General features: G+C 36.3%; 1 long non-coding RNA gene across 1 annotated transcript; it reads left to right on the forward strand.

Moving 5' to 3' along the window:
• Nucleotides 1–28,629: 28,629 nt before the first annotated feature.
• LOC129144729 (uncharacterized) lies at nucleotides 28,630–32,102 on the forward strand. The gene is made up of 3 exons (XR_008549225.1): nucleotides 28,630–28,708; nucleotides 30,395–30,538; nucleotides 31,994–32,102. It is a non-coding gene; the product is annotated as an uncharacterized LOC129144729 (long non-coding RNA).
• The last annotated feature ends 39,987 nt before the right edge of the window (nucleotides 32,103–72,089 follow it).

Below are 72,089 nucleotides of genomic sequence, written 5' to 3' on the forward strand. Positions count from 1 at the left end.
TTCTTTCTAAGAAAGAAAGAAAGCTTTTTAAATCTGAGAACTAGGAGACCAAAGCAAAAGGGAACATTTTGGGTTTTTAACACAGTTTATTTGTGTAAAAGAAATATCTGCATATTTATTCATATTTTTTCTTTTAAGTACTTATTTAGCCAAGGTTTTATGCTGTTTTCCCATTTCATATATGAGGAAATGCATCTGTGCAGCCTGGTGACAGTACAATTTGGTTTTCAGTCTGGTGCTTCAAATGTCCCCATATATATGGAGTCTTCAGCCAGACATATTTGGCTATGATTGATAATTCTAGTCAATCTATTTCTTTTTTTTTCATTTTCAAAGAGATCAATTTAAGATATATAAAAACATAGTTGCAATTCTTTTTTTGTTTTAATCAAAGGTAATGTTAGTCAACAACACTCTAAGTTCAGGTGTAGTATCACACATCAGTAACTGTACTTGTCACACAACTTCCACCACTTAATGTCGAGTCATCATCCACCACCAATCAATTAGCCCCTGTACCTACTCCCTCCCCCTTCCTTCCCTTTGGGTTACCACTGTGTATTGTCAGAATCTAAGGGCTTGTTTTTGCTTTGGTTTACCTTGTTCCATTGCTTATTTTCTTTTTATCCTACAAATAAGTGAAATTTTCTGACATTTGTCTGTCTTCAGATTTTTTTTCAGTTTAGTTGTCACAAGATCCATCAATGTTGTTGTAAATGGTAGGATTTCAACTTTCTATGAATGAGTAGTATTCCATTATATATATTCCATTTTATATATATATATATATCATATTTCTTAATCCATTCATCCATCTTTATCAGGCGCTTGCATTGATTCTATATTTTGGCTATTGAAACTAGTGCTGCAATGAATGCAGATGTATATATAGCTTTTTCAATTAGTGTTTTTGTTTTCCTTAATAAGTACCCAGAAGTGAGATTACTGGATTTTATGGTAGTTTTATTTTTAATTTTTTTAAGAAACATATAGATTGTTTTACATAGTAGCTGTAGAAATTTACATTCCTATCAATAGTACATTAGGTTTCTTTTTTTCTTCCATCCTTATCAACACTTATTATTTCTTAACTTTTTCATAATGGCTGTTCTAACTTATAGGAAGTGAAATATTGTGGTTTTGATTTTCATTTCCTTCATTACAAAAAAGAAAGGCAATATAAATTATAAAGGGAGCCTATAAGCAACATTCCTTGATTCTTCTGATTTAGTTAGCTACTTTCACTTGAAAAAGATATACATTTGATTTAAATACTTTATAGAAAATAACTTTACCTTCTAGTATAAAGCAGCACCACTAAGCACTGTAAAAACAGTTTTAAACTAGAAATAGGCCATTGAAATTGCCTTCTACATGTGTCCCTGCTCATATGGGTGACCTTGGGTGACACAGATTATTCCTCCTGGTTTAGTTTGCCCACAATTGCCACTGGGAAGCTTGGGTCAACTTAATATCTTCTGGTCTGTTCTATCGAAAATACGATGGTAATATTTCCTCTGCTTCTAAGACTTTGTACCATCCTGCCTTTCTCTTCTCAAAGAGAAATTGGTGACATTGGCCCAACATTCTGTAGCCTCCAGGGATTTTAGAAGAATGTGATAATTTTTTTTTTTTTTAACATAAGCAACATTACATGTGAGAGTGAGTTTTTGTGACATTTATGAGTCTATGATACGGCTATATTTCTGCCCATGCATATAACACCATTCTAGTTCTGTTTTCCAACCCTAGGAACCAAAGGTATTTTAAAGTTCAGTGGTATGCTTTCAGAGTAATCTGTTTTTTTCAGTCCACCTACAAAATTATTTTCCATAAATGGAAGCAGCAACATTACACATTTACTGCAGCTTCCAGAGGGATATTTGATGAAATTACTTAGGATGTATCATGGTGTGGGGAAAACTAGATCCAATTTCTAGTTCAACCACAGATAGCTGATTCCCAGGAGAGGAGACTGATCTAGTGAGTCAGGTGTGGCATTTTAGAACTCTACATTAATGTTTTTTTTTTTTTCCTAAATAATTCTGACATTCATCCCAACATTGAGGACTTAGAATCTCATAGAGAAAATAAAATAGTTTATTGCCAAATGAGTATGAGCTATCACTGCATATTTATTTATGTTCATTATATAAGGTGATGGAATGCTTTCACAGCCTAATACTAGAGGAAAAAGAAAATACCAGGGATCTGGGGCAGATTTATTTTATACCCCTTGCTTCAGCAAGGATTGCCAATATCATGTGACTGAAACTTCTCAGCACCCTCCTTTGTGGTGGTCATGCAGTTGTGGCATGCTTAGCTCTGAGGGGAGACTGCTAACTAGGCCTGGGAGTCAGGGAAGGGTTCTCAGGTGACATTGACGACTGAGTCCTTATTTGATCCAACTCTTGGAGCCTTTTAGAACCTGACCTTGAAGAGGTTTATTTTGGAAGAAATTAAAACCACTTGGTGAGCAGTTCATTTTACTTCTAGCCAGGATTCCATTCCTTGGACAGTGATAGAAACTGCCTCCCTTGCCTCACACAACCCCACCTTACCTGGCCTTATTTCTCATCCTTTCCATCTAAATCCAAATACCCTCAAGTGCAGGTAAATAACTAGAAAATACAATAGGAAATTTTATAGACATATCAGTATATTTATATTTATAGTCTTTACTACATGCTAGATTCTGGGCATTCTGGATTGGTTTTGCATATTTTTAGTTGTTAATTTAATTATCCAATATTAAAACTATTAAAAATATACCCATATTCCTGCCTATAATTTTTTAATCACAGTTAATATTTTACTCTCTTCCACATTGTTCTCATTTGTGAAGAAATAAAATATTCTAGAGACTCTCAGTGCCTTGCCCCGTCTCATGTCTGGTATCTTGATTTTTTTTAAGGAAAATACTTCAGTGATATTGAGATCATAATTAACCTTACCTAACAACTGTAACGGACCACATATTCCACCTTCTTTTGACAACTGAGTCCTAAGGCTTCTAGAAATTAGGCAGAGTGCCTGGACTATAGCAGAGATGATCACTTAACAATGTTTGTTCTTTCCGTAACTGATTAGCTTGTGTGCTATTTCAGGAGTGTTTGTTGGAGTGTTGGGAAGGGGGTAACTAACATTCACTTTCTGATCTTTAGAGTTTGTCATATCTCCATGTTTATTCTCTGTGTAAGTAACTGGGTTCATTCAAGTCCTTGTTAGCTCTGGATGATAGTGCTAGTCATCTTGCTGCCCTTGTTTGACTCCCAACTTACTTGGTTTTTATCAAACATGTCACATATCAGTCATCAAGTCTTTTTTGAACTCCAGGTATACCTACTCCTTGTGAATTTTTAAAATTTAGTTTTAGTTTTTATTGAGGTGACAGTAATTTATAACACTGCATGTGATTGAGAGATCTAAGATCACACCTCCTCAGATGTAAGTTACCATACCACACCCACCACCAAGGCACCCATAGTCCTCTACCATAGTCTATTGGGCTCTCTTCTCCATGTGAATGTTGGTAAGAGTTTGTCATATTGTTGTCATTATGCCATAAAAATAATGCTATCCCAATTTTAGAAAACGGGAAAGCAAACATTTTTATACTTAACTCTTAAGTGATTGTACTTTAAGGGAAAGGAAGATGAGAAAATAGAAACTTTAAAATAGAGTATAGATTTCTAAGCACCATTTGAGTTTCTGTTTCTGATATCATCATCATCATCATCCCAAACATTTACTGAAGACTTACTATCTACTAAGGATTGCTCTATGAACTTTATAGGAAACAATTAAATTTCATAGCATCTCTGTGACACAGGCACTATAATTATACATATTCTAGGGATGAAGAAATATAGGCACTAATGAGTAAGTGACTTGTTTCAAGATTCCCCAGCTAGTATGTGGCAGAGTTAAAGTCTGACCATGTCCGTTGAGCTCTAAAACCTGACTTTCAGTGCAGTTCTTGATGACAATGAATGGGCGAGTAAGCCCACTTGAGGCTTCCCAATTTTGTTTGCTGTTAATGGATAGTGCATTCAGAGTTTTTAAAAGTTACTATTTTGCATGTTTTGAATGAATTCTGTTTGGTAATTATTTTGAAGTTCAGGTATGTGGAATACCAACATATTTCTTAGGAGGAATAATGTCATAAAGAGTAGTTAAATTTCCAGACAAATCCATAGTTTGTTTAAACCATGGGATAGTTAAATATGCTCATTTGCAATAAAATAAAAGAAAAAATAATACTATCACAATATTAGAAAAAAAGAAAGCAAATGTTCTTATACTTAACTCTTAGGTGATTGTACTTTAGGGAGAGGAAGATGAGAAAATAGAAACTTTAAAATAGAGTATAGATTTTTAACTACCATTAAGAACTTTGAAGATAGATGCTTATTATATCTAATTTCACTTGGAACTTAAAGACTTTCTTTGATTTGATGTAGTTGTGCTAGTGTAATGTTTTTATATTTCAGGAACTCCAAAACAGTAAGAATATTTTGTTTTGTATATATAACCAAAAGAAGATGAGATTTTGCTGAAGCAATTAGATAAGAGCAAGTAAAGAAAAGGACAATAATTATGGAGAGTGTGTGTATATATATGTATGTGTATATATACACATACATATACATACACACAATCACACACACACACTTGTTTTGCAAACAGAGATATTTAATTAAAAAAATAGAAGCAGAGTAGCAGCCTTGACTCAAGCCAACATGGTGAATGGAAGGAGGGTGAAATTATGCAGCTGGAAGTTAAAAGCTGATGTTCCCAAAGAATGTTTGTAATTTAGCACGGACTTTATATTTGTCTGATGTAAAGTATATTCTTTTAAGTTAAAAATGGATATGGATTAGACATGCTTTTGAGAAAATGATGTTAGAATTCTTCATAGAACAGAAAAGTGGATGTATTGTATAATTATTATTTTTTTTACCAGCAGAGCTTTTCCCGTTTTTTTCTCTGTTTTTCTTAGCATTGTTAATGTACCATTGCAAGATCTTGTCTTTTAAGTTTTGTTATTCCTGAGCTTTCATAATGAGGCATTTAAGGACCATTATAAGGGTGGTTTCAAAAAATCTGCTGTTATTTAGTTCTTATGCCACTCTTCCTACATATTTTTTTTTTTATCACAACACAGCTAGTTTCTGGGGTAACTATTCATTGTCTAGCCACTGTAACAGAAAGCTTGTTTCCTACTGGGGTATAAGTGCAATGTTGGCTATAGTGAGGAGGAAGTCCTGGATTTGACATTGCTAAGGGACTTAGACACATTGCTGTTTTCAAAACATGTCAGAAGGTCATTAATTAAATTCTAAAGAGAGTAACTTAAACTGAATCAGTTCGAGAGAACCTTTTTACCCACAGCTCCCATTTTGGCCCATATGAAAGAATAATGATTTAAATCTTACTAAAAATTTCTAAGGGTTCCTATCTCAATAGTTAAAATCCCAGATAATGATTTAATTTTTCCAGTTTGTGAAAGGAGGAATAATGAACCTGAAAATACTGGATTGTTTTTGCTTTTGTTGCTTAGCTCATGATAGCAGCATAATTGGTTTAAGATACCTACTGATTTGAAATGTTTGCGGTATAAAGCTTTAGAAGCTTTGCTTATGTGATTTCCTTTGAAGTTAGTCCTGGGCACACTTTGTTCTTAGAAGATGTTGGAATGAGCTCCAAATCGGACATAATTCCCCCAGAGGGTATAAAATCTGACTTGTCTTAAGTTCTTGGAGAAGCGATAAATACCATGGCATCTTATTTTATTTTCACTTTCTATTTAGAGCTGCAGCTCTGAAATATTCCAATGAAATTGTTTCATTCCATCATCCAACTCAAATCAGTAATGCAAAATTCTTTCTCCAGATTTCTTAATTTATAGTTCTCAAATGAACCAAAAGTAGTAACTTTTATATGCTGAATAGCAATTTGGATGGGGTACTTTAAAAATTTTGTCACATTCAAATTCAGGGAAGCCCCTGAAACAGGGTTAGGCTTTATAATCCCATTGCTGGATAAATATTAAAATATGGATTCTACATTGATAAATCGCAAAGTTTTTTTTTTTGGGGGGGGTATAGTAACCTTGAAAAGTACAATATATACATACATTTTAGTGTTACTGTTTTTTTTTTTATTGAGACAGGATTGAACATGATCACATTTTTTTTCATGATCAGTAGTAACTTATATTTACTAGTCAACATAGTAAAGATGATTTTTTATTTCCTTTGTTACTGGCAATTAACATACTTGTTTGGATGTAAATATGCAATGTGTTTAGTTATAAATATGTAAAGTTTAGACACTCCCAAAAAATGTTATTTAAGCAATCTCTTTAGTAAGAGTTATTTGATTTTACTTCGCCATTTTCCACTAAATGTCCAGTTCATTCTCACTGGAAAAGTCTTAAGTTAAAGAACAAACTAACTGGCTCCAGAGTCTATGTGCTTAACCATCACACCAGTTTTTCTCTTATGAGGAAGGTTCTTTTCTATTAAGGAATCCAAGGCTTTGATTTGGATTTATGAAACATATGTGCATTTCTCATACTCAGGATACCTTGAATCCTGTATTAACTTCTTTCCTAAAATAGTGGCTTATGAATAGCATTTTTTTATTAATTTTTTAAAATTTTTTTACATCATTGTTCATTTATAAACAATATTTGCTTGCCCCGACCCCCTCAGGTGTAGTCCCCACAGAGTTTCCCTCACCAGTGCACTCCTGCACTATCACCTCAGTCCCCTGTGCTCCTCCCTCCCTCCCTCTGATCCTTCTCCTGCCTCCTCCCCTGCAGGATGTCTCTGATTTATAATTGTCATTTTTGCTCTGTTGTGTTTTGTACTCTTATTATTTTTTTACACTAATGTCTTATTGGGCTCCCCTATATTCCTGCTATAAGTGAAATCATCCAATATTTTTCTTTGTCCTTCTGGCTTATTTCACTGAGCATAATTCCTTCTAGCTCCATCCACATTGCTGCGAATGGCATGAGATTATTTTTTTGATTGCTGAATAATATTCCATTGTGTATATATACCACATCTCCTTGATCCAGTTATCTATTTTTTGGGCATTTGAGTTGTTTCCAGGTTTTACCTATTGTAACTAGTGCTGCAATAAACATAGGCGTACAGGTATTCTTTTGAATCAAATTTTTTGTGTCCTTTGGGTAGATCCCTAGTGGTGGAATTGCCAGGTCATATGGTAGCTCCATTTTTAGTAGACTGAGGAGCCACCAGACAGCTTCCATAATGGTTGGACCAGTTTGCACTCCAACCAGCAATGTAGGAGAGTTCCTTTTTCACCACATCCTCACCAACATTTGTTGTTGCTTGTTTTTTTGATATGTGCCATTCTTACTGGTGTAAGGTGGTATCTCAGTGTGGTTTTGATTTGCATTTCACTGATGATAAGGGATGTTGAACATTTTTCATCTGTCTGTTGACCATTGCATTTCCTCTTTGGAAAAATGTGTTTTAAGTTCTGGCCATTTCTTGACTGGATTGTTTATTTTGTTTTTGTTGAGTCCTGTGACTTCTTTGTATATCTTTGTGATCAGTCTCTTATCAGTTGACTGGAGTGCAAAGATTTTATCCCAATTAGTGGGGTGTCTCTCTGTTTTGGTTAATGTCTCTTGCTGTGCAGAAGCTTTTCAGTTTGATGTAATCCCAGGTGTTTATCTTTTCCTTGACTCTCTTTGCTTTGGGTGATGAGTCTTTAAAGATGTTATTGTGATGTATGTCTTGTAGTGTTTTACCTATATTTTCTCTATATATTCTATGGTTTCAGGTCTTATGTCCAGTTCTCTTATCCATTTTGAGTTGATTTTGTGCACAGTGAGAAGTAGTGGTCTAGTTTCATTTTTTTGCATGTGGTGGTCCAACTTTCCCAGCACCATTTATTGAACAAATTGTTCATGTTCCATTGCATGTTCTTTGATCCTTTGTCAAAGATCGGTTGTCCATATAAGTGTGGCTTTATTTCTGGGCTCTCTTGAATGGCATAATTCTTATATGGTAATAAATGCAGTAGATTCACAGTGTATGCACATTTTCAAATATTTATACATAGGTTTTTTTATGTATGGCAATTGAGAAGAGCAAAATATATTCAATTTGGTAATCACAACATTTTCCAATTCCACCTCCTCTTCCTCATTTACTGATGTTTGATTATATATATCCAAAAGCATTGCAAATTAAAATTAGTAACTTTAATTCTCTGTTAGTATTCTCTTAATTGTATATTTTCTTAAAATTTTCTAAAATACTGGGCCTCCCCAGTGGCGCAGGGGTTGAGCGCTGGGTTGCGAAGCTTCCCACATCCTCTGCAGCACTGGTTTGATCCCTGGCCACCCACCGGGGCGATTGTCCCATGTGGCGCATAGACCTCTCCTGCCGCCCGCTGCTCCCCTCAGCAGTGTACTTCGTCAATTTGCCTTCTGCTCTCCCCTCTGGTTCTGGTGAATTCTCTCACCCTCCCGTGCTTCTGACTGTACCCAGTGCTTGTATAAATAAATAAATAAATCTTTTAAAAAACATTCTTAAATATTATGCAAGTAAATGATTTTTTTTTAAATATTATGTAAGTAAATGATTTTTTTTTTTTTTGGTGGGACCCTCGCCAGTGGCCGGGGATCGAACTGGTGCTGCAGAGGCTGCGGGCAACCTTGCAACCCAGTGCTCAACCGCTGCAGCACCAGTTAATGATTTAAAATAAAGTTCTCCATTAAATTTTTTTTCATTTGCAGTAGACTGCTGTTGGAAGACCTCATTAACTGTGTGAAATCAGGCAAATCACACATAAAGACATAAATTCTGTAAATTCTAATATTCTAACCTGAAAAGTAGCATATATAAACCCTCTTATGTTAATGGTGAGAATTAGATGAGAACATTGATGTAAATGTCTTTGGCAAGCTCTCAAATGCTATCTGAATGCAAGGATCATTATTAGTGTCAGGAGAGTTCCAAGATTTCATGTGATTGCTCATTAAAGTACTTAGAAATCTGGGATGTGAAATCTGCATTTCTCAATGCCAGGCCACAGGCAGTCATGCCAGTTATCACCCCACTGGGAATACATAGGATTTAGTCCACATTGCTTAACTGAATCCCATGGGAGGTGTTTGGCTTATCAAGAGAGATGGTTTCCATGGATCAGATAAGAGCTGGCCTAGTTGACTTCTATGGCCACAGCTCTGAGAATTTAAAATTCTAAAGTTGAAACAGGGGAAGTTTTTCTACATCTTAACTGAGCCTGCAATTAAAAGTTCAAGATTAGATTTGCATTTTAGAGTAGAACATTTGCAAAGAAAACCAAACACAATCACCACCAATGTTGTAAGCAGGCTCCAATTTTCCACAGGAAATGGAGAACTCTTTTTCATTTTAGCCATATGAATTGGTATAGTTTATTTCCTTATCCGTATGTTTTGTGTCTGGAAATGTCCCAAGATCTACAAGCCCAGTAGGTCATCTTGTGATTTGCTTATACCCTTGAAGTTCACTCTCATCCCAGTTTTCTCCTTACATTTCCTGTGGACTCCCAACTACTCTCCTCCTCTTACTCCGTGATTTTCCCCATATTCTCCTGTCCCTGTCTCCCAATCTTTCCCTCCTCTTCCTCATTTGTTGAATTTTAATATCCAAAGCAGAATTAAGGTCAGTAACTCTAAACCTACCATCTTTCCCCCCAGCACCAAATAAGCTATACGTGGAGAAGTGGAAAGAGATTGAAAGGAAAGGATGAACCTGACAACTTTTTAGGATAGAGGAAACTTTATCTTTTAAACAAGGATAGGCTGCCTGTATTTGGTCTCTTCCAGTGCACCCTTTTCCATCCTGCCTTGCACTTTCCTCCCAGAGTAACTGGCTCCCCCTCCCCCATGCTCTCCTCTGTCCTTTGGCAGCCCTTCAGCCTCTCTGCTCCCTTGTCTTTGAGGCTTCAGCACTGGCTGCACAGCTTTCCTTGTGCCTTTCCAAATTCTTCACACTTCTGCTGCCAGTTTTGGAATGATTCATGATCTCTGCATCTAAAATATTAATTCTAGAAAAAGGTCTCTCTAGTTTCCTGGTCTCATTTGGCTAAGGTGTCCCCTATCCTATGCCAGAGAATGGTGCAGGAGAAATTCTCAGATTCTTGCTGGCTCTTGCTCTGGTTTGCTTGTGAACTGTCACGTTTGCTGAGTTTTTCAAGTCTGTTGTGAAAGTCCTCATCTGAAATAGAAATGTTCCCTCCTATTTGTTCTGTTGCTTTCACGTTTAAAATAAAGTAAATATGTAAGTGTTGTTATTTTACAATGCTCTTGCTTTCAACTAAATATCAGATTTTGTGGAATTAAAATTCTTCATTTGGCCTCATCAGATTATTTTGTGTCATTGGTTTCCTTAACTTTCCTTTGAGCAAATATCATGTTAGCTCTTGCTATAGTTAAAAAAATTGCTTTCTGTTCTCAGATTAAAGTCTGCTTTTCTTTCCCTTTGCTATGTCATTTCTAATTATGTCCCCTTCCCCCTTACCAAGACCACCCCGAATAATTTCTTTCTCTCAAGTGTTTACAACCTTTAAAATCTGGCACATCATAAATGAAAAACGGCTGCGTATTTGAGCTTTGCAAGTACAAATCATTAACGGGGAATCAATACAGTGTGTATGGCTATAAGGAATGAAATGTTGTTTTTGACATAACTCTTCCGATAAATTTAAGTGATTCTTGACCCACTATAGCTGCAGCCTGAACTATCAGAAATCTCCTAACTGTTTTGATATTGCCACATGTTGATTTCTGTCACATTTTCTGTGGGACTTTGGTAATATCCATGGCAGTGACAATGCATGGGATCTTTTATTCAAATTCATTAATTTCTTTTGGGTTCACTTTTTAACAAATGGAAAAGGTACCTTTACTGATAATACCTAGGCTAAATGGTAGGATTTAAAATGTTTTATTTATGCAAAAACCTTTGCAAAGATGTTTTATAGAACGTCATTATTTTGCTCAGATGGAATTGGATGGATGCATAATTTTACTTCAAAGAAGAAAATTTATAAAATCAAAGAGGCAGAACCAGAGAAGATGTGGCGGGTAGAAATAATAAAATCCTATCGTTAAATAAAGTGTCAGTACATTTGTTTTGAGTACCTTGAAATGGCCTTACCATTAGTTTTACAATAAACTTTCCCAATGTACTAGGTTTTACAAGCATTTCTTAGTACTAAGCTTTCAAGTGGAACACAGTAACAAAAATAATGCTTTTGGAAGTGCTTACTGCCTGCTAGGCACTTTGTTAAACACCTACACAAGTCACCTACTTTATTCTCAGGATACTTCAGTGTAGTCAGTATTTTTATTATCCTTATTTTCCATATCTGGGTCTCTGTTTAGAGAGATTAGGTTACTTGCTTAAGTTCACAATAGATGGAGGTAGAATTTGAGTACATCTCTGTCAGCCTACAGATCCTGCCCTCAAGGATATCAGGAACCAGGAGGGAAATTCACCTTTGAGGAAACTGAGAGCTTCTGTGAGTGGGTGCCATGTTTATCTGAGGAGATGAATTTCTTTTCTGGTGTCCTTTCTTGTCAAAACTCTTCACCTGGCTCTTTTAGGGAGGGACACAATGTCCTTTTCAAACCTATCTTAAGGACATCTCGTTTTCTAGAACAAACTGTAATTTACCACATTCCCCTTTTATCATAAAGCATCTTAAATAATTAAATTGTTTTATATGCAATCAAGTTTCTCCTCTAGTTAAGGGTGAAAATAAGAGCTAGGCAGAAGTCTCCAGCTTGGGATAGCAGTTAGCATGAGAGAAAGAGAGAGAGAGAGAGAAACAAAAGCGATGATATAAATGTAGGATGGTGAAACAACAGTGCTGTTTCAACATTCTGTTTATTTCAACACTTGGAATTTAAGGAGAGCCAAGATCTTGGTTGGGTACTCTACTTATGTTCTTACTGGAGTAGCTGCAGTCTGTAATGTAATAATTTTGAAATGCCAGATTTTTGGTCTATAAAACTTTGAAGATTATGTTTGATTCCCATATGGAGTTTTATAGGACTGCTAGGATAGTCTGGTGGTGAGGGAGGAGAGGAATGGGCTCTTTCAAGGGGAAAGAAACAGAAGTATTTAGGCCAGATGCATGAACAGTTTCAGACTGATTAAGTTTAGAGCACCAGATCCATTTGTTGATCATAACAGCAACAAAAAAAGTCACCTTAGGAGAGTTTTTTTTTTCTGGTTAAATTCTTTTTTGATCAATGTTTCATTCTATCCTCAGTAAATAACATCTGAGAATGCTTACTTGATGACAAAGAGTTTTTACTTGCAAAAATTTTGGTCACTTACATAATTTTTGAACAAGCAAAACTGGAATAGAAAACACTGGTGCTTTGTTACATTATCTGTGTGTGTAAAAAACACTGTATTACTTTGCATTCTTTCAATGTACTGTATGATCCTTAATATAGGAACAGTCGAAACCTATTTTATTTCTTTGAAGAATAGTTGACAGCATTAACACAACCACAAGTTGTGTTAAAATATTAAAAGTTTTCTTTCTGGTAAATGTCATGCCAAAATATCCGGGTCCTTAACATTAACCACATGCTTACTGGAGTGTCTTTGGGAAGATAGAAAGAAGGTGGAAAGAAATTCAGTTGGAGCTTCTGTATTACTAATCTGTCCCACACTCAGTATAGAATTACAAGTTTCTTTGTATTGATTCCTCTTGGAGATTGCATGAATAAATTTAGAAAGTTTAAGGTTTTGAAGTCAGGAGGACCTGGTTTAAATAGTAACATTGTCACTAACTATGCATGTGTCTTTAGGTGGATTGCTGAACTATTTATCTTTTCCCTTTATGTTTTCAGTTTTGTTTATAATAGACTTAATAGCAGAATTTCCCTTGCTGGATAGTTGTGGAGATTACCAAGCAAATACACTCAAGTTGTTTAACAAATTGCTCATATGTAGAAATGTTTTACTTTTGAATAAAAGCTAGTACATCTTTAATCACTGTCTCATTATCAGCATTAATAAATTCTCTTGCAAATTTAATTTTAATTATATAAATAGTGACATAAAGTATGTCATATTTCAGATATATACAGAAAATTAGACCACTCTTTGTAGTCTTTAATTTTCGGACAGAGGGAAGAAAAGCCAAATGAATATAGTCTCAACCACATGGGGCATCGAATGTTAATCCAAAAAGATCTCAGATTTTGACTTAATTCCAAAGTGAACCAATGGCCAAAGAGGAGAAGAGGGCAGATAAAAGGCACCTGTCTGCATGCCTCGCCTTCCAGGAATCTCTCTAGGCAACTACCACATGCTTTGCTTTGCCATAGTACTTCTTGATATCCCTCTCTTTATTTCAGCTCCAGGTTTTAGCTGGGGTTTGTACTTTACCCTCAAGTTTATCCTTGGGATCACTTTGGGTTTTATAAACTTGTAACTGGAGTAAAAATACCATTGCAACCCTGAGGTGTCTGCATGAGCAGAAGATGGGAGATCAGAATTATGGTCAGAATCAGGCCTACCATTCACAGAGCCTCTGGAACCATCTCTTCCAAAAGGATACATTGCTTCATAATGATCTGGAAAACGGATGTATTAGAGTAGGAAGCTTAAATAACTCAGTCTCCACATGCTATTTTTAGATACTTAATATAAATGCTCAGATTCAGGGTGGGTCTTTTTTTCAGAGTCAACACACCCTGCTACATGGGTGGTCTTGGGGACTGCACTTGGGGATGGAAAATTTGTCAGTCCATATTTCTATCAGAAATTTCCTCAGTTCTTCATTCTCATCTGGTTGGAAATATGTCCTGCATTTTTTCTCTGTAACATTTCAGGCATGAGACCAAAGGGCCATCTGAGATGTGGTCTTGAGTTTACGGCTGTCCAGTGTTTTTTTTTTTTTAAAGGAACAGAGTTCCTTTTAAGACTTAAAAACTGTCTGCCAAAATGATCATGAATATCATTTTCTGACACCTCACATAGAGCCATAATCCAACACAAATGATTTCAATTCATATTTGCTCCACAGGGTACATGTGATATTTTACACTGTGTATTTCAAATGCATGGGGCTTATTTTCATGTTGAATAGGTGTAATCAAGTGAAACAAATTTCAGTGGTGCAGAGAAGGTAACAGAACAGCTGTCTAAATTCAATCACTCTCCTTCATTTCCATCCTTCCATCTGGGCATTTTCACCATGAACAGCTCACCAGTTGCTTGATTGATTGGCAGGAGAAGTCCTAAACATCATGACTAATAGCTTTATAATTCTTTGTCAAAAGTCAGCAGATAAATCTGCTGAAGAAGAAGAATCAAAAAAAACCATCCCTTTTATTATCGAAACAAAAAAAATCAAATACTTGGGAATAAATCTAACAAAAGAGGTAAAGGACCTATACAAAGAAAACTATAAAACACTGTTAAAAGAAATAGAAGACACAAAGAAATGGAAAGACATCCCCTGCTCATGGATTGGAAGAATAAACATTATTAAAATGGCCATCCTACCAAAAGCAATATACAGATTCAATGCTATTTCAATAAAAATTTCAATGTCATTCTTCAAAGAAATAGAACAATTATTGATGAAATTCATATGGAATCACCAAAAGCCCCAAATAGCCAAAGCTCTCCTGAAAAAAAAGAGAAGGGAATGGAGGCATCACACTCCCAGACTTCAAACTATACTACAAAGCCATAATCATCAAAACTGCATGGTATTGGAACAAGAACAGACACACAGACCAATGGAATCGAATAGAAAATCTAGAAATAAACCCACAGATTTATGGTCAACTAATCTTTGACAAAGGAGCAAAGACTATGCATTGGAGCAAAGAAAGTTTGTTCAATAAATGGTGCTGGGAAAACTGGGTAGCTACATGCAAAATAATAAAGCTTGACTACTACCTAACACCATGCACAAAAACCAACTCAAAATGGATTAAAGAACTAGATATAAGACCTGAAACCATAAAATACATAGAAGGAAATATAGGCAAAACACTACGTGATATGCACATCAAAGACATCTTTACAGACACACATCACCCAAAGCAGTGATAGTGAAGGCAAAGATCAACAGCTGGGACTACATCAAATTAAAGAGCTTCTGCACAGCAAAAGAGACAATAACCAAAACAAAGAGAAACCCCACCGACTGGGAGAACATTTTTGCACACAACAAGGACTGATCACAAAAATCTGCAAAGAGCTGATGAGACTTAACAACAACAAAGAAAATAATCCAGTCCAAAAATGGGCAGAAGAGCTAAAAAGAAACTTCTCTGAAGAGGAAATGCAAATGGCCAACAGGCATATGAAAAAATGTTCAACATCACTTGTCATCAGGGAAATGCAAATCCAAATCAAAACTACCATGAGATATCATCTTACACCAGTGAGAATGGCACATACTAAAAAAAGTAGCAACAACAAATGTTGGTGAGGTTGTGGAGAAAAAGGAACTCTCCTGCACTGTTGGCGGGAGTGCAAACCGGTCCAACCACTATGGAAAGCAGTGTGGAGATTTCTGGACCTACTAAACATAGAGCTTCCATATGATCCAGGAATTCCACTCCTAGGTATTTACCCAAAGGACACAGAAACATCAATTCCAAAGAGCACCTGCACCCCTATGTTTATAGCAGCACTGTTTACAATAGCTAAGCTTTGGAAACAACCCAAATGCCCAAAAATAGATGACTGGATCAAGAAGATGTGGTACATATACACCATGGAATATTACTCAGCATTCAAAAAAGATAAACACATGCACTTTAAAGCAACATGGATGATGCTGGAAGGGATCATGCTCAGAGAAATAAGCCAGAAAGAAAAAGAAAAATACTGGATGGTCTCACTCATAGCAGGAATCTAGAAAATTTAAATAAGGAACCAGGAAAAAGAATAACTATAAGAAAGTGAAAATCAAAATCAACAAACAACTATGAACCAGAGACACTCTATGGGGAGTAGGGGGCGGGGAGGGAGGGATTGGGGTCAAAATAAGGGGGTTGTAATTGTATGGGGAATATAAAAATAAAATTTATTAAAAAAAAGTCAGCAGAGTCCTGTGGACATTCTAAATAACTCTAGAACTGAACAAACTTTTAAATGAAATAGTTTTCCTTTCAAAAATGCTAAGAGTAATACAACACAGGTGAGGACCTTTCTTAAAGGATGAAGGTAATTTAGAACTTAAGCCCATGTTTCAAAATTGGTCTATGTGGAGGCTGACCATGTCTCAGTATATCCTTATTGTCCTGGCATAGTTATAAGCAGAGCTTCTTATGGCTCTAAAAAGTGTGTGGGCTTATTTTAATTATTTTGTGGTCAATCTAATAATGAGGTGTCAGATTTTAGACCCTGAGCACTTCCTGTGCAATGTTAAAGTCAATACCAACATGATAGTAGATACACAAGATATAAACCTGGCTACAGAGAAGACTTGCTGGATCATTAATGTTCTTGAAAGATCTACAGTACCAAATGCTTTCTCAAGTGTCTAATATCTGAGTATTTAATTGTGTCCTTTGTTCAAAGACTGAATCCCAAACTAACTAAAAGGTTTTAATTATATCCATTCTCATTTTAAACAGAGCAGATATGTCGTATAAACACAAGACCAACAAGAAAAAAATGAGAAGAAAAAATCAGCAAAAGGAAGAGATGCATTTAGTAAGGTGCAGCACAGGGCATAGTTGTTACCTCAGATGTGTGCTTTAAAGTCTTGTAGCAGCAAGAACAAGTTTGTTTTTGAGCTTTCTGAGAGTCAGTGAAAAGAAACATCATCACTACAGGAGTCACAACATCCAAAGAGAAGAAACAAGAATGTTAGGGGCACTAGTGCCGTAGAAACACAGGGGGGCTTAGGAAGTGCCATCTCACCTTGTGTCCTATGTGGGGCAGCCCAAATGTGGCAATTCCCTTCAATTTGTAACACAAACTGTTCTCAGGATATTTCCTTACATTGTTGTTTTTCTATCAGATCACTAAATGCACCAGATTAGATAGATAACTTCCCTATGGAAGCCCTTCCCATCACTGAAGTTAACAGTTTTATTTGCATTAAAGTTTATCTGACCTGATATTGGACATCTAAAATACCAGCTTCTCCAGAAATCCTTTCTATTACTCTTATCTTGTAATCTGGTGTTTTCTTTCTCTTTTTATCTACTGCCTTCCATCCCAGTGCTTCCCGTCACCAAGATCCATCTCTCCAGTATCTTCTTTCCTGAATCTTTCCTCCAGTTTATTGCCACAATGCAAACCTGGCTGGACTCTGAAAATACCACTTCAATTTTCTTCTGTGATGAATTGCTCTCTTTCACAGGAGGCGTGCCATTGGACCAGTTTCCTTCTTTCCTTTTCCCACTTCCAGGTCCTCGTATACTCATTCCTGTGTACAGTGCTTACCTTTAAGTTCCCTGTCATCCATTTCTTAACTCAACTTTTGCACATGAATTACAGTCTTGCTCATCATTCCGGTGACCATATGGACTCCTGGTACCTGTGCCTTTAGATTTCTTAAACCCCTATTCACCTTTGCCTGTGTTTTAGCAACTTACTCTCATGACAACATTCTAGGAGAATTTATTTTATGGAATTATAGGTGTTATCTCATGCCTTGAAATAGATCTATTTGTTTATCAATCTTATTTCTTTGTCCCCCTAAACCTTCCCTTCAAGTTCACTGAGGCCTCCAGTTTTTCAAATGTTCTGTTGTGTACAGGTTTGTCAGTACTTTAAAGACTGTACCTCTTCTATTTAAATACCTCCCAGTTTCATTAATATCTTACTCTAATTCTCTCACCAATGCTCTCTTTTCCCATATCTTGATTCTGCCTCCTGATTATCTGCCAATTCCATGCTTTGCCTTTCAAATCTGTTGTGATTGTCTGAGTATAGACCCTTATCATTTTACCTTTTTTAAATCTGAGTCCCTGAGATAGTTTCTGAACCAATGTGATACATTGCTCATATTATGTAACTGGCACAGTGATTGTCTAAAAAGCAAATTTGAACACATTGCTTCTTTGCTTAAAACCCTTGCATGTGTCCTATAACTTTCAGTTTCAAGTTCAAAATTCTTACTAGGGCACACAGACCCATATTGATGTGACCACTCTGCACTTTGTGGCATTATCACTCAACCATGTGATTTCATACCCTTATCTCCCCTCACTGTGTCTCATGCTCTCCAGTGGTAAAAACTGCTCCTTCTTCCTGACCTACTGTGTTGCCATTTCTCTCTTTGACTGTGATCACCCTTTCCTGGAAAACCTGTCCTAAACTTTCCAGAACATGTCAGGCCCCCATACCACCTTCAGATCCGATTTTTCTGTCCACTATAAAACTGTGGACAACTCTAAAAGGATTTTTTTCTCTCTTACTCATTAGTATCTCTGTGCCTGCCCTATCTACAATAGCCACTTATCAGAGTTTTCATAAATAGCATTTTCTACCCATATATAGATTCTAGAAACCAGCTCTAATCTTATCCAGTAAAAGCATAATCTGAAAGCACTATCTTGTCACTGCTACTAACACATAAATGTACACAGGCAGACCCAGCAGGTTGAAGGGTCACATCTGTGTAGATTTTAGCACTAATGTATTTTTAGAATATGGGTGTGATATATAACTTCTTGATGTATCTATTTGTAGCAGCATATAAGGAAATTGGAGCTTGGAAATGATGAAAGTATGTAAATTAAAATTTTCAATTATGCATTATATATAGAAAGATAAAATAAAACAATATAGATATATAGAAATATAATGTCATACTTGAACTACATGTTTCATTATTTTGGAAATTGTTCTCTATGGTAGCTTAAGCTCAACTTTCATTTCATGGCTGTACAACCGTTAGCAGTAGCACAATGTACTGTATTATTAAATTCTATTCAACTTCTCACTTCCTAAGTTCATTTTTTTTAATTTTTATTTTTATATTCCCCATACAATTGCAACACCGATTTTGACCCCAAACCCTCCTTCCCCCCTAAAGGGTGTGTCTGGTTCATAGTTGTTTATTGATTTTGATTTTTTTTCTTTCTTATAGTTATTCTTTTTTCTGGTCAATATTTAGTTTTTCTAGATTCTTGTTATGAGTGAGACCATCCGGTATTTTTCTTTTTCTTTCTGACTTATTTTGCTGAGCATGGTCCCTTCTAGCTCCATCCATGTTGCTGCAAATTGAATGTGTTTATCCTTTTTGAATGCTGACTAATATTCCATGGTGTATATGTACCACATCTTCTTGATCCAGTCATCTATTTTTGGGCATTTGGGTTGTTTCCAAAGCTTAGCTATTGTAAATTGTGCTGCTATAAACATAGGGGTGCAGGTGCTCTTTGGAATTGATGTTTCTGTGTCCTTTGGGTAAATACCTAGGAGTGGAATGCTGGATCATATAGAAGCTCTATGTTTAGTAGGTCAAGAAATCTCCACACAGCTCTCCATAGTGGTTGGACCAGTTTGCACTCCCACCAACAGTTCAGGAGAGTTCCTTTCTCTCCACATTCTCGCCAACATTTGTTGTTGTTAGTTTTTTTTAATATGTGCCATTCTAACTGGTGTGAGATGGTATCTCATTGTAGTTTTGATTTGCATTTAGTGAAGGCAAAGATTAACAGCTGGGACTACATCAAATTAAAGAGCTTCTGCACAGCAAAAGAGACAATAACAAAAACAAAGAGAAACCCCACTAACTGGGAGAAAATTTTTGTACCCAACACTAACAATAAAGGACTGATCATAAATATCTACAAAGGGCTGATGAGACTCAACAACAACAAAGAAAATAATCCAGTCAAAAAATGGGCAGAAGAGCTAAAAGGAAACTTCTCCGAAGAGGAAATACAAATGGCCACCAGGCATATGAAAAAATGTTCAACGTCACTTGCAATCAGGGAAATGTAAATCAAAACTACAATGAGATACCTAAGTTCATTTTGGCTTATGTTAGATGATGACTTCCATTTCCCTAGCACTTCAGAATTCACAGGGCCTACCTATCATGAGAGGATATGACCCAAGCAGATTGAAATCTTATTTCCAGTGTCTGCAACAGGGCACCCCCAGCCCAATGAACTTTGGACTTATGAACTTCCGGTCCGGGACTCCCTTGCGGCACCTGATTTGCATCAACTCTGTACAATCTCAGGCTCTTTGGAAGGCCAGAATCACATAATCTTGAGAGAAAGAAATTTGGCAATATGCTAATTTTTCATTTTACATTGTACCTATAGTGCTTAGTTTGTTCCAGCCTTCTCTTTCCTTTTCTTCTTTACTTGGAATTGTGTTTCCTGTTTATATGAACTGGGGTGATTCAGAGGCCTCCACAGGCAATAAATCCTGAGATAGGAAAACATTCTTTCCCTAGTAGAATGGACAAGGCAGCACCGGAATCTGCAGTTTAGTTTATGAAACTTTTTCAATTCCTGGTGCAGGTTGTGCATAAGGAGGATCAAGAGAAGCAGATTATTTCTCTGTGTTCTGTCCAATTCTACTCAGAAAATGCTCTAGGAAACTGGAGATTGAGGACAGGAATAGAACCTTGTATGTTCTGATGGCTATAGTTTCATTATGAATGGAATCAGGAGGAAAGTTATTTTTGAGATCTCTTTGCTCTCTGTATGTATGGGTTTGATCTACAGAGTAAGCAGCATTTGGAGAAGTGGTTTTATCTGCCTTTTGGATTGTCTGATTAATTTATTAGAGTGGTCCAAATAACATTCTATTAGGGTTGCATTGGCCTTTATAGCCAAAACTCTCATTTTATGTATGAAAAAGTAACTGAGGCCAAGAATGACAATAGTTTCTTCTCTCTCTCTCTTTTTTTTTTTTTTGTGGGGCCCTCACCGGTGGCTGGGGGCAGCCTCGCAGCCCAGCGCTCAACCGCTGCGCCACCAGGGGAGACCCTAGTTTCTTCTCTTAATATATGTTTCCCCCTTCCCCACTCATCTCTAATTAGTTTAAACAGGCATTCTCCTGCCTTCACCCTTGCTCTCAAATACACTTCCATGTTACTAATCTTGCTTTTGTTCAGGGTTCATTGTCAGTAGCTGATTAAATGAAAAATTTGGGTTTTTGAAATGTCCTCCAATTGTAATGAAGAGTTGAAAACTCAAATCATACTCTTTGCAATCATTTCAGAAGCAAGTGAACAGAAAGTCATGTGCTTCTCAAGCTCTCCAGAGCATATATGGAGAAACTTGCAAGAAAGTGCATCTTAAATCCTTAAGACTATCTAGAATGTTTGATGAAGACTGCCTGAGATCCAGTTTCTAGAGAAAAATCTAGTAGCTTCCAAGAAGAGTTTGATTGTAATTTTAGCAAGTAAAGGGGTGAGAGTTGCTAGGAAGATGTAAAGGTGAAAAGCAAGTAGGCACTAGAAGGGTTAAAAGAAAGGCAACTTCTTCAAGTGACCAAGTAGCCCAAATCTGGGCAATAAATCCCTTGACAGTTTTTCAAAGTCTGAGAAATCTGTGTTTATCAGTCTACTAAAACACTTGCTCAGGTTTCACTTTTGGGTTACTTCCATTCTGAGGAATTTAGTTTGAATTTTAAAGGGTGATGAGTGATTAGTGAAGCTGACCCTGATCCCCAATGAATTTTTCAAATGAAGTGAATTGTATTTTGCACAGATAATATGTGCACTAATAAAGCATTGACTGGCAGCTTATTTGAAGAGGAATAAACAATGGGATGAACTCTTAACCTTACTTTCTATTTTAAACTGGTTTTATTTCTTTATTTCTTTATTTTTTCCTATCTTCATAGTATTTTATTTTATTTTTTTCATTTTTTTTTAAACAACATTCCACCCCCCCCCAACCGCTTCAGGTTGAGTCACCATAGAATTTCCTTCCCCAAGGCACCGAGAACCATCACCACAGTCTCCTGTTCTCCTCCCTCCCTCTGATCCCTCTCCTTCCCCCTCCCCTGCAGGATGTCTCTGATTTGTAATTGTCTGTTTTTGCTTTGTTGTGTTTTGTACTGTTACTATTTTTTTTTACACTGATGTCTTATTTGGTTCCCCTATATTCCTGCTATGAGTGAAACCATCCAGTATTTTTCTTTTTCCTTCTGGCTTATTTCACTGAGTGTAAATTCCTTCTATCTCCATCCATGTTGCGGCAAATGACATGAGTTTATCTTTTTTGACTGCTGAATAATATTCCATTGTGTATATACACCACATCTTCTTGATCCAGTCATCTATTTTTGGGCATTTGGGTTGTTTCCAGGTTTTACCTATTGTAAATAGTGCTGCAATAAACATAGGCATACAGGTGTTCTTTTGAATCAATGTTTTTGTGTCCTTTGGGTAGATCCCTAGTAGTGGAATTGCCGGGTTGTATGGTAGCTCCATTTTTAGTAGACTGAGGAACCTCCAGAAAGCTTTCCATAGTGGTTGGACCAGTTTGCACTCCCACCAGCAAAGTAGGAGAGTTCCTTTTTCACCATATCCTCACCAACATTTGTTGTTGCTTGTTTTTTTGATATGTGCCATTCTTACTGGTGTAAGTTGGTATCTCGGTGTGTGGTTTTGTTTTGCATTTCCGATGATAAGGGATGCTACAAAGCCATAATAATTAAAACAGTTTGGTATCGGAACAAAAACAGACACACAGACCAATGGAACCGAATAGAGAGCCCAGAAATAAAGCCACACTTATATGAACAACTAATCTTTGACAAAGAAGCAAAGAATATGCAATGGAACATAGACAGTTTGTTCAATAAATGGTGTTGGGAAAACTGGGCCTCCATATGTGAGAAAATGAAACTAGACCACTAGCTCTCACCATACACAAAAATCATCTCAAAATGGATAAAAGAACTGGATGTAAGACCTGAAACCATAAAATATATAGAAGAAAATATAGGTAAAACACTACAAGATACACATCGCAATAACATCTTTAAGACTCATCACCCAAAGCAGTGATAGTGAAGGCAAAGATAAACACCTGGGATTACATCAAACTGAAAAGCTTCTGTACAGCCAAAGAGGCATTAACCAAAACAGAGAGACACCCCACTGATTGGGAAAAAAATCTTTGCACTCCATCCAACTGGTAAGGGACTGATCACAAAGATATACAAAGAACTCACACGGCTCAAAAAAAATAAATAAATAATCCAGTCAAGAAATGGGCAGAAGAACTCAAAAGACATTTTTCCAAAGAGGAAATGAAAATGGCCAACAAGCATATGAAAAAAAAATGAAACTGGTTTTAAATTCACCAAGTTTGCAAAAAATAATAGATCTCCTATGTGCTCTTTACCAAACTACCTGCCTTCCTAACCCTATGGTAATATATAACTAGACTTCATTATCAAAACCAGGACATTAATATTGGCCTAATTACAGTTGACATAATACAATTCATTTGACTATAGCTCTTACTCAAATTTTATCAGTTTTTTTATCCCACATATAAATTCATGTAACCAACAACCAAGATTCAATATTTTCTACAAAGGTACCCTTTCCTACTTATTCCTCTGCATTATCCTCCATTAGCTTTTTATATGACTGAATTTACCACATGGGCCTTTTCCATTTTTTGTTCTTTATCCCTTTTGTTTCTAGAGAAAACTATAAGAATTATTTTGTCTTTAATTGATATTGTAAAAAATGGAGATGAAACTCTGGCATATGATATAGTCCAAATTCTTATATTGTTGCACTATATCTGGGAAACTTTTGAAGAGGCATAAAGAAAGCCCCACTCTTTACAGGTACAGGTGACAGGTTTGTAATTGAGTAAAATTATGCCTGTCACTTTGTCAAATATAGTAAAACCTGCTCTGTCTGGTCCTGTTGAACAAAGACTTTGACCAAACCACTTCAACTTTCTAGAAAGTTGAAGTTCATATCCTAACGTTCCACCCTTCTCATTGTAAATCTTGGATAGGTTGAAGAGAGTCTTAAAGGTGCATTCTTTCAGGACATAAGGAAAAGACATGTTTGGGGACATTCTTTACCTAAAGATTCAAAGTTAAAAATCAGACATTCTCTAAAGAAAGATTTTAATAAAAATCTTTGTGTTGTGTTTGCATCAGAAATGCTTTATAGACTCCTGAAAAGTAAAGCAAGTTGTTCTGTCCTCTATAATTAACTATATTAAGTTAAGAGGTATGACTGAGTTTGAATCTCTTCTCAGAAGCCCCTGTAGCCAGGAGGTCATCATTGGCTGATCTTGGAGTGAGGATCATGGATAATTATGGCTGGGTTCTCCTTAAAAATTCGTCAAGCTAAATATTTCTGTTTGGTGAGGTTTGGGGTCATACCTACTCCCTTCTCACCAAATGTTTCTGATGCAGATGTTCTTGAACATTTGGAGAAATATATCCCAGAATTGTGTAGTCTGCAATCCTTTTTTTGATGGTAATGGAAACTGAACCCTGAGCAATGATTCAAAGCCATCTAAAGATCACACAGTATCTGGAACTTGTCTCTTGACTTCCACATTAACATTTGCTATTGAAATGACAACCAACCACCTCACTTTTTTACAGAGAAGGAAAAATGCATGGTTATGAGTATAGGAAATTTTTGTCTTAAGCCAAAAAAAAATTTTTGGCTGGAAATTGTGAAACCTTGGACTGGCATGACCAAACATCAAACAGAAAATGCTTCCCGTGTGGAAAGAATGCACAGGCAACATGGTGCTGGGGGCCAGATGATTCCAACAAGACAAGGTCTCAGAATACAAATGATAAACTGTATTTACATAGTTTCCCTGGAGCTCAAAACACTTGGTACACTCTTTTTTCCTTTACTGTGAATAATTCTTACACTGAACTCATTATTATTGATTCTATCCTGCCACCATGGAGACTATAACACAAAGAGAATTGGCTGGTTTGTGGTAATGAGTACTTCAGTACACTCAGCTAAGTGGCTGGGTAGCTGCCCTAACCTCTCCTCTGATAGATGCCAGCCCATAATTACACAAGCCCAGTGCTTCATGGCTCCGTTTGGCATCTGTGAATACCTTCTGTATATGATCTGAGAATGCTCTTTTCTAATATTGACTTGACATTATTTAAACATATTGTTATAAAATATTATTTAAGGTATTTCTTAAAAATATACTGTTTTAAGTTCTTATATTTGTGGAACTATCTTAAAGCTTAATCAAAATGGGCTAGCCCTGAGAAAACTAGCACTCAGAGCTGGATATTAGGAAAGTAGAATACACAAGGAGAAGCAGCTTAATTCACATAATAACTTTGCCTAATATTGCTAGTGTATGAAGTGTAGGAAGATGTATAATTACCTGTAGAACCACAGAAAAATGGTGTTGGGGCCCTCAGCCTGAGTGAACAAATTGTTTCTTTTGTGGATCCATTCTCAGGTTAAAATTGAGCTCAGGAATGTGAACCTTATTTTTCTCTTATTTTTTGGTGGTTAGGAACAAAGAAAATTACTGTATTACTATACCGCTATATTAGGGTACCTGCAAATAACTTAACTTTTTAAAATAAGCTGCATGTTTGCCAATGTAAGCTACACATTAGTTTACTTTTTAATAACTAATCTTGTTAGGACCCCCTACTCCCGTGCTCTTGCTTATTCAACCACTATTTATTGAGGATCTGCCACCACTGATTTAGGGTCTAGGGAAACAATGGTGCTCAAAATGAATAATCTGTTTCCATTTATTAACTTAAAATATTATGTAAGATATACTTTTTCTATCCATATGCAATTAATTATTGTTTTACCTTACAATTATAAGGCAAATAATCTCATTGAAAGGATTGATTTGATCACTGTGAAGAATTAAATCCAGATACACGTATTTGGTGAAGTAAAATGTGGATAGCTTTTGTTCGAATATTTTCATGGTATACAGAATGATTTTTTTTTTTTTTTGTTTTAGAGCAAATACTTTTCTTTAGTCATGTAGTTTTATAATCCTGATCTTTAATATTCGACTCAATTATGTCTGCTTTTTTATTGCTATCTTATAAGTTACAATCCTATCATAGGATTTTTTTTAATTTATGTATTTATGCATACAAGAACTGGGGTACAGGCCAGAGATGTGGGGGCTGAAAGGATTCATCAGAGACAGAGTGGGGAACAGAACAGACAGACTGACTGAAACACATTGCTGAGGAGAGCAGCAGGCCAGGCAGGAGAGATCTGCTTCGCCATGTGGGTTGCTACCTGGCCAGCTGGGGATCGAACTCGTGCTACAGAGGCTGCGGATGGCTTCAGAGGCTGCGGATGGCTTCACAGTGCGATACTTAACCCCTTGCGCCACCAGGGAGACCCCAAGGATTTTTATTTTTCCACAATAGAAGATAAAGGTGAGAATGACAGATGAGTAATATTTATCTTTAAAAGTGAGTTCAATGTAGTGTATGCTTTTGCCTTTGTTTTTGTCTTCAGCTTTAAATTTTCATTCCAGTGTCTTAGGGGGAAATTCGTGTAGCTATAATTCCATACTGTATTGTAAAAATTATTTTTCTTGAAATGCACATAGAAAATTTGCTTCATCAGACCAACTTTCTGTTCTCTCATTTCATCAAGTTGTTTGGTAGCGTAGATATATAATTCAATTTAGAAATGGAGAAACTCAGCATAGAGAGATCTTAATGACATTCTCAGGCTGGTATATTCAGTTTGTGACCCAGCAGTCACAAGAATAGGTAGGGATATTTTTTTCACCAACTCACATAACTGTCTGATATATGAAATGCAACATATACACAATGTCAAAATGTTCTCTTAATTATATAATAATGCATGAGATGTGTAAGGACTTTGAAAGTCATACCACATGGAGACACATGAATATTTGTATGCATCTGTAATTGGTCATAAACTATTACTTGTTGTGATTACATTGGAAAGAGTGATGCACATTTTTTTTAGTGCTATCCTGAATGTCTGTTTGCAGATTTATTGCCTGGAACATATTTACTCACTCATTGCAACATCTGCTGAACCTGTTGGTGTCTTATTAAAATAGCAGATCTAAGTATAAAGTAGTATCATTTGCTTTCACCCTTGGGTTGGTCAGGCAAGTTTAATTGGGTAAAGGTTATGTTTGAAACATGTGACACTAAGTGCCTTTATAGGATGGATTCTACTTATTTCAATAGCAGAGATGTTGTGATAACAGTTATTATGTATTTGGAAAGGGATGGTTCCCGATCTCCATACATAATTAGTATGTATGGATTAGCAATGATATCAGTAACTATTTGCAAAGTATATTATTGTTTTAAAAGGACTTTAACTATCTCATAAAGTAGGTGGATATGTAATGCTTATTAGGGAGGCAGTGGATACCAGGCCGACTCAAACACCTTTTTATTTAAGTCTTGGTATTTTTTCTATTGGAAGCAGCTGGAAGTTTTGGAGGTTTCCTTCACAAGTTTGTGCTTGCTTTTGTAAGATTATCACAATCCTGTAACTTTTTTTAGGATTTAGTTTAAATCTAACTGTCTCTAAATTTTATTCCTGTTTTCTCCAAAATGCATCATCTTTTCCCCCTCTTCTTTTCATCTTTCTCAAGAAAGATTTTACTATACATCCAGTTTAATGAAACAGTTATTTGGTAATTATTTTCTGTACATCAAAGTATCATGATAAATAATGACTAAGAAGCAGTTTTTCAATGATAAATAATGACTAAGAAGCAGTTTTTCAATCTCCAAATAAGTTTTGTAAGTTAATTCTTTGAAGTCAAACTGCTTTACTAAATTTGAATTTTCTTATTTTAAATTTCTGTTCTAATAAGCTTTGGGTATTTTCCCCCATTTTCTTTCCTAACAGTATACCTGAAAACCTTGTCAACAGTTGATTTTCATTTTTCATTTAAATTAAAGCCATTAGACTTCTCAAGTTGAATATATATATATTGTCATTTTAAAAATGACAATAGTGGAATATATATTTATATATAAATACATGTGGAAATATATTTGTGTCCCACATCATTGTGTTGCCTGCTAAATTATAAATTGTAGACTTTATTCATATGAAGTTTAACTTTATAAATGACACTAATATATATAATACTAATATCTAGTCAAATAAATTACACTCTTTAGCTCTGATGGTTTGCGACAATAGATTCCCATTTTCATCTCTCTTTCACTTAAAAATTTTATATTGAAGATCTTTGCTGGTTATATGGATCCATTTCATTTACTTCTAACTAAAAACTTCCTTAGTAAAAAAGATAAGCTAAGAATAATCTAGAATGTTAAGAGTCTATTTGAGCCAAAATCAACTTGAATTGGGCAGCACCAAACTGAAAGTGGGCAAAGTGTTTCACAAACAGGAGCTTAGGAGAGACTTACTGGAAAAGAGTAAGACAAGTAAGTAAGGAAATCACTGACTGGCCAAGCTTCCTGCTTTGCTGGCTATTTGTGGTTGGTTGTCCTTAGATTTCAATTTTGTAAACAGATGAATTAGAAGCTTATATTTTTCTTCACTTACATAGGCCACCACAGCACTAGATCACCTCAGTCTAATGGCCTCTCTGTTTAATTCATTTAACAGACTTCATGCACTAAAGTCATTAAGCAGGAGCTTCTTGAATGTGAGTTGTGGGCATGACACAAGTAGACCAAGCTGCATTCAACTCTAGTCATACAAGGTGTGTTGAATACCAGGGAAACTCACCTATCATTATCATCATTATATCAACATTGTAATGCTTTTATTGATTATTCAATTTATGGATTAGACACAGCTTCCCTTTCCAGAAGCGCTCAGTCTTATTAAGAAGGAGGAAACATAGAAAATGGCATCATCACAAGTATTGAGTGTTAAGTGAATTCATGTGTATTCATGATAGAAGTGCTAACTCTTCATTGTATTCAGTGCCAGCTTCATTTCCCTAAGTTTCAGAAACAAGTTATCAGGGACTTTTTGAACTTTCCTATATTAATGTGAGCACCTAACCCAATATTAAAAGTATGTATCTGCTTAATCAACTTAGATCACTACTCGATCAATTTGTAAGTCAGAGGTAGACTTAGCAGAATTCCCTGAACAGAAAAACCAAATAATTATAACATGTTAGCTGGGTATATTGCCTCCCTGAATACAATCAGATTCCCTTAGGAATCTGGATGGGGGAGATGCATGTGAGGTGATCATTATTCCCTGCCAGGATCCATAGTTTAGAATTTCTCAGGCTTGTGAAGGCTAATGTGGCTATTGCCAACTGGATGGTTTTGTTTTTCCTTTTTTCACAGTTGTGTGGGAGAAATTGATCATTTAACCATTAGGGACAGAAATCTCTTGACCTCCCAAACTGACCGCATCAAAGAAGGACCTAGTTTTAGTGAAGATGACACATAATTACATAATTACCCAAGGATTTGTCTTCTTTTTTTTTTTTTTTTAATTTTTTTTTTTTTTTATGGAGGCATGCTTTATTTATTTGTTTGCTGGTTTGTTTTGTTTTTTGTTTATACATGCACTGGGTACAGTCAGAAGCGCGGGAGGGTGAGAGAATTCACCAGAGCCAGAGCGGGGAGCAGAGCAGGCAGAAGGACCGAAGTACACTGCTGAGGGGAGCAGCGGGCGGCAGGAGAGGTCTGCACGCCATGTGGGACCCTCCTCCGGTGGCCGGGGAGCAGCCAGGGATCGAACCGGCGCCACAGAGGCCGCGGGCAGCTTCGCAACCCAGCGCTCAACCGCTGCGCCACCGGGGAGGCCCCAAGGATTTGTCTTCTTATAAAGATCTTATGTATTTGATAATCCTCTGATCAGCATTTTGGTTATACCAATTGATCCTCTTTCCACAGGACAGAATAATCCTTTTCATAATGGCAAATACTGAAATTCTGGAAATTCCATGTATACGTCTCTTTTGTAGTGCTGAGATACTTTTCTTAATTCATAAGAGAAATAGTTTCTTGAAATGCAAAGAAACAAAAACAGAGAAGCCTGTCTAATAAAGAGGTGGCATGGGAAATATTATGGGTGATGCAAAAGTAAACTTAGTAAACATCTGTCTTTAGGATCTTTTTGCCAAATGGTTGATGTTGAAGGAGAAAGTTGGGTATGCTTTGAAAGACCCAAGGGAAGTGTCTATGAGTCGGAAGAGCCAGACTTCCCAAAAATCAGAATGTGCTAATTCTCTTACAAAACAAAAATAGACAAATGCACTTTAATTTAATTTGGAAGTACTAGTTTCACTGGTGCCCGATGGCTAGAGATAATAATTAATTTTAGTTGTCAGGGTGCCAGCAACACTAAGAAAATTGAATTATTACTTTATTGTCTCTCAGACAAGATGATAGATATTTTTCTAAATCCTTTTGATCTGCAGCAGGAGGAATATTGTTCCATTAGAAAGCACTGCTATTATCAACAATAAAGGAAAGGACAGTAATGGCACCCAGACCTGGGGCATCTCATCATGATACGATTTTTCACTGCCTAACTCTGTGGCAGATGCTCTGTTGAATGAAGTGTAAGTATGGCTTCTACCCTGTGGCCCAGATCAATTTTGCAGCCATTATTCTGTTTCATCTAGTTTCAGAACTAAATGACCAATTGTATAGTTAGGTTCTTGCCAATGAGTTTGTCTACAGCAGCAGCATCCACTTTTGTGATGAGTCATAAGTACAAAATTGAACAGGAAGAGGAAAAAATAAATGAATCACAAAGCCTGTTAGAGGCCCTTGAAAGTCTGAGCCCAAGTGCTAGTAAATGCTAAAGGGGAACATATTTACTGTAGTAGAGATAGATTAAATGGATTAAATTGGTAGATAATTGGGAAAGGTATGTGAGAAAATTGAATGAGTATAATGGGTAAATAGCATAGTACAAATGGACAAGTTTCTGATGTCTAAATTGGGTACATCCAAGGCCAGTGCTTATGTCACCAGATGAAGACTGCAGTTTGCTCAGGGCAGAATGTTCTGCATGCCACACATCTGGTTTGAAGCTCTTTAACTGAGTGATGCCTTTCAGAAGGAATGCTTTAAATTAGGAAAAGAGTAGAGGTACAGTGTAAGATAAGAATTTTGGAGTGGGCTTAAAGATCATAAACTCATCTCTTCATCCCAGAGGATAGGTATAGAAAGGGTGGGGTCTGTACCAACCATACCATGGTGGCCTGCTGTCTGTGATTCATATCCCCGTGGGCATAGCAAAGTGGAATTGTTTTCCTGCTTTCCTTCATTGTAACTCATTATTATACTCACTCCTTCATTAATTCATTCAGTGATAATAATAGCTTTCTGCATACAAACTGCAGCAAAAAATCAGATTTTTTAAATAAGTCTTTAAAGGATCAAGAAATTATTTATAGGAAGATAAAATATAAAGGTCATTCATTATGCAGAATCTTTAAGGAAAGGGTATTAAATGGTAACTCGGTCATTGGGAGTAGTAGCCATTTGAGTCTTTTAACTAGGAGGTGTTTTAAAATGTCCTTTGAGGAATGCAAGAATCAGACCTTAAGATTAAGAATTGTAACCATCAGTCTTCTGCTTTGTGGTTCATAAATGCCCATTAAATTTTTTGCCCAATTATGTGACTGACAAAGTAATGACGACTTCATTGTATATTCTTTATGGTTTAGTATAGTCGATTTTTCTCATTTTGTAAAAGGTTATTTATTTCCAGTGGGACTGACTTTTAGTTGAATGAATATTCTGATTAACTAAGCATTTTCATATATGAATTTGAATTTAATGCAATATTCTTAGCAATAAAGCTATCCCAGAAATGATTTAATCTGATTTGAATCTGGAGTGGCTTCAGGAATTTCCAAAGTAAAATGTAAAATGTAAACCCAGGAGTGATTATGCAGAGGTTGTGGGAAGTGGACCTAGGCAAACCTGTGCTGAACCTAGGACTTCTCCCTAGGAGTTATTTTAAAATATCTGACATTAGTTTATCACTTGTCTTCTTTTCACAGAAGTAGAATATAGAATATGTTTTTAAAAATTAGGTAAAGGAGTAAAGATAATGTTGAAATATTAGAAACATCTGGAAAAATTGAGATAAACTTTTGTGAAGAATTGAGAGCCAAGGTGAGCAAAGGAAGGCCCTGCTTTTTTCTTTTATTTTAAACTACCTTACGACTAAGGCAACCCTCCCCAAACTTTTGCGTTATGGAGTATTTTCTTGGTTCATCAAATGATACTGTCTCTCTTCATCCATCTTCTTTTTTAAAAAAAAAAAAAAAAGATTTATTTATTTATTTATTTATTTATTTATTTATTTATTTATTTATTTATACAAGCACTGGGTGCAGTCAGAAGTGCGGGAGGGCGAGAGAATTCACCAGAGCCAGAGCGGGGAGCAGAACAGGCAGACAAAATGCATGAACAGTGTGAGCATTTCAATTGACCTGAACCTTGTCAGCACTTGGTATTATGAGTATATGTGTTTTAGCATTACTAATAAACATGTAGCAACAGCTCATCATATATATAATCATATAATTGATTTTCGTGTGTTGACTTCATGTTCTGCAACCTTGCTAAACTTACTAGTGGTTCAGTAGTATTTTAGAAAAGAAGCATTTATGTCTTTTGAAAATTTTCTTGATAAGAGTTAGATTTCATTTTTTCCTTCCACACATGCACGCTATTAAAATCTTGGGACCATTTTGTAGGTGAAAGAAGTTTTTCTGAGAGGTGTCATTGTCAAGGACAGTTGAAAACACAACTGTTGGGTGTATCTCCTAAGTAAGAATATATGCTTTCCTCTCCCCCTCTTCAAAACACTCACTAGTTAATTCACTTGTTTTAGAGGTGTTTGCATAGAGTATTGTGCAGGTTCTATGCTCTAACCAGAAATGTTTTGTTATTTTACTCTTACATAGTAAAAAAAAAAAAAAAAAAGAAGCTATGAAGTGGAAAAGTAGGTTATTTGTAAGGGAGAAAATGAGTCCACAACCATGTCATTGAGAATTAAATTAAAAATACTTACCAGAAATGACACTGATGTTATTACATTTAAGAACTGAGGAATCAGGACAGTAGAAAGAATACTTGCGAGAGTTAAAGCAAATGCATATGAAATTCATGGACATGTTTGTATTCCATACTGAGCTAAAATGAATTTCCATTTTTGGGATGTGCTGTCATGGAAACTAATGCTATATTTATAGTTTGTCATTTAAGGTCATCTTTGTGTTTGCATGTGTGTATATATATGTGTTTGCATGACTTTTGTTTCGAATTCAAGCCTCAATAATTTGAAAAAATTAAGTCCAGGGATTGGAAAGACCATCCCCATGACATTCACCTTCTTGTCCTGACTCCAGGTAGGTCAGGACAGCATGACTGTTCTGAAATAATCTTCCTGCCTTCACTCTCCTTTTTCTCTTTTCTTGTATTGTCTTTAAAATCTCCAGAAAAAAATTTCATTCCTGAGTAATCCATTCCAGTGGGTAAAGACTGGTTCAGTAAAAGAAAACAAACAAACAAAAAATGCTCATTCTGCCCCAACATTAGCATATTAAAAGAGCTCAGGAGGTGTTCACACCAGCAACAAAGTAAATTAATTCTCATTTATCTGGTACTGCTTTTATTGGACTCAGCCAAGCACATCCGCATTAAGATTCTCTGAAATATAATAAAAGTTAAAGTATACAGATATTCCCCCAAACAAACCAACCCACAGAGCATAACTAGGTATAAATGATGAATTCAAGGAAAATAAATGTGCCTCCATCTGGGTAAAAAGTGGCATTTTAACTTCATCAATTTTTATAGAAACATTCAATTTTGGAAACTGTAGAATATTTATTTTTTCTGTCAAAATACAAAGAATATTACTGCATCAATGTATTTTTTTCTAACAACATATTTTACCATTTGATGTCCTTCAGTTATCTCCTTGTCTTTCTTTGTATTCCTTATCTGTGAGTGGTGTTTTCCCATCATGTCATATGCCTAAAATTAGAATACCAATCCAGGGCCCAACCCCAACCTCACCCATTATTAATATTGTAATATTGGCTAGTTTTAATTCTTAATGATTATTTGATAATGTCAAACTTGATGGAACAAAATTGATTTGACTATTTTAGGTGTCAGCCTTCAATGAGTGGTAACATCACACGTAAATATAATTACAAATTACTAACAATTTTCTTTGTTGTTCTAGCACAATCATTTTGATATATAATACTAAAGGAGCCTGAGTATGTTTAACTAACTTTATTCACTAACACAACAAATTTATTTGGCATTAACTATATATTTGGCATTAGCATGTGCTATTTATTATTCAAAGATGAACAGAGTATTATTTCTCTCTTGAAAAAGCATACAGTCATGTAGGAATGATAGAATAGGTAACCAAGTGAGGGTTGTATTTTCACATAAAAATACTGTTCACAGTTTTTGAACTCTTACTTATTGTTAGGTATTACACTATCTTTCAAATGTCACAAATCATTTAATATCATAAGTAGTTTGCATGGTAGAGATTATTAATATGTAAATTGTTTTGAGGAGGAATTTGAGGCTTTAAAGTTAATAACTTACCCTTAGTCATTGTGCTGAAAGAGCAGAAATTCAAACTCAGGCCTTCTGGCTCCTCTTGATCTGAATCTTCAAGTGTAAACCTCATTAACATGAAGTCTTTCTTTGTCTACAGTGTAACACGGAAATGTGTAATGAAACACCACGAAGTGGATGGAATGACATCTGGTAGGATATCAGGCGTAATGTAAGGGTTAAAAAATTGTCATTTTCAGTCTAGCATCTATGGATTTTGTGGTTCTTCATTTAATTTTATCTCAAGACAATCTGGTCAGTAATTTCTTCTACACACCACTTCACTTGCAGTTTTGATTGGAGTGTTTATTGTCATTCTTTTCCGCTTTAATTTCCTCTTTTAGCCAACGGTTTATTTAGGAGTGCTTTTTTGGGTTTTTGGATATATTTATAAATTATCTTTTAATTATTGATGTTTATCTAAATTGCATTGTCAAGTTTAGTCTTCATTATATAGGCTATTTGACATTTTGGAGACTTGCTTTGTAGTCAAGTATGTGGTCAATTTTTATAAAATTTCCAATCAAATTGGAAAATAGGTAATGTGTTTTTTGAGTGTATTGTTCTGAATATAATTATATATTATTGATTTTTTAACTTAAATCTTACATAATCCAAGTTTTTTCTTGGTCTGATAAGGATTATTTAAAATATCCTACTTTGAGATCATTGATTGGTTAATTTCTAATTTATTAGTCTATCATTTCTTTTAAAGATTTATTTATTTATGCATACAAGAACTGGGGTACGAGATGCGGGGGGTGAGAGAATTCACCAGAGACAGAGTGGGGAACAGCTGAGGGGAGCAGCGGGCAAGACAGGAGAGGTCTGCTGCGCCATGTGGGTTGCTCCCTGGCTGGTTGGGGATCGAACTCATGCTGCAGAGGCTGTGGATTGCTTCATAGTGCTGTGCTTAACCCCTTGTGCCACCATGGAGGCCATATCATTTTTATTCTACTTATATAGTAGCTAGTAAGCTCACATTTGTTAGTACTCTTTCATTATTACAAAGTATTCCTTCTTATCTTTATAAATGATGTTTCCTCGAATTCTGCTTTGTTTCCCATTATTTTGCTGTAATGGCTATTTGTCTAGTAGAACTTTTCCACATTTTTGTATTCAGAATTTTTGAATGCTTGCATAAACAGAATACAGCTATATTTTAATCTTCCTGTATCTTTTTTTTTTTTTAGAGGGTGATGTATAGCTCCCTATTTTTGTTATGTGTCAGGAGCAGAAGGTTTGTACCAGAGAGCTAATTTTCTGCTCCATCTTGGCTAAATTTCCTCTGCTAGGTTTTGGATGGAGGTGGAGCTGAAAGTGAATGTCAGAGTTCTGACTTTCATGTCACTGATCCCCTGAACATCGGGGACCAGGTATTCTTATGGAATAGTTGATCAGGCTACCCTACCACTTCATGGCACTAGGTTGGTAGGCCCTGTTGGTGGAGCCAGGATGTTCCTGAGAATCCAGGGGGCTTGATTTGTAAATGTGACTAACAGATTGTAGTTTTCTGCATTTTCTTCCCTAATAGGGAAAACAAAGGAAAACCCTAGTTGTACATGCACATGTCACCAAAAGAAAAAAAAAATTGTTTCAGAAATCAAGAATAATAAAAACTGGAAAGAAACAGAATTTTAGCTTACTTGAAGTAAGCAAATGCGCCAGTAGAGACAACAGTTTATAACCATGAGTAACTTAATTTGGAATACTATTTGAGATTATTTTAGGAGTCTATACCTTTTACACTTTTTCTCAGGAAATATTGAAGGTAAGTCTTAGTGATCTCTCTGAAAGTTCCACTTAATGTTTTGGGGCTTGGGGTATTTACTCTGATGCCCCTTTGATAGAAACTGTCCAAACATAGGAAACACTTTTTCTTGATTTGGTTAGCCATGATTACACTTGTAATACTTGAGAAGGGCTTTTTCTTCTAATTATACCCATCTGGCTTGATTGCTGCAGGACAGCAGAAGTAAATCAAGTCAGTGTGATAACTCTATCCCGCTGCGTGCTTAACTGACACTGTCTTGTGAGGAACACAATGTTCTCCTGTCTGATGTGACAATGTTCTCCTCTGTGTAATGTAACAGGGCTAACTGTTAATGAGCTGAAAAGTTTATTTATTAAGTATGAGTCTCTTTTTAAATGTGGAAATGAATGTAGGGGGGAGTTAGGTTTCCAATATTATCTTGTGTACATATTTGTGTAAGTAGTTCAGGGTCAAATTAGTACATGCAGGTTAAGATAGATGCTGTGTGCTGCTTTGAAAACCAATGCAAATGTCAGTAAACAAAGCAGCAGAAAAAGCACAGCTGTGTCATGTCTTTCAATTGTCTGGACTGGTTGATGTTTGTTTCTCATTCTAATATCTTTTTCATCAAAATCTTCAGGGAAATTAAATACTTTACCCACACCCATACTTTCCTAGCTGTGTGCTTTTGTACAACGCCAATGAAGGAAACCTCATTGCAGTTTAAAGCAGTGAGTCTCCATATGGTTTAAATGTACTTACATATCAAATTAAGTAAAACTGGGAAAATGTGGCAAGATTTTATAATTCCAAATTAATCTTGTTTGTAAATTTGGTTATATCCTTTAACTTTGGGGGGGGGATAAACATATTTTGAAAAATAATAAGATAGGGAAAATAATTGAGAAAAGTTTAATATGCTTATTTAGCAAAATAAGTAAGTTATGTAGCTTTCCTGATTACTTTTTTCTAATTTTACAGTATTGTGAAATTTAAAACCCTGGAGATTGTTGACAGAAATCATTCTTTTCACGTAAATCTAATTCTTTCATCGAGTAAGTAGATTAAGTGGTATTTTAAGACTGGAAAGCGGGTATTCCCAACCTTCCTATGAAATGGATAGAGGTTTCTGATTAAATAAAATGTATTTGATTTGAATACATTGAAAGTGTTTCTTAAATCACTCCTGAGCTATCTGCCAGTTGTGCTCAAACCTAATAGAGTGGATAAATGGATCTGAGAAGCCCCTGGGTGTTGAGAATAGTACAGTATATGTAATAGTACTATACAATTTCAAAGGCAGTGGAAAATAGAACTTGTGACACTTGTGACATGGCTGAGACCATGGGTATTTCTTGAGCTTGTTATATCATGGTTTGTCACTAAGGTGACTAGATTTGCCATGTGAAGAGGAATGTGTTTGAGGGACTAGTTCAAATTGATAAACTTCTTTCTTTTAAGTATTCCTGAAGCAAAAGCTCTTGCATGCACATGTGTACACACACACACACACACACACACACATATTCATTTTGTGATTTTGTTTTTTTTTTTTAATAATACATATTGATTATACATGAATGGGCACATATACAGGCATATTAGGAAGATTTATTCCCTTTCAATTTGGATTTCTCTCCATTAATTGGTAAAATTCTCAACCCACAGGTCATGAGCAGCTTCGTGTTGGTCCTGGTCCTGGTCTGGGACATCCTTCTTCATCTAGTGCTCACTGGGCTGACTTTCTTGTAATATTAATGTCTCTTCTCTAAAGTGGCTGGAGCTTTCCCTGTCAATGCTTTCGATCTTAGCTACTAGAGCTACTCTTGTTTAGATTACACTTCATATCCTTCTTTTTCCTTTTTTACATCTGTTATGTTTGTATAATGGTGTGCACTATTTTGGATAGTTTGAAAAATATATATGTTTCTATAAGATAGATGTTATCCTTTGTGATCAATGCTGGGTTAACCTTTCTGTGCTTTGCTAACCAGTACTTTCTTCTAAAGCTGCCCTAGCGGTTTGTTACCCTTGACCATGCTTTTGCTCTGGCTTCTTGGGTCCCACTTAAGAAAGTCCCAGGTCTCCTCCAAGATGTGACACCGTCATTGGATGTGTTCTTCTTCTTCATTTTGGCGATTTCTTTGTTAGCATCAGCCACATTGTAGATAGTGGCATAGACTGTATTGCATGTTACATAATGGATAGTTTTCTACATTCTAAAATATTTATTGCCCTCTAGGAACTGACACTTATTTGTCACTGTGATTTGAAAAAGGGAAGGATTGTAGTAAAATGCTTCTAAAAAGGATGAGCTCTAGGAAAAAATAGCTCTCTCTAACAATGTGTTTGTCCTATTTCACTTTAAACATCATTCTTTTATCCACACAGCCGCTGGACAAGAACTGCAACTTATATTTTAATTTTACTACCCAGAGAAAAGTATTTTCCTATACTTTTTTTAAAAAGATTAATTTTTATTTATTTATGCGAGCACTGGGTACAGTCAGAAGTGCGGGAGGGTGAGATAATTCACCAGAGCCAGAGTGGGGAGCAGAGCAGGCAGAAGGACCAAAGTACACTGCTGAGGGGAGCAGCGGGCGGCAGGAGAGGTCTGCGCGCCATGTGGGACCCTCCTCAAGTGGCCTGGGAGCAGCCAGGGATCGAACCGGTGCTGCAGAGGCCGTGGGCAGCTTCGCAACCCAGCGCTCAACCGCTGCGCCACCGGGGAGGCCCTTCCTATACTTTTAACTCTACTGTTGTACCAAGAATGACAAGTTAAGCAGTAAAGATCTGAAAAGGGGGTAAAGGGGGAGGAGTCTGAAGACCATTTAATTGTTTCCTTACAGGTGATAATAAAAAATATTGGTTCAATAATTATCACTTGAATGAACTTCAGGGAATCATACACATAAAGTTAAGGAACAGGTTTGTAACATTAGGATGACCTTAAAGCATGTTTACACACTGATCTGAAATTATAGTGTTTTATTCTTTTGATATTTACTGAGCACCTTTGCTAGGTACTATACTCATAACTCTAGAGATGTAACATTGAATTTATATGGTTTCTGTCCCCAAGGAGGCCCACTGCAGAAGTTCTAAACCTTTGGGGAATAGCCACTGTGTAAACTCAGGAATTAGATGTGTTTATCCATAGTCAAGTTGATATCTCATTGGTCAGAGACATAAGAAATCATTAATTATGTCTCATTTGCTTTCTGCCTATCTACATGATACTCGTTTTTTCAACAGCTTTCACTTTTTAGTTGTAAATTAAATAAACCAGTTAAAATTCTTTCATTTTTAATTCTTGTATTTCATCTCAAAGCTACCTATACTTGAATGCTGGGAGTGAGATTTCTTGGCGAGATACATGGGAAGATCCTCTACACTGTGACTTTTCTCATACTCATGGCCCTTGCCTGCTTGGTACCATGTGCTGTGCTGGTAAGAGCTGTAGTGCCAGGGGAAAAGGCTCAGAATCCTAGGCATCTTTGTGTTGAATCAATCGGGTAGCCTACTGGGAGAGTTCACAGCAGGGAGAGTTCAGGTGTGAATCTACCTGCAACAGGTATAGGCTCCTGGCAACACAAGGCAGGCAGGCCACACCAGCTGGAGCAGGCTTGTTCAATATCTGTGGCTAAACCCCAAATTATTCAGTTTACTTCCATTTTAGTCACTTACATACTCCAAATTTATATCTCTTCACTAATATTAGGTAATGTGCAAGAGGCCGGTTACAGTAAAGCAGTTCTCTGGGATATAGTCCTTTTGATTTGGGCAACTAGACTCACCTCCCTTAGTTGGCAGCACTCTTAAAATGATGACTGTTCTCTAGCAGGGGTCAGCCACAGAGGAATGCTGTACCTTTTGTCTAAAAAGCCCTGTTTTGGTGAAAAAGAGAGAAGGACTTCTTTATGAATGCAAATGATGGCTTGCTTTTGTTTCATAAAATTGAGAAATTGTGTTAAGCATTATTATCAAACATGTATGCATACACACATACACACATGCAAGTCTGTTCTATCTGTGAGCAGGTCAGAGTCATATATCTTATGAACATGGATTTTTAGTGCTTCCAAGTATATGGAGCCTCATGATAATAAAAGTCATCCTTAAGTGAGAAACATTTTATAATTGATGGTTTTGGACCTCGGAGACAAGAATTAACCTTCTAAGCTTTTGGATTTTCAGGGTGCGGAGGGAAATCAGGCTCTGCTTGTATCTGTCATGTGATATATCCTTTCTTTATGACCTACTCCAGAGCAGTGAGGACCACTGCCTTCACATATGTGTAAACTATAAGATCTTTGCCGGTTCAAATTAAGACCTTGGTTTCATTTTGAGAACAACATATGCTAGTCCACTTACTTCAGATTTTCCATTTTATATAATTATAACCTATTTGAGGGTTTGTTTCTTGACCAAGAAAAATTATAATGAATGGAACAAAAGCTTCAAATCTCATGACTTAGTTACCAGAACCTAAGTTCCTGTTAGAAAGCATAGCAAAATATTTTGATTATGGGGATGGACTGATAAGCAATTAGGTAAGGTATTTTAATGGAAGTGGTATAGTTTGGGCTCTTTTGCAAGATGACTGGGCTAAAGAGAAGGCAGTATTCCTCAGACAACAGAAACTTGGGCAAAAACTTTCTTCCTACAGCATCCTGTGATAAATGAAGTATGAAATCTCAAGCAGGCAAATTAATTTTACAAGGCACTTAGAAGCCAAATTTAAAAGTGGCAGTGGAGATCATTGGGAAACTATATGGAGTGCTTTTAGTGAAAATTCTACTTACTGCCCAGTTGTAACCAACAGATGTAGTGTTATAACTGGCAGGGAGTCAGATTGTTAAGAGGAGGACAGTTAACAGAGTGTAATATGATGAATTCAGGGCAAACATGATTCCCATGACTTTATTCCAGATTGGGAATATCCGTTGGGATGTAAAGTACATTATCCAGATCCATTCTCTTAGGAACTGTTCCAGAGATTTGAACAGGGACATCAAAAGACATCCCAAAATCCATAAAATATTTTCAGAACACTTTACTTACAAATATTATGAACACATACATTATTATTCAATATTTTGTTTAGGAAGAATGTGAATTCCTGAGATTCTGCTAGGCCCAATTAGAAATATGGTCATTTTACTTATGAAAAACTTGCCCAATGGACTAGGTGTCTGGTGATAAAGTGAGTGACTGATGACTCCTCTATCACCTCTCAGTGTGAACAGGAAAAGTTGCTTATTGATATTTCCATTTGCCATTCCTTTTGTACATTCTCTTGTCCTTCCAGTAGCAAGCTACTGTAGGTGAACCTTCTTGAAAGACAGAAATAACTAAATTCAAGTTTTGCCATTCATTTGTTAATTTTGGGGTCATTATTAAAGTTTTTGAAGCACCATTTACCCCAAGAGTATCCAGGACAGTCAGAGTATGATTAGTTGTGAAGTGTGTTTATAATTGGTAAGGTACCAAAATTTTAACATGTTATTTTTGTATAAATTCAGGTGAATCCAGGGTTATGACTATAATGATACGACTCTTACTTGTTTGTATTCCAAAATGCTTTCTAAAAACAGAATGAGTTAAAGCTTGAGGATCAGTCTACCATTTAAAAAATCTGGTTGAGCTGAATAATCTCTTCTGTGCCATTGTGTCTCTTACCTGTGTTTAGCCAGGGGAAAAAGCTGAGAACATATATTCCACTTAACTATTCCTGTGCAGCAAACTAAACCAAAACATAATGACTTAAAACAAACCAACGTTTATCTTGCCCGTGTATCTGCAGCTTGGCAAATGGTACCAAGGGTCAGCTTGGTACCATGGGTCAGCTCCAAGGTTAAAGGTTGAAATCATCTGAAGTCTGGCTCACCCTTGAGTCTAGAGAGAGAATATGGGTTGTTGTGGCCAGAGGACTGTGGCATATTATATTCTGCAAAAGAGGCCATTGCTCTGTTTCTGGCCCTACATGTTCTTCCAGAACTTTGGCACTCGGTCATCAATAATGGAGATACATTCTCTGCCCTTGATCATGGGAAGAATGGTGTCTACTTTGACTAGTAGAGTGTGGGAGAAGTCTTGCCAGTCTTGTCTTGGTGACAGGGCTGCAAAAGGTAATGCAGCTTTTACCTGAATCCCTCTAACAACACTCACCCTCAGAAGCTCAGGGTGCATAAGGACACAGATAAGTGTTTGGTTAACAATCCCACCTAAAACCTTAACCAACAATTAGGCTCAATGGTCAGATATGTGAATAAATGAGTTTTGACTAACTCTAACCTTCAGGTTTCAAGGCATCACAGCTGATGCCTTGACAGGCAGAGATGAACTAGCCTCACAGAGATTTATCCAAATTGCAAACATGCAATTGTCAAATAGAGAACATAAAACTTTAATCTCTGCTTTAATGATTAAAGAAATATTTTCTGAACATCCCAGAGATTACTCTACGGCGGAAAAAAAAAAAACAAAACAAAACTTTTAAACTGGTCCAACCACTATGGAGAGCTGTGTGGAGATTTCTTGACCTACTAAATATAGAACTTCCATATGATCCAGCAATTCCACTCCTAGGAATTTACCCAAAGGACACAGAAACATCAATTCCAAAGAGCACCTGCACCCCTATGTTTATAGCAGCACTGTTTACAATAGCTAAGCTTTGGAAACAACCCAAATGCCCAAAAATAGATGACTGGATCAAGAAGATGTGGTACATATACACCATGGAATATTACTCAGCATTCAAAAAAGATAAACACATGCAATTTGCAGCAACATGGATGGCGCTGGAAGGGATCATGCTCAGCGAAATAAGCCAGAAAGAAAAAGAAAAATACCGGATGGTCTCACTCATAGCAGGAATCTAGAAAACTTAAATAAGGGACCAGGAAAAAGAATAACTATAATAAAGAAAATATCAAAATCAACAAACAACTATGAACCAGAGACACTCTATGGGGTTGGAGGGCGGGGAAAGGAGGGATTGGGGTCAAAATAAGGGGGTTGTAATTGTATGGGGAATATAAAAATAAAATTTAAATAATAAAAAAAACCTTTTTTTACCATCTCTGCTAATAGATTCTTCCTGTATAATTAAAAATTTACGAGTCTTTTGTCAAATTTCACTCCTTTCCACTAAAGTATATACTCTAATTCTCTTTTCTGGAAAGCTTTTGTGTGCCACCAAATTCTTCACTTCTATGCCCTAAATTATTTTTGAGTTTCTAAGTGAGATCATCTTAAATTCTAATCTTGAGCTTTTTGGTAATGATTGGAGAATATCCTTATTATATAACTGCTAGTAGCTGTGAAGATTTCAGGTCTTGGCATGAGCATGAGTCCAACTTTTTTTTTTAAAGATCTATTTGTTTATGTATATAAGAACCTGGGTGTAGGCCAGAGGTTTAGAGGGGGAGAGGATTCACCAGAGACAGAGTGGGGGGCAGAACAGACAGATGTACTGAAATATACTGCTGAGGGGAGCAGTGGGTGAGACAGGAGAGGTCTGCTGCGCCATGTGGGTTATCTTCCTGGCCGGGGATTGACCTCATGTTGCAGTGACTGGAAATAGCTTGATAGTGCTGTGTCTTTAGCCCCAGTGCCACCAGGGAGGCCCAGCAAGAGTCTAACTTAATGAACATATATAGAGTATATAGGGATAGTACATGACCACATGAAATGGGAGATAAACAAGACCAATGTTTTACCATGTTCCATATTAAATGGAAATATATTGACATATACTTTTGCTTCTGAAATATCACCATGTTGTTTATTCATCATAAGAAGTCTAATAAATTTCAGTTTTCAGCCTTTACAGATAATATATGGTAACAAAGGTGTAAAATTTCCATAATTTCTTCGAGAGAAAAACTTTTCTATAGATGTTAGCCATCGTATTATTCTACTCTCCAAGTAGATCTTTACAAATCTGCATCAAAGGACCAACTCTTACAGAACTAATTCTCAAACTTTGTATTCATTGAAATCATCTAGAGGACTTATTAACCAAGTGCAGTACCCCTAACCCTAGAGTTTCTCATTCTCTAGTAGAGTAGAGCTTAAGAATTTGCAAAACTAGGAGTGCTGCTGCTCCAGAAACCGTATTTTGAAAACTACCAATCTAGAGAAATGAGATAAAGGTCTATTGTGTGTGTAGAGCTTTTTCTAACTACCACTCTCTAAAATGTATTCTAAATTTAAAACAGCTTTCAAATTACCACATGACAAAATAGTTTTCATTCATGCAGGGGTTAGATAAGCCATTTCTCTTAGCCACATTTCATCACATATTGGGTAAAAAGTTAGAGAAGAAACAAATTGGTTCTTTCAGTATGAATGTCATCAAGGTCTAAATGTGTACAAAAACTGAGGATGTGTCATGAGAAAGTTATTGCAGACATTTCTTACCATTGCACCACTGGATAATTTTGTTCCTTTTGCCCACTTGGTTATAAAATAGCCAGAATTCTGTCTCAAGTATTTCAGTAATAAAAGATGCAATAGATAAAATTAGATTATTTCTGGGAGTGCAAAACTAAACTAGTTCTGATGTAGATGCTTTGGACATCTGAGTCTCATGAAAGCATCAGTGTCCTCAGGAAAATTATGAAAAAATCACGGAAACAGGTCTGCCACCCTGAAGATTTTCTTTCAGTCTTCTAAATATTTTTAACTAACTGAACCTAATTGAATTATTCAAAGAAACAGTCCAGGCAGCAAGGCTGTAGGTCAGCAACACTGAAGCCATTGAGGCCATTCTGTTCCTGGATTTTCCATGGACTTTTCTTATCTTCTTCCTTACCTTAGTTATTTCTTTCTAACTTAACTACTTCATTATTGAATAATTTTAGACTACTATTTTTTTGTTGAATCTCTTGCTTTGCTTAATGAAAATCAGGCATGTTTATGAATATATGCTTTTGAAGGTACTTGACTAAATTCCTTACTTTCTTAATAAATTGTTCTTTTTATTGTAAAATAAATATGTGATCATTATAGAAAATATTGAAGAAAATATTAATATTTCAAAGTTTCACAGTAAATATGATAGTTTTCTTCATAGTCATGTTTCAGATATATATGCTAGTTAAATATATTTATAAATTTGAAAAAAGAGATCAAGGTTGTATCAGAGTTTTTAAAGAAATTAAAAAAATTCAAATAAGTTGAAAGTGAAAAAAAATTGACTTACCCATAACATTCCTCTAGCCCAGTTATAATCTTAATTTATGTTTCAATTTGATATCCTTACATTTCTGGTAATTGTCTTTCACCTTCTGACTTATTTCACTTAGCATAATCACCTCAAGCTCCATCTATTTCATCCCAAAAGGCACCGTTTCATCTTTTTAAATAGCAGAATAGTATTCATTTGAGTATATTTACCACAATTTCTTTTTCAATCATCTGTCAGTGGGCATTTAAGTTGGTTCCATATCTTGTCTACTGTGAATAATGCTACAGCGAACATATAGAAGAATATAAATCTTTTCATATTAGTGTTTTCATGTTCTTTGGGTAAATACCTAGAAATGGTATTGTTAGATCATATGTTATTTCCATTTTTAGTTTTCTGAAGAATCTCCACACCCTTTTCCAGCACAAAACTGCAAAAATATGTGACAAGATTGAAAGTAGCTCCTCCAAAAGTAAGGCAGTCTCAATATAAAGCCTTAGATTATAGTTTTTTCACAAAAAAATTAACACTTCTATGGAAGGAAAGAAATCGTTTCAGATTGTTGTTCTTTGACACCGTTGAGTTTTAAGACCATCCTTACAATATAATTAGCTTCATGACCGTTGCCTATAGAATGTTTGACAGTCGTTAGTGGATTCAAAAGGAATCTGTATTTTCTTAGGATGACTAACTCATGCTGCATCTCACAATTTCCTGCCCCCCCAAATATGTAAATGTATCTAAGGTATAGGAGTTGGTAACAACATAAAGGTGTTAGAGGCGGTAATAGCAAACATATGGTGCATGTGCCTGTGCTTCTCCTCATGCACAGCTGACATTGATAACAAGGACAGCGCTTTTCTCTCGTTCTTTGTAATCTTCTCCATGTCACACTTGAGCTCACCACCAATGATGTCGACTGGGTATGCCATTCCTTAGTATGCGAGCCCTGGCAATACCTGTGGATTCTTCCTAAAAATAATATTTTTCAGAAAAACTTAAATGCATTGGTGATATAATAGGATGATTTTGTCATGTAACTACCAAATTAGTTTTTAAAAATCATTAGTTTAGTAATACATCTACTTTTTGTAAATATGTTAGAAACAATATCTATTAGTGTGGTTTTATAAAAATTAATGTCAAGAGTGATGAACAAAAATAATTCATCTTTATGTACAGTTATAGCATGGTAGAGCAATATTTTTTAAGATTTATTTATGCACACAAGAACTGGGGTACAGGCCAGAGGTGCAGGGACTGAGAGGATTCACCAGAGACAGAGCGAGGAACAGAACAGGCAGACGGACTGAAAAACACTGCTGAGGGGAGCAGAGGGTGAGACAGGAGAGGTCTGCTGCACCATGTGTGTAGCTCCTTGACCTGCCTGGGCTCAAACTCATGCTTCAGAGCTACACAGTGCTGTGCTTAACCCCTTGCAACACCATGGAGGCCCAGAATAACAATATCTTAATTTATGCTGTTGGCAAAGTCAGAGATACCATTACTAGTGGTTTTTCCTATCCAAGTGAACCCCAGATTAAGAATCCTGGGAGAATAATGTGACTGAGGATTAATGAAAGTTGAGAAAGTTTTCAGCAAAGACAATGGACTATAAAGAAGCCAACAATTCTGTTAAGTGATAGTTTTATTTATCAAATAAAATTTCATATAAGATATAGGTAAAAAATACAAGTTCAATATTAAAGATCAGTTTAAATATTAATAAGATTGGTATAAATAGATATATTGTTGGCCTCTAGTGCATATTATCATTCTTTACCTTGTTGCTCTCTCCTACTTTTATGAAAGGAGACTTTTCCCTTCCAAATTTGTGGTATTTTTCATAGCTGCCAAAATCTCAGTACAGAACACATTTTGGGATTTGTGGTCATCTGGAATATGACAATAAAAATAACATATATCCCAGTAAATGTTGGCAATACAGTTCTATATTAAAAACAAACAAACCAACAAAACCAAAACAAAATTACTTTCTCTTCCTGGTCCTGAGAGATAGTTTCTGTATAGGAGTTGGTAACTCTGTACTTATGTTCCTATACAGACCAACAAGAAATTGTATCCATGAGTCTGGTATCTTTAGGTCTTCCCTGACTGCCGAGTACAAGCCATCAATTGTTAGAAAGATGATTATGTGATCCTTGGGTTTGTATCTGATCTGGCCCTTTTTAAGAAAAATAAGGTCCCAGAGCAAAGTTCAGAGCCTGGTCTGACATTGCAGTGGCTTTCCTTCCCTAGTACATTGTACAGGCTACCCCTCTGACTATGAAATTGGCCTTTACCAGCCATCAGTAAGGTGTGATAATTGGGAATCCAGGGGATGTGAAGTAAATGGAAAAAAACATTTGACTTTTTAAAAAAGTTGTACAAAACAAGGTTTTATCCCTTTAAGGCTAAAAAACCCCCAAACCAAAAAGAAGGAAGAAATTCAGAAGAGGATAGAACCAGTAACCAAACAAGTCCTGTCAGGTTTTAAGAAGTACAATTTAGAAAATTAATGGTTAGAAATTCAGTGGGGCATGTTCATCAGCAAAATGCTATAATGTTTGAAATAGTATCTGCTGTTGAAGCCAGACAGGGGCCTATCATTACTGGTCTAGAAGGACATACTTTCATAGCTATATTAATTCTCTTAAAAAAAAATTCTTTTCTACATTTGCTGTAATTTCCCCACTGAAATGGAAGATAGTAAATGGAACATCAGTAGATTAAATTAATTTTCTTTAACTAGGAAAAAGCGATTAGCTCTTATATAGTTATAACCATAATAAAAAGCATATGTGATATGGGGAATTGTATGTGATCACTGGTATACCTCATAGTCTTCCAAGAGAAAGCTGGCTCTTGAAATGCAAAATATACGGTGTTAATAAAGCATTTGGGAAGTTCTGCCAGAAGTATTTGTTCAGTTGATTGGGGTGACACTAATATAGTTGAATCACATACAGCATACCATGCACAGTTCACCACACCATACAAGTTTTCACAGGCCTGTTCGCTCTTGCCAGCTGGGATAATTCCCACAGAGGCCTGTCTGTAGATGGTAGCCAGGCTGTAAGCGCACAGATCCAGGTTTACCATCGACTCACAGGATTCTGGAGACTGTCAGCACGATGCTCTGGAGAACATGCCAGTGAGTGACTCTGTGCATGCCGGCACGGTCAGCTTTCTCTAGTCAGCAACCCTGAAGAGGCAGGAGGAGGAGGGTCCTCCCTAGGAGATGGGTTCTACATCAGAGCAGAAGTTCACTCTGTGGGAAGATGTCCAAACTAATCACCTTCCAGCCTGTTCCCAGATGCTATTTCTATACTAACTGGCAATCTCCCAGGGAACCTTTACTTAATTGTGCCATTTTCTAAAAACCATCTTCAACTCCCCCTGTAAAAGAAAAAGGAGGAACAGTTTTTCAGTCCTGGCTGAATCTTTTTGCTTCCAGCGACACCCTCCTCATATTGTTGATCTGGAAAACCCACCCACCAGTTCTTCTCAGATGGCCTTGTGGCCTACTGTCAGAGGTTGCCTACCACCTCGGAGTGATTACATCTGGGTCAGACACCTTGGCCTTAAGTCAGAGTAGCTGACAAGGTAACATGTGAGGGGAGTTGTGTCCAGGTTTTTGCATGGGGTTTGAGACACGTAGCCTTTAACTGAACCATATAATGTGCTTAAGATCACTTACCCAAGCAACATGGCCTGTCTTCATGGAGGCAACCCTGTATGTTTCAGTTACTCTCCCCCTAGTGAAAAATAAGTTCCTCAGCAGGACCAGTGACTCAGAGTAGAACCTTGCTGCTCTTTAGACTCTGCTGAGACCATGGAGGGCTGAATAGGGTCGGGCAGCTTTGTTCCCGGCTTGGGCACAGGCCCTCTGTGTAACATGATAACCCCAGCAGGCCAGTGACTGGTACTGTATTTGGGAATTAACTTCAAACCGCCTGGCATTTCCCCCTTCCCAAAATGATCTTATTCAAAACGCTAGTTGCTCTGTCATAAAATATTCTTTAGTTAAGGCACTTGGCTCCTGTGTGAGTTACTGTGGTTTGAAAAGAAAAAAGAAAAAAAAAAAAACCCAAAGAGAACCTTTTGATTTAGCCAAGACCCAATGCTTAACTAAGAAGTGCCCAACAGACTGGAAACAGCAAAGTGAAAAGGGTGAAATGGCTTGGAGGAGAGTTTTTTTATTTACATGCTGTTTTAAGCTGCCTAGTTCTTTACTAGTTCTTTAATAAGAACTTCCCTGGTTGGGGAAGTCTTGAAAGCCTTGGAGCTGCTTGTGCCCCTGACAGTTCAGAAACTGGATGGCGAATGGTCAGCAGGCTTCTGAGGCAGTGGTTTCCTGTGGTCCCTGGGGTCAGATCTGCCAGTTGCATAAGAGAAAGCAAATGGTCCAGTGGTGTGCCATGGGGAGCACTGAGCTTGCACACCACTTGGTTTTGTGGCAAAAATCTACTGTGATTTAGCTGGCATTTCCCTGTGCCGTCACTGGATATTAGCAGACAAACAAAATTTAACTAATGGCCAACACAGTTTAATGGTATCATTCTACTCCAATCATTTAATCACCCCCTTCAGGTAGAATAAAGTCTCTTTCAAATAAAAATGCTTAGTCTGTAGAGAGTCTCTTCCTCCCTCTCTCTCCTTTCAGTGACCTCTGGGTTGGCGAGTCATTTGGAGGAAGGACGCCCCTGGCCTCTGCCGAGCCCTCATCTGCTGATCGTAGGTGCTGTCCCTTGCACCCTTGGTGCTGCTGACCTTACTTCATACTCTGCAGCTGGCAAGTATGGGACTCCTTTTGGCTTAGAATTTACTGAGTGACAGTCATCTTCTTGTGGACATGCCCACCAATAGCTCTTACTGGCTGTGACACACCTCCCCCCCGCCTTGACCACCTCCTGTCTTCACAAGGTCACCTAACCTTATTCTGTTGAGGTCTCTAACATGCCTGCTTTTCCAGCTCAGCCTGCGAGTCAGCTGAGGGCTGAGATCAACTTGAGAGCAAAGCTCCAGGTTCTCTGTGAACTCACCTTGATGCCCTGTCTCATTGGGATCAGCTCAGGTGGGTGTCTTGTAGCCTGAGAGACTGCCCCTTGACTTCTATGTTGTCTTTCATGTCTCTCATCCTTGGGTACAAAGCCCAGGGAAGTGCAGTCAGGAAACACATGACCAATTGCTAGTCTGTCACCCCTAGTCTTCCTTTCATCCCTCAGGAAAGAGATGAAAGAACAGGATTTTCCTATGCCTCATGCTTCCTATATGCTCTAGTTAAAATTTAAACATGAGTCCTTGTTATACTATCTCTAGACTATAACAGTTGAGCTGTGAACCTATTCCCCTAAATCGTATAGAGTGTTCTAAGAATTACCACGATAATAAATACATAAATGCAAAAGTAAAATAACAATTTATTTTTAAAAAGTTGACTAAGATTGCTCTTAACATGCTAAAAGCATTTAGCAAAGCCTCTCTTTTTACAAATCCTGTTTCTTTCAATCCTCAGTTTTTCTTTGAGTGATATTCTGATCCTCTCCTGTCATAGGGCGACATTTCTTGTGGCTTAGTTTATATGATGAAAAATTGTCATAAGATAGAAATTTGAGGAAAACATAAAAACCATTAGTTTAATATTTTCTTCACTGTTTTCAGTATTAAACCTCATGTGACTGGGACTGCTACATGGGGGACTGCTGGGACTCTGCACACTACCTGTGATGAGGTCGGTGTTCCCTGGAATTGTGCTCCATGTCACTGTTAACTGTTCTTGCCTCTGAAGGCATGACTTCAACTAAGTAGGGCTGTAGGTAAAAGGGAAGATGCCAGGAGGTAGAAAATCTTCTGAAATTAATTGTCAATCAAATTCTTAGCCATAGCCTTCAAAATTTAATTTGATCCTGGAATGAGGGAATATTCAGGAGAACTTTATTCAAACTAAGCAGCAAGCAGATCCAGTTGAAATGTATTTTGAACACCGTATTCTCTGACCTTCTACCCCAAGCAGACTACCCCAGATGTTTAATGTTTCATCTTTTAGCTGTGCCTGTACTCCTAGGATAAGCCCCTGGTGCTTCTGTAATTTCTGCTTGAATAGACAGTCTTCTTGTGTCCAAGATTCCTGAGGTAGTTTTCCACGATAGTTTAAAATGAATATAAAAATAAATGACATGCTAAATTGTATACTAAATGGAGACTTATATCAATAACGATGCTATTTTCAAAAAGAAAAAAAAAGATGTAATCATTCACACAGAGTATCATTTTTTCTCATTAAAAAAACCAGACATCACATAAATTTTTCTGAATCTTGATTGCTTTACTGAACCATACATTGGAGAAATCCTTCCAAGTTAATTGACATATATCTCTAATGCACTCTTTTTAAGACTTCTAAATAATATATTTTATAGACATGTTGTAATGACATTTATTCAAGAGTTCCTCATTTGATAAAGTCACTTTAATTCTGTTTTTTACTAAGATAATTCTTTATTTAAATGCTTTGTCAATATGTCCTTTTACATATTAGTACTATCATTTCCATAGAATAAATTCATAGGAGTGGAACTGTGGATTACAGTATATGAATTTTCAATTTAATAAATATTGCAAATTGATTTTCCAAAGCACTCTAACAACTCACATTTCACAATCAATACAGGAGAGTTTTTCCTGAATCTCTGCCAGAAATAGGCATTATAACTCCATTTTTGACAATCTGAAGGATATAAATTATCTCCAGTGTTGTTTCAACAGGGTTGAATGCTTTTTGTTATTTTGCTTTCATTGACTATATCCATTACCCCGATACCTATTGTGTTGTTTGCCTTTTTGTTGTTAATTTATGAGCCATCTGCATACCAAAGACATTAACCATTTACCTGTCATACATTCTGCAAATATTTTTCCAATGTGATCCCTGCTTCAAAAAAGTTTTCATTTTAAGTATTTAAATATATCAATACTTTCTTTTTGTGTGTACTTGGATTCCTGGAATTGTTAAAACAGTGTCTTCTTCCTTTAGGATTCTACATTTATCATTTTGAAAGATTTTTATTATTTTAATTTTTACACATAAGTCTTTAATCCATCTGGAATTTATTTTTGCATTGGGTGTGAATTAAGGGTTTTAGTTAATTTTCTTCCACATGTTCAAGCTCCATTTATAACCACCTCTTCTCACTGATTGAAATATCACCTTAGTCATATATTAGACTCCAGTTATACTAAGATTTATTTCTCTTCACACTCTTTAATTCCACTAACTTACTTGTCTATTCCCAGGCCAAGAAAATAGTCTTTTGTTAGCAGTATCTTTATAGAAAGTTTCTATTTCATTTCATTCCAGTAGTCTCAATAACTAGGGAGAAATGTAGGGATGAATACCTACCAGGTGGTTGCTCATGAGAAATAAGGTGAGGAGGTATTAGAGAGGTTTTACAGGGTAGAAATGGAAAGGGCAGAGAGAAGGCAAAGGGGGAATAAACACTGCAAGATGAAAGCTGTCCAAAAAAATAAAAACAAACAACATGTAAATTAAAATCGCATCTCCTTTTCTTCCTGCCACTCCATAGAGGACAGTGGACACCATCATGTCCAGAAGAGCATCATGATGCTACTGCCAACTACTGTGGTTGGTGAGTCCCACAAGAAAGTGGCAGAGCTCTCTGGTTTACTAGCTTTGAAATAAGTAAGCTCTTAATTCAGAGATGAATGTAGTTGGTAAAAAATGTCCCTCTAAAGGGGAGCCTTGTTTTCTGCAAAGTGATCAACCCTACTAACTTACTAATAGCAGAACTAGACATCGTATTGGAAGGTTGAATATTGGAAACCACTCCTTATTGCACACTTGTAGCACACCCGTTATTAAAAAGCTGAGTGCACAAAGAGAAAATTGTTTCAGGGAAATGCTTAGATTTTTCCCTGGAGTGAAAGGATCCTTTCTGCCTCAGGAGCTTTTATTTACACCAGCTCTCCCTAGGGTTTATCCATCTGCTCATTCTTTCTCACAGCCTCAGTTAGGATTCTATGTTAAGAGTACAGATTTACATAATTGGCTATTCCTGATCAGAATGGATGTGTTTTACCCACTTTGGGAAGCAACAACTGAAAAACTCACATGATAGATTTTCAGAAGCCTCATTATTTTTTTTTTCACATCCTCTCTTTTTTTTCTATTTCTGATGCTGCTTTGGTCTTTATGATTTTTCCCCTTGTTTAGTTAATTTAATTATATTCTCTATGAAACCATTATAGACTTGCCCTTTATCCTACTGCCAATAAGAATGTATAATTAGAATCCTTCATATAATGTATAGATTTTGTATTAAAGGAATGGCATGGGAAAATTTAATGAAGTTATTTTAGTGAAGCAATTAGCAGCCACTTTTCCATGAAATGCTTAATTGGGAAAATTAGAGGTGACTTGTAGAAAGAAGATGTTGAAAAATCCAAATACCCACATTTTCTTTACTGCATTACCTGTTAATGTAGGATATTTACATTCCTCCCATTGGGGTTGTTTCTGTATAGTTCCTCTTGAACAAAAATGGATATGATATATGTCATTTCTTTATAATTATTTTTTAATGTTTAAATTAGAATCATCAGAGAGATTTGCATGAACTGGAATACTGAATTATCAATATAAGAAAAAAATATATCAAGAATGGTGTATGAGTAAGGTTTTCAAATTATGTCTAGCTTTTTAAGTGAATTGCCACTACCCTCTGAAACTACATCAAAAGATATATATTACAAGCCTCTCCCCCACTTTTTTTTTGGCTCTTCTGAGAACATATTGCATGGAATTCTCTTAATTGGCTGTCAGTGAGTTACACCTAGTTTTGTTCTATCTATAAGAAGTGGGAGAAAAAAGAGAAGCATAAGCTAAGCAATACAGTGTTGTTGGAAATCGTCTTACAGACACAAGTTTGGATTGCACATCTGTAGACTTGATACAAAAGGAAATCATTCCTCTCCCCTTTCTCTCACCATTTTTCTAAATCTGCTATCAATTCAAGATAAAAAGAAAGTCCCAAAGTTTGAGATTATTTTAATATCAAAGAGAGACAATGAAAACCGCATTTTCATCAAAATTGTAGGCTTATGTTTTCTTTTAAAATTAAAAAGCCAACTCTAAATTTTAGCACAGAAGTTCACAAAGGGTAATTCACATAATACAATGTTTATTTAGCCAGGAGGGATAATAATTAATTGTTGTGTTAATCTGTCCTTGCTTCAAGCAACAATAATGACAGAAACATGACATAAGTACTGATGGTAAGTACTAAATATGTACTTATATGTAGAACCAAAAGGTGGTTATCCAAGAGAAATAGTGTGTATGTAATGGCTACACACTCTAAAAATGTTAACATACTACACCAACACATTAGGGGAGAATAAGGAAAAGAGAAAGCTTACTAATTACTTCATATTACTTATTATTTGGGAGAAATTATTATTTTCAAACCAGATGCTGGAGCGATTCAGGGAAAAGAGGTTATTGTGATACTGTTCATACTAGGGACAAATAGGAAATAACCAAGAAAGGGGAAGGGCGCTAAATAGATAACATAGGTCCATATGGACAAGTTGAAGTAAAAATATTGATCCTATAATAAAACTGAGTTAATGGACCTGTTAATTTTTTTCTGATTGGCAAGCAAAACTGTATCGAACAACTCATTATATTTGAGACACACTCAATGGGAGGAGATGCAGAATGATTGAGAATAAAATAATTATTAAAGAGTTAAAGATATGGCCCTCCCCGGTGGCACAGCATTTGAGCGTTGGACTGCTAAGCTGCCCGCAGCCTCTGCAGCGCCAGTTCAATTCCTGGCCGCCGGAGAAGGTCACACATGGCACAACAGACCTCTCCTGTCTCGCCCGCTGCTCCCCTCAGCAGTGTATTTCGTCAGTCTGCCTGTTCTGTTCCGCGCTCTGGCTCTGGTGAATTCTCTCATCCTCCCGCGCTTCTGACTGTACCCAGTGCTTGTATAAATAAATAAATAAATCTTAAAAAAAAAGAGTTAAAGATATATCAAATAAATGCAAATAAAGCAATGATAAAAATATTGATATCTGATAATGTAGACATTGAACTAAAAAATAACAAAAGAAATAAAGATACTTTATAAAGTTTAAAGGCTAAAATTCACCCTGCAAATCTAAGAATTAATTATATTTACACACTCATTAAAGAATCTTTCATAATATAGGAGACTGAGTCAAAACAAAACCAAAAGTTTAATAATATTAGAAAACATTTAATACACATTCAAGATCTAAAACAGATGAATTAGACTAAAAGATACTGATAATAAAGAAGGCCAGCAAATATTTTCTGTAAAGGGTTAGATAGTATATATTTTCGATTTTGTGGGCCATACTGTTCCTGTTGCAAGTACTCAACTCTGACGATGTAGTGCAAAAGCAACCAGAGGGCCTCCCCGGTGGCTCAGTGGTTGAGCGCTGGATGGTGAAGCTGCCCACAGCCTCTGCAGCACCGGTTTGATCCCCGGCTGCCGGGCGAGGGTCCCACATGGCGTGCAGACCTCTCCTGCCACCCGCTGCTCCCCTCAGCAGTGTGCTTCATCAGTCTGCCTGTTCTGTTCCCCGCTCTGGCTCTGGTGAATTATCTCACCCTCCTGCGCTTCTGACAGTACCCAGTGCTTGCATAAATAAATAAATAAATCTTTTAAAAAATTATTAAAAAAAAAAGGCAACCAGAGCTAATATGTAAATAAGTAGCTTTATTCATTTATTTACAAAAACATGTTGGGGCACAAACTGTTGTTTGCAACTAATCCCAGCATTGAAAAACTAAATAGCATCACCAAATAGACTATGTATCTATATATCTCCCTAAGTAATCAAATGAATTATACATAGTTACCTAAGTATACATAACAGATACTTTTTCTAGTGTATGAAGAACATTCACAAAAATTGACCTTAATTTAAGCTATAAAAAACTCCATAAATTCCAGGGACTGACTATATATAGTACAGTGACATTTACTTACCATAGTGCAATAAAGCTCAAAATCAATGACAAATAAATCCATAAAATATTCTAACACCTGGAAATTTATGCCATTAAATCCTATATCATAAAAAAATGGAAAATAAAGAATTCAAAATCCCAACTCAAAAATTTGAAACAAGATAAGTCAAAATACACAGAACAGAGGAATCAATTAGAATAAAAGCATAAGTTAATAAAGTATAAAACAAATATGCTATAAAACCAGTTGTGTTTTTCAAAAAATATATAGACCTGACCATGAGAAACAAAAATTTAAATTAATTTCAAGAGACTATACAACTCTATGGAAAGGCCTTTGAAAGCCTAAATTAAATAGATATGTTTTTAGAAATAATAGTAAATAACTGATATTGGCCCCCGAGGATAATTACCTTAAAAAAATAGAGAAAGTATATAAAGATAGCCCCACAAAAGAGCACCATCTCCTAATAGTTTCCTGAGAGAATTTAATCAAACCTTTAATGATATCATTATTATAATGCTATTTAAATTTTTCCAGAATGTACAAAGGAAGAAAAAAATTTCAATTTCTTTTTTATGAAATAGGTATTACATGGATTCCAAGTGCTAACACAGAAAAGAAACAAAAATTAATCTTCTAAATACCGATGCAGTTTTTTAAATAAATTTAAATTAGTATGTTCATTAGTTTTAACAAGTGGAATTTCTTCCAGTAATGCAGAGATAGATTAATAAATATTAGAAAAAAATTAGAAATCCATGATACTAATAGAGATATCTTACAAAGCCATGTGCTTTTTTCCACAGAAGTATGAAAGGCCTAGAGGGAAAAAACCAACTACCAATATTCAAAACATTCAGTAAAATGGAACTGCTAGATCTTCCTTAATAAGGATAAAATATAGCTCTAACATAGTCATGCCTTTTGATCCAGGAATTCTACTTGAAAGCAATTCTCAAAAATAGACATCAAAATGTGTATGGTAGCATTGTTTATAATCGGTAAAAGCTGGAACCAAGCAAGATAATCATCAAGGGGTATTGCAATGCATTCATTCAATATAGCAGTTACTGTGAATTAACAAGTGTTAAATAGATTGGCTGTGCATCTATCTGCTAATTTCTATTTATGTGCACTTGGCAAATCTACCTCATTTCCCTGAGCTTTTGGTGTTTCTAGCTGTAAAATGGAGATAACAATATCTACCCTGAAGTGTTGAAATCAGAGTTAGAATTACTTGTCCACAGCTCTTTGCACAGTGTGAACATGGCAGGCACTCGGATGATGATTATCTCAGAAGTGCACTAATGCTGCCAAGTTTACTTAACTAGGTTATAGCAAGTGGAATAGAGTCTTAATAATAAAGCAAAGTTAGCAGACCCTTTTTATTACATTGCCTTAGTTGAGATCACCATCTCTTATTGCTTGAATTACTACAGCAACCTCCTATCTGATCTTCCTGACTCCAGACTGTTTCTTCCTATCAAGCATTTTTCAGACCATGGGTCACTACCCATTAGAGGGTTGTGAAATCAATTAGTAGGTCCAGACCAGAATTTCAAATAATGAAAGAGAATAGAGAATAGCAGTATATCACATGCAGTGGAAGTCAACGCTGATTTGTGAACTAGCCTTCTGTGATTAAGTGTGTACTGCTAGGCTGTTGTGTAATTGTGTCTTCTGTGGGTGGCAGAGTTTGCTCCATCTCCACACTGGGTGCATTCTCTATAAGCCCACTGGTTGGACCTGTGATGCAAACCTGTTTGTTGCTTTTTGTTTGTTTGTTTATTTATTTATGCAAGCACTGGGTACAGTCAGAAGTGAGGGAGTGTGAGAGAATTCACCAGAGCCAGAGCAGGGAACAGAACAGGCAGAGTGATGAAATACACTGCAGAGTGGAGCAGCGGGCTGCAGGAAAGGTCTGTGCACCATGTGGGACCCTCGCTGGTGGCCGAGGATCAAACTGGAGCTGCAGAGGCTGCAGGCTGCGGGCAGCCCAGTGCTCAACTGCTGCGCCACCAGGGGAGGCCCTGTTGCTTTTTGTTTTTTTAAATGGCTCTTTATTATAACTTTCATGAAAGAGTTTATACAGTAGGGCCTTTGATATCACTGCCCCCAAATTCCCCCAGTCAGGAGCACTGTGATCCTTTTGCAGCTCACTGGACTGGCTGCACCATTGGCCACCGTGGCTTTCTTGCACACGCAGAGTCCCTCTGCTGTTCGCCCCTCTTCTTTTTCTATGACCAGTGTCTCCTGTTTACACTATAAAATTAAGCCTATATCACTTCTTACAGGAAATCTACTCTGGGCTCCACAAGTGCCACATAATAATACTTGTTACAAGTATGAGAATTATAACTTACAGCCTATTTTATATACTGGAGCATAACTTTCTTGAAAGAAACCTCAGAGAAGAGCAGGACCCTTGCTTTTCACAGGACCTTAATTTGTATTTATTGATAGATTGTTGGATTATGCCTACTTGGGTGGCACCCCCAGCACCAAATGAGAGATCCTGTAGGCATGATGAAAATCTTAGGAATAAATTTGTATTTTAAGTTCAAAATTTGACCTTACATTACTATCCGGTATATTATTTTTTTACTATAAAGCAGACAAAGAGGTCCATTTGGAGTCACTGATAGGAAAGCAGAATATAAATGCAGCTATTCTTTGATATATTCTAGTCTTTTGTGTGTTAATTTTCACTACATTACTATAATTATGAAATCAATGCTGTAACGCCTTTGATATATGTGCTAATGTCATAAAGCAGCTAGTTAGAGTTCATCTGCAGAGCTGCTTTTTTGGCAGGTGGTCCCCAATAAGCATATCCCTTGTATGATACGGATGATTAGTCTTCTGAACCAAAACACACGTCAAACCATTAGTTATCAAAGAATAAGTGACATATGGGTAATGAAGATTCCTTTAGAAAAAGTACATGTGGAGCTGATGTACATAAAACATACTATTACTGTTCATACTATTACTATTACTCTATTAGATTTTGGGGTTTTAGGTCATTTTTATTTTACATTTTCCTTCTTATTTCCTGTCTTTTAATCATTTCTTTATAACTAACAAGTTTCTAAGAGCAGGGATAGAGGAAGAGCAGGGATGAATAAAAATGAGATGTTTAAGTTCTGTTAGTAAAAATGGCAGTTAAGTACTATTCCCTAGTCTATCTGTTAGACTCTATAATATAAAGTGCTGCTTATGCACTATATGTTACCCCATGAAATTCTCACACTAACCCTACAAGACTTAGTTAAGTTTGGTTAAGGTAAATTGTCACAGTTACAATGTTAGAGCTGGTTTTTTAATCTTTATATTTAAAAATGGCAAAAATATGACCCATACAGAAAATGGAAATAATGGGCTATATTTGAATTTATCTTTGTAGTTGACTTCTCCCACAAAATTTCTACCTGTCCAGGGATTATAGAGAGTATTCAGGACAGTGGCTGTCCTACTGTACTTCATGGAGTTTTAGCTTGCTTGGTACATTTTGCTGTACCACTGAGAAATAAAAAAAATCAAGAAGCTAATTTTATTTATTCAATTACTTACTCATTTTTTAGAATCTATAGATATAAGAAGACTAGGAAAAGTTCGAATCAGTCACTTAAGGAACTGTCATGTAAATGAAAGTTATGGCGCTGTAATCAGAGATATAAAGGATATAAATATACAGCAAAAAGAAAAAATTAAAATGACCACTCAAGCACTTAATTTTTCCTAAAGAAATTAAGGAAGGGTCTCCCCGGTGGTGCAGTGGTTGAGTGCTGGGTTGCGAAGCTGCCTGCAGCCTCTGCAGCTCCGGTTTGATCTCCCGGCCACCAGGCTAGGGTCCCACATGGCGCGCAGACCTCTCCTGCTGCCCCGCTGCTTCCCTCAGCAGTGTATTTCGTCGGTCTGCCTGCTCTGTTCCCTGCTCTGTCTCTGGTGAATTCTCTCACCCTCCTGTGCTTCTGTCCGTACCAAGTGCTTATATAAACAAACAAACAAATAAATAAATCTTAAAAAAAGTAAATAAATTAAAAAAAGGAAATTAGGGAAGACTTTTTTGAAGAGGTGAGGCTTGAACTGAGTATTGAAGGATAGATAATAGTTTGCCTGTCGATTCCTTAAAAGCATATTATAAAATAAAGATTTCGGCAGCAGGGGCCTAAAAAAGTTGCTACAAAGAACAAATATCAAGAAGCTGATAAAATGAGTAGCCAAGTGATCAGTTGGAATACTACATCTTTCTGGATATTTCCTATACCCTAGACTTGGAAGTCTGCTAAGGTAACAAGAAATGAACTTGATTTACGAATATTTGGTGGGAGTTTGATGATGGGGAAGAAGTATTGGGAATGAAATTTGAAAACTACTGTTCTGGGGTTCTAGGTTTCTCTCATTTTCTCATATTCCATTCTCTCACATTCCATTTTCTCACATTCCATTCTCTATGCTGTATGAGGCACAGTCATAATAATGCCATTACTCTGAATATTTGCAGTTCATCCCCAAACAGGGTGTGATAAGAATTGTGCTGCTCTTGTCCCTTACCTCCTCCTCAGCTGCTTCTGAAATCTTGACAATAGCATTAATTAGGAGACTTGAGACATATCATCCATTACCCTGAATTTATTAGAAGCACTAATTGTAGGGAAGGTCCCCCCAAAATGTTTCAGCTAATGTTTTCCACACATTAAATAATGGAAAAGAATAAGATCAAGAATAGAATGAATTTTGCTTTGGCAGAGTTGCTTGGTGCAAGTGCAAAAGAAACCACAGATGGGAACTTACAGATAGAAGCCTGCTGATCATACAGCTGTTTCTTTGTTGGTACAGAAAACCAGTTGTGGGTGGGAGCAATGGAGGAAGAGACAATATTAGAATGCAAGGGCATTTTAATTATACCTAATATAATTCTAATGTTCTCTTCTGTGGTGAATTGTTTGGGGAGTAGTCTTGAAATTAGAATCCAATTCTGAAAACTTGAATCAATTAAAGTAGTACTGTTTGGAAATATGCAAAGGAGCAAATTTGCAAAAGATTTTCCAGTAATTTTGCTTTGTAATATTTAGACTTTCTCTGATGACTCTTAAGTTGAAGAGGAGAGGGAAAGAAGACCAGGATTTCAAGTGCCCCATTTCTATTCCCTTGGGACATCCACTGGAGCCTGTCCTTAACTCTTTGAACTAGTTAAACTGTCTATAAATACACTTACCAGAAGCCAAGCCTGCTGGGCATGGATCCAATTTGCCTGAAAGAGGTAATGTGACTCTAAGCTAAGTTTGCCACCCCTGGTTTACAGGAATAGAAATTCAAGAGTCAATTAAGTAGACTGCTTACCGGGAGTTATACTGAATTTCATTTCATAAGTTATTATGAGTTTGCTATGTTCAGGCCATGTCAGGTGGAATTGCTGTGAAGTTCTTTGACAAGTGTATTTTCACCATATAATTTTCAAGCCATAAGGTAATTTTGCCATAAAAATAGAAAAAATCATGAAAAATAAAGAGAATCAATCATTAAGAATCCAGGATTTAATGTCAGTCTTAAGTTCTTTATAATATAAAAGAAAAAAAGACACTTGTCTCTTCAGATTTCCCTGGAAGTAAAACAGATGAGGGATGCTGCTATTTCTTATCATTGTATGTAAAGTATAAAACTCATAGTGGCACATAGCTGGGCTGCATTAAAATGTTCCACAAGGTGCCCATGGCCTCCATCCTAGGTATCTGTGTTTCACCTAATCATCTAAGCCACATTCTGTGCCAAATTCCAAAAATTCTGTGTACATAATGTTCTTCACTATCAAATAGCAAAAAGTCATCACCTTTTTAAATACTTACACTCCTCAGGAATCATGTAACCATTTGGAGGGTCAAAGAGGAAGCTTGATTCTTCATTTGCCTCCAACTTCTAACATTGCCTGATTAATTTGGCAAAGGTGGTATTAGAGAAACAGTTGCTGTATTTAAAGTAGCTAAAAAAATTGACAATGATATAACAGTTGTGAATTACTAGCTGTCTCTTTTATATGTGTCTTGGCTTGGTCAACTTCTGGTTTTAACACATGGAAGGAATGATATGAGTTTACCAAAAGATTTATAAATAGGCTGCCAATCACTATTTTGAGACCCCCCCTATGTCTACTTGTCACTGTATAGACCATTATGCAGGCTAATATTTACATAATATAAAAATGGTGATTTCTGTGTCACCCAGTTATTTTATCTTTTATAACAACATTGCCTTTTGGTTCGTTAGTTATGTGGTGAAAACGCTTATCAAAAAACTTATAGAGAATCTACCTGGAACTGTTCCAGTAACAGAATGACAAAGACACAGTTCTTGCCCCTCTGGGACTACCATCTAGTAAATGAAACATATTAAATTAATGAATTAGTTATATAGCGATTATTATATAGTGGCATATCCACACTGAGGAATACTTTTCAGCAATAAGGAAAGTTGAAATCTAGCCATGTTCAGTAAAATGGAAGGCATTTAAGAGAATTATGTGCCATAAGCAAGTCAGAATGAAAAAAGCAAATACTGGACATTTGCATAACAGATGATTTGATAAAGTAAAATACTTAAAAAAAAATTAGTGGACATCAATATACACCAAGAGGGCTCTGAGGCTAAGAGGAAGCAGGGAAGGAATTGGACAAGGGGAGTTAAAGGATGGTGATGGGGAAATCAAATACAAAGCAAACAACCTTTGATGTTAACTATCGCTCAAGAAGCCTGGATAGAGGAGAAAAGTGTAAAAGTGAAGGTTGCCCATCGTTTACATTATTGAAGTCAGGGGGATTTCTCCACCCTGCTCTCTTTTTGCACCTACTGCTGTGGAAGCATAACAGGTACCCTAACAGGTGACAAGGAGGCAAAAATATTATGTGATTAGTGTGATAAATATAAAGAGTGATATGAGGGTATGTAAGAGTAGAACTACATATAGATGAGAAGATCAGCAAAGGCTCTTCTGGGCCACATAAGGCTTGCATACTCAGCAGCTATGTAGCATAAGGAGGGAAAAATATCAAAGTAGAGGGAACAGCATGTGCGAAGGTTCTTTGACTTGTTTGAGGAAGTGAGAGATGACCAGTGTGACGGGAGTACAGATACCTAGGATGGAGGCCATGGGAATGGGTAGGGATTGGACTGAAGAGAGATTGTAAATCATTCTAGTAAATCATTCTCAGAGCAATGTGAAAACCAGTGGTTTTAAATTAGGGGAGTGACATGCTACAACATGAACATTTTTAAAAGATCTAAATCAGCATTGGTGTGTAGGTTGATTTGGAGGTTTAGAGCCCGAAAACTGTGGGTTCAAATTTGGGCCATTGAATTTGAGGTGCTTCTGAGAAAAGTGCTGGTGAAGTAGTAAATTAAGAACAGAACAGTGGAAGTGAAAAAGTGAGATAAAACTGAACATGTAATTCCCATTCTGCCTCTTATGATCCATAAGAATTTGGGTAAGTTTTTGAATCGTCCTATACATCAGTCTCCCCAATTGTAAAATATGGGAAATAACAGTAACAGTACATCCACTGAGTTGCTGTGATAATTAAGTAAGGACACACACCAAACTTATAGTAGATACTTGGGATGGATATGAGATGAGACGGTGTAGGAAAGGGAACAGTAGGAGGACTGAGATGACGCTTCATCTTTATCACTTAAGTGTTTCTAAGAATGTTTATGTTGTACAAATGTATACTTAGAAAAAAAAAGAATGAAGTAGGAAAATATATAAAAGATTAAATTGAAAAGTGTGCATGCCTAATAAATAAATGTTAGCTGTTAATAGACAGAGATCTGGAACTCAGAGAGAGTTCTGATTGAGAGGTGTGCCTTGCCTCTCTGACGGTAACAAAAACTGGGGAGTTGAGGAGATCAACTGAAGGGAGAATGTTAGATTAAAAACGGTCAAGGGTTGAACTGGGAGGAATTCCAATGACTAAAGATCAAGGAGAAGAGAATGAATCGGCAAAGGAGGCTTCAAAGGGGCAACCAGCAAGGCAGGAGGGAAACTGCTGGAGTGGATGAGGGGAGTTTATATTTGAAAGAATGATATGGCATGGTGTTGTGGGCTCTGATCAGTAGAAAACTACTGAGTGTGCTTTGGACAAACTGAGCTGGAGACTTGAGCAGGTCCTTTGGACACAGAGGCAACAAGTTAGGTCTAAACTATCTGGTTCCTTTATTTTCAATCAAATCTTGGCTTGTCCTGAAAACTGAACCAATGAGTGGAAGTTTCTTATGAGCTTATTCTCTATCTATAGAAAGGTGTTACTTAAAATTGTGTCAATCTATATAAACTGGAAAAATAATTACTGATATCAGTGAAGAAAAAAAAAAACATGCAAGGGAAATTTTGTTCTGTTCACTCATAGTTCTGGCCAACTAAAATAATTTCAACAGAAGTATTTTTTTTTTTGTATTATAATTTCACAACTACCCTCTGCCTAATTTTCTCTTATTTTTTAAATAGAAAAAGTGACATTCTTTTTCCCTTATATTATAAAATAAGTGATGATTGCCTGATCTCACAAAAAACAGATGAGTTTTTTTTATACTATACACACACACACACATATATGACAAACACTTTCTTTCAGTTAGGTGGCAACTTTCCAAAGGGATAGATGGGTTGAATTTTAAGCCATGGTATTCAGTTACCTAACATTCACACTAAGGTTTTTAAAAATGCTAATTTTATAGGAAAATAAAATAATTAACCTAATGTAACACACCATGGAGGGACTGGGAAATGGAGTAAGTAAATGTGTTATGATGAATTTGTAGTGTTAGATAGTGTTCTGAAGTCAAGAATCTGAGCTTCAGAATCTGCTTGAATTCTGAGCCAAGGTGGGTGAGGGAGCAAGAGGAGGAAGCTTTACATAAACCCTTCTACCCATATTATTTCTATTCATTCAGGGTGCAGAAGAGACCTGGGGATAATGTCCCACATTCTGGACCTTTAACCCCCTACCAGATCTGTTGAATCTCAGGCAGATTATTTACTTCTATAAACATCATCATCCTAATCTGTGAATTATAGATAACAGTCCTGCAATCCTCATAAGTTAATAAGGCTATTAGGAGTGGATAATTAAATACAGGCAAAGTTCTTGGCATATAAGAATATATATATATATATATATATATATATATATAAATTCTCTTGTTTAAGAATACCATATATATATATATGGTATTCTTAAACAAGAGAATTTCCTAAGTAGAATTTTTAATATATTTATTTTCAAATGTCCCAAGTTAATTTAGGAAATGTCTTTCTGTTCTCCCCAATCATCTTCAAAATTTCAATACTATCTTTACAAACATTAGAGGGATGTCCCTCAATCAGAAAACTCAATTATGCAAAATGATTTTTTATTTTCCTCAAATTCAACCAGATTTATATTTTGAGACCCTATTCTATGCCAGGGAAGGTAGAAACACTCTCAATCAATTGGGGGATCTCTCTCTCTCTACACTCTCCATACTTCTTTCTCTGTCATAATATATAAATGTGTAAAGTATACATGATGCCAAAACTTGGAAGGAAGGATATTTGTCCTTAAATGTGCAAGGAGTGGTAGTAGTGATGTCTATATTCTGGCATGCTTCTGATCATCCATCATCCTATCATTACTAGTCCCACCAGAAGGTCACAGTTCTGATGCAAAATATCATGTCTGATATCTTCCCTAATTGTAGGTGTGCTAGGACATGGGAATTCCTCCCCTAGGGTTGGGATCTATGCTTTCTTCCCATTTTCTCCTAATTATTTGGCCCATATCCCAAGCCTCTAAGTTCCCTATAACCTTTGGTTTTTATATTTTAATAATAACTTGTAGGTAATTTTTGCTCTCCCACTTGCTTCCAATATCTCCTCATTTGTAGCGATAAGTGTAAATCAGTAACCTACTTAGTGATGGATGGAGATAGAGAACTATGAGAGAAGGAAGGCCAGTATCTCAAATGTACTGCTTTGTCCATCAAGTTTATAGACATGTTTTAGAAGTTATGCTTTCAACCAGACTGCACACTGAGGTGATATGTAATAAATGAAATGTCATGCAGAATTTATTATATGTACCCAACTCAGCAGAAAGGCATTTTAAGATGGCAAATTTTGTTTTTCTTAGAATACACCATAACTGTATATGACTTAGTGAGTGAGTTTTAAAGTCTTCCATAAGTAACATAAGAGGACTCACTACACGGCTTAGTAAGGAGAACCTTAAAATCAGAATTGTTGCACCTATATCAAAGTGGCATATAAGACCTTGAATGTTAGCACATCTTTGGGAAAATAGACTCATTTTCTCCAGTGTTTGTGCTTTGATTGAAGACCTGCTCTGTGATTTTTGGCATTTTTTAAAATTTTAAAAAATTTCATTTGGACCCACTAATTCTGTAGAATTTAGCAAGAAGAGACAAACATGTCTGCCTTTTCCCCTGTGATCCACCCATAAATATGACTTTCCTGTAGCCCTTGATTATTTCCTTCATTTATAGTTATTGATGATTATTAAGTCATTCAAAATTTGGTTTTCAGAGGGGACAAAGAGATTGGAAGGCATTATTTACCTACTAGAAAGAAGCAGACCTTGGTGGCCATCTGGAGCACCATGTTTTTGGGTAATTAACATGCATCCACACTTGTATTTTGTTTCTTTTTTAAAGTGAATCTGAAAATGTGTGCTAACAGACTGTAACACAAAGAAGCCAATATTAAAAAATGATTACACTCATCCCCTTTCAAAAAACAATGAGGGAAAAAAACGCAAACTTTGTTTTGCCACCAAAGGCAGAAGCTGCCCTGAGAGCTGCCAAAGACACTGGGTCCCAGACGGCATTGCTTGTTCTCTTTAGTTGCTACATTTGGTGAGAAGCATTGTAGGCCAACTCTCCCGCCTTGCTTTCCATCAGGCGTGTCACCCAGAGCCTTCAGGGGAACATTTACATGATAGAATGTTCACGTCCACAGTGGTCGCAACCCCATTCATGAACTGGATTTTGAATCTGGGAGTAGTTCTCACTGGTTAACAGCTTGAGTTTGTTTTTCAAATGACTTTATCATAACTATAAATTCAAGTGAGTCAACCTACTGGATGGTGCTCGGCATGTCTGTGTGTTGGCAGTATATTTTCGATTTAATCTATAGGCAGAAGAAATTATTCTTCGACCAATAGGTCATATATACAAGTCTAAACAATTTCATTCTGGAAGATCTTCCTTTGTAATGTCAGTGTAATTGCTTCATCCACAAAATATTGGGATGTATTTTAATTCAACCTGAGCAAATAGATGAGAAAACTCAAGCTGTCATAGTAAACATAAGAGAAAACATTTATTATGTAAATGATGATTTGCATCTGAGAAAAGATACTTGCAGGATTAGAGTGAGAATTAAATGAAATTCACGGTAGAACATTAATCTTACAGCATAAACTTTTAAGACTAAATAAATTGCTGTTTATATATATATAAATTTAATATTTACTTTTAAAATTTATGAAAATTTGAACAAAATTATTTCTGATTTAAGATTAATTATAATTTTAGATTTTATGTAGAGTTGTATACACTAGAAAAGAAATATTCTAAAGGCATCTTTATAGTCACCTTTTACAGACAAGAATACCGAGATTTAGAAACATTAAATTACTTGTCCATTTTTACTTGTCTAGTTATATACTAAACTTAAATAGACCCTAGCTTATACTTTCTCCCTTTTGTCCTTTCTCCTTGAGTTATTTCATGGCTGCCATGTTTCTGCTGTTGAAGTTAATGGCTGGGTAAAAGATGTTAGAAAACAGGACCAAAATAACCACCTTTAAAGCAGTTATAATTCACATAAGATGAAGGAAAAGACAGTAAAACAGAGTCTTTCAGGTATGGATATGGGGCACTTTGGAGGGAGGGAAGGTTGCCCAAGTTTTGTGTGTGTGTAAGTTCGTGAGATTGAGTATATGCATGCTTGTATGTGTGAGTGTGATGTGTTTTGGGCACAGGAGTCTAGGGAATTCCAGAGGTTCATATAATTAGAGAATTCTGTATGTGTTTTCCCTAAGCCAAATAACATTTTTACTGCATTTATTGATTTTGTCCATGGACTCTTTTTTTTCCCCCAAATTTGATGGTAGTAGAGGAAGAGCCATAATTGGGGCTAATTCTGAGTTTAGGATGTCTGCCAGTAGAACTAGAGTAACTATGGGTGAGTAGACCATAAACACACAAGATCACAGCTCCTAGGATATTTCTTAACTTTCAAATGTTTCCCATGCATAGAAGTAAGTGAGAAGCACTTACTCACCAAAGTTGAGAGAAGCAAAAGAGTGAGGCCAACCCCAGATTGTTCATATTCTAGGTAGAGTGAGAGCCAGAGTTGGATTAGTGGAGCCAGAGTTGGATTATTCAAAGGAAAATAGAGGGTCTGAATTGGATTGTGTTGATTGAGATGACTTGTCCACACTCATCCTATCCTGATGACTTATAGGCAGATGCACTGAAGTAAATGACTATTCATTTGTCAAATTCTAATCTCAGAGTCTGCCTATCATGCCAACGCAGGGAGCATGCTATATGTTAAAGCTACTAAAATAGTAGACCAGAAGACAAGCATACTTGAGTTATAGTGAGTCTAACTCAAATGTATTCACCATCAAGCATAGCACGTAGGATGAAAATAAATAGGGTCCTTTCCCTCAGGAAGAATAAAAGCACATTAGTGAATTTTGATGATTTCAGCAATGGGACTTGTCTGCCACTTCTCAAGGATATGTTGGAATTAACAGATAGTGACAGCTAGATACAATGGAGCAGCCAGAGCCAAATCAGTAGGAACAAATCCCAAGGAGGTCTTCCAACATCTCCCAAAAGTCATTCCATGACCATGGTTTCCTCTTCTCAACATATGATGGGGGGAGGGGGGACATAGAAATTCTTCTGGTTCCTAACCCTCTTATTACTTTTATTTCTTTTATGAAGAGGGAAGGTATGACTGAGTTGCAATGAAAAGGAGCCCTTTTTTAATTTTTCTGGGAAGAAAATATTTTGTGGGCATGGTAAGTTTGCATAGACTAGTATTTTAGAAGCACAGACTGAAGTAATCAGAGCTTACTTTCTTCCCTGACCCTAGGTATCACTTGGGTCCTTTGGGACACCAAAATAGAATTCAAAATGCTAGAGGTTTACTGGAGAGTAATGCCTGTGAAAGATAAAAGGAAGAAGGAGCAAGAATAAGCAATAAAAACCTGATCATGATTTAGGTCTGCTGCTGATGAAAGCAGAGGGAGAGAGGATTAGACATTAAGGGCTTCACACTGCAATAAAGCTCTAGACACTCTTGGCCAGCCCAGAGGGCACTGAGGCACAGACATGGCTCACAGAGGGGTTGGGAATGGGGCCCTGGTAACTCTCTTGGCTGAGTCATTGGCTAAAGACTGCTCAGGAAGAGCATGACCTCAGCTCAAACACGCTATCACAATGGGCTGACAAGTTCTGTCTTGAAAGGAGATAAGGAGAGCATACCTCTCTGGCTACCTGTCACACAGAACTAGGAATAGGGGGAAGTTGGCCCTGTTGACACATCCTCACAACAACCTGAATCTTATATTGTTATGCATAAAATATCACTGAAGAGTTCAGTCTTCCAAATTGCTATGTGTCTCATAGAAACCTATCTCATTTTACAAAGCTTCAGATAAAAGAGTTTTAAAATATTTTCTTTAAGAATCCATTTTCCTTCTACATTTAATATTCATAATATAAGGAAATTCATCTGATGTTTTCAGTCTCTCACCCTGATCTGCTCAATCTATTTCATCTTGACTTGATTTAGTGGAGAAGAAACAACTGATTTTCACCCACCCTGTAATAAATGTTTCCTGTCCCAACTGATTTTAACATTATAGAGTGGGCTTTTATTTAAAGATATATACACATGCACACATAATAATACATATTTATTGATGTGTGTATTGCTTATAGTATAGATATATATTTAGTAACGCATATACATATATCCCCATAGAAGTATACATTCTGCTTTGGTTTATTGCTAATGCATTGCTAATAAAACTAGTTACCATAAGAAAAATTCTGGTAGACATTTGGGAAACTACAGATGAGTGATTCTCAGTGCAACATTCATCAAAAAGTCAGCCTTGAAAATAAATACAGTACTGAAAATCAGATCTGACTTTTAAGCCAACTCCACTATTAACTAGCTGGATGACTTTGGACGTGTCATAAAGTCTCTATAAAATGAGAAACTTAAGTTAAATGAAATCCAAAGGTTTTTCTTGCCCCAACAATATTTAACAGTGGTTTTCAAACTCTTCATACCCTAGAGAGCTAGGATTTCATGAAGGCGATGAAGTGTTGGGGGAAGGGATTTCCAAGGGAGCATAATGAGTGAACCATGACCCAGGTCTCCATTGCCCACTTCACACTGAGCAGTTAGGTTGTATCGGTTTTCCATGTTGAGTTTCAGTATAAGATACCCATTTCAAAAACCTTTAATTTTTGTAAACATTTATATCTGATAAGAGACAAGGTTAATAATTCATAGGTGGGTGTAATCTAATCAAGGGTAAACAATGTTTATTGGTTTCTATATTTTTAATATATTAATGTGTGATAGGTAGAAAATTGCATAAGGTTGTAAGCACATATTAACATTTGTCTGTGAAGCAATACCCATATTACTCTATCAAGTCAGGGAACAGGACATTGTTGGAACCTTGCAATTTCCCTTGTGTCCTTTATCACTCAGTCTTCATTATGTCATCATAAACTAGTCATTCATGACATCTCAAAGTAACTATGACCCTGGCTTTTCTAATACTTCTTTTTTCTTCATACTATATATATTATGTATTATATAATATATACATATTCTTCACTATATAATATATATAATATATAAATATATATATACCATCTGTCTATGTATCCTTAAAAAACATATTAGTTCTACCTATTTTTGAGCTACATGTAAATAGAATAAAGATGTATATCTGTTTTCTGTCTTGCTTTTTCCTAGACACATATTTGTAAGTTTATATACATAACTGTAATTCATTCAAATATATTTCAATGTAGTATCCCATTGTAAAAACATAAAACATTTATATATCCATTCTCTAATGGGGGGCATGTGGGTTCTTTTAAAAAGCTGGTAATTTAAATTTAGGTAATTTAATGTTGCTATGAGCATTTTTAAGGATGAATCTTGGCATACATAAAAACATATCTCTAAGGCATAAATGAAAGAGTGGAATTTCTGGAATATAGTATTTGCATACATTTCGTTTTACCAGTTGATGACAGTTTTTTAAAATTGCTATGACAATTCACATTCCTACTAGTGTAATAGTTCCTGGTGCTTATATCATTGCCTGCACTACGTATTGTCGGACTTTTTTCTTTCCCTAACTGATGGATGAGTAGTGATACATTTTATCTTGACTTTAGGCTGCATTTTCCAAATG

This window comes from Talpa occidentalis, unplaced genomic scaffold, assembly GCF_014898055.3.
Source record: "Talpa occidentalis isolate TD23 unplaced genomic scaffold, MPIMG_talOcc4v2.1 talOcc4.6, whole genome shotgun sequence".
NCBI classification, from domain to species: Eukaryota; Metazoa; Chordata; class Mammalia; order Eulipotyphla; family Talpidae; genus Talpa; species Talpa occidentalis.